General features: G+C 37.3%; 3 protein-coding genes and 1 long non-coding RNA gene across 4 annotated transcripts; 2 read left to right on the forward strand and 2 right to left on the reverse strand.

Annotated features, from left to right (window-relative positions):
* The first annotated feature begins 3649 nt into the window (after positions 1–3649).
* On the forward strand, positions 3650–7103 carry LOC145785591 (ATP synthase peripheral stalk subunit d, mitochondrial-like). The gene is made up of 2 exons (XM_082597259.1): positions 3650–3910; positions 6557–7103. Exons 1-2 carry the CDS (start codon positions 3677–3679, stop codon positions 6824–6826), a joined length of 504 nt encoding a protein of 167 aa, XP_082453385.1. The 5' UTR covers positions 3650–3676; the 3' UTR covers positions 6827–7103.
* Positions 7104–7768: 665 nt separating this feature from the next.
* Positions 7769–9901, forward strand: LOC145785671 (uncharacterized). Its single transcript, XR_014291205.1, has 2 exons — positions 7769–8755; positions 9288–9901. It is a non-coding gene; the product is annotated as an uncharacterized LOC145785671 (long non-coding RNA).
* A 3164-nt stretch (positions 9902–13065) lies between these two features.
* On the reverse strand, positions 13066–17482 carry LOC145785803 (uncharacterized). Its single transcript, XM_082597513.1, has 5 exons — positions 17362–17482; positions 15692–15927; positions 14877–14982; positions 14653–14775; positions 13066–14128 (listed from the first exon to the last, which is right to left on the reverse strand). The coding sequence occupies exons 1-5, from the start codon at positions 17423–17425 to the stop codon at positions 13272–13274; spliced, it is 1386 nt and encodes a 461-aa protein (XP_082453639.1). The 5' UTR covers positions 17426–17482; the 3' UTR covers positions 13066–13271.
* Positions 17483–42561: 25079 nt separating this feature from the next.
* Positions 42562–53950, reverse strand: LOC145785604 (uncharacterized). The gene is made up of 10 exons (XM_082597276.1): positions 53868–53950; positions 53104–53232; positions 49635–49766; positions 49092–49249; positions 48788–48902; positions 48065–48197; positions 46917–47074; positions 46581–46727; positions 45439–45644; positions 42562–44752 (listed from the first exon to the last, which is right to left on the reverse strand). Exons 1-10 carry the CDS (start codon positions 53917–53919, stop codon positions 44669–44671), a joined length of 1314 nt encoding a protein of 437 aa, XP_082453402.1. The 5' UTR covers positions 53920–53950; the 3' UTR covers positions 42562–44668.
* Between the last annotated feature and the right edge of the window lie 937 nt (positions 53951–54887).

The following is a 54887-nucleotide window of genomic DNA, read 5'->3' on the forward strand; positions in this document are numbered from 1 at the left end:
TACAAATTGACAAATCTGCAATAAATCTGCTTCCAGTCAAGCTTTTGAGCTGATTTTGGTGTCAAAAGAAGCAGCAAATTGAGCCTGTTACTTTAAAAGAGCAACAAAATGCCCAGCATGGTTGAATGTTTTCTAAAACTTTGAAACTATTATATTTTGGTCAATATTTTTCATAATTTTTTCACGTTTTTTGGTGCAACTTGAGATTACTGGTTGCATCCAAGAATAATAATGACAATTTCAACACTATATACACATAACTTGTTACCGGTATATGAAATTCACATAAAAATGTCATGAAATACACTAGATATTTGAGAAACATTTATACACTTTAGTAACGACACAATGGTCGTCACACCTTGGAACACCCATTCCGTCTCTACTGTGACAGGGATGATTTGAACAGGATTTACATCCTGAATGTCATCTCTTTTTGGTCTCTTCCACATGGTATTGTTCTTATCATTAACCCGCTGGTAGTGGTCACATTCTACACTCTACAGTGCCATCATCGTTTAAATGACAGACCCTTGCCAAAAACCACTGACGTTGATTGTTTTCTCCGTCCCACATCACAGCCACATTTGTTCCTATAGGGTATTCTTTATGGAGTTCAGGAATTGCTGCTGCAATACACATTTTCACTGGTTGATCTGTGTCACCAGAGGAAGTTGCAGCAGTAGAGGTTAAGATGGCATATACCTCATCTTCTGTTGGGAAGATGGTCCCAACATCCTCATCCTCAGTTCCAAGAATGACAGCTAGGTTCAGCAGCATGGTATCTACATTCAAACTGTTTACTTTGTAGAGGCTGGAATTTGCCTGGCTGTCGCGTGGATGAATCATCCGTTGGTACTGGATCTCCATCCGGAAGATTTTTTTCAGCGTGGATGGTGATACTGTTGGAAGAGCTCGGAGCTCTTCTACTTTTGTAATTGGCCCTCCATGTACCTTTCATTGATCCACCAGGTGGTTAAGGAAATCTCCCTCCCTCCTGCTCTTTTTCATGCGTTCCTTCAGTTTAGTTTTCATCAATTCTTTCTGTGTCTCTGTCCATGCAATCTCCATTTCATCTAACTTTTTCATCACTTTGCAGGATGCAAGCTCACTGTTAATTGGTGCATCTTTAGCAAACATAAGATCATCTCTTATTCGTTTTGCTTTGAAGTATCTATTTGAATGTGCTGCTGACAGTCCTGCAAGGTTTCCGAATCGGGCTAAGTATCTTTCTGCAAGCAAGTTTTCTGTGGGGAGGTTTACCCTCATTTCTTCAGTTAGTGCATGGATCCTTGTACTCCTCTCACTATTCTCTGTCTCGTCTTCCCAATACTCTCTTCCGCATTGCATCTTGAGGCCAAGCGCACTCTGCTTGGCCATAGCAGTAATTAAGTAGTGGTCAAGGTCTGTTGTGGGGCTGTGTGATTCAGCATTCACATGCTTCCAGGGAACGTGGAACTCAGACAGGGTTTCAAGATTAGCCCTCTCATTCTCAAGATCATTATGTAGTTTAGGAAGGATCCTGACGAGGTCGGATTGTTGGCAACGCTCTACCATGTTAAGGTAAAGCATTGTCACCTTGTGGCAGAAGTGAGACAATGCTTTTAGTGATGCCACAATGAACTCATTCTCCAGGTAAAGGGAACAGGCTCTGACAAGGAGGTTATTCTTGCTAGTTCTGGATAGCATCTTCTTGAAATGGAGAACACAATCAACCAACGCACCAGCACTCCAGCAGTGTGACCCAATCTTGTGAATCTGCGGTTTTTATAGAGCGAGAAGGATTTGTGAGTACCACTCTCCTCCAACATTAGGCTAAACTCGTCTGCCATGGAAGTAGTCTTGCCATCACTACCCCTAGCCACAAGCTTCACTAGAGCCGGGACTACAACTGAGGCGACAATTGACTTGCCTACCCGAAGGTATGACTTCAGTCTCGGCTCTCGTTTCTCTAACATCTGGCATCAACCGATCTGGTCTTCTGCTGATTTTAGGACATGCAGGCATGACTCATCCAATTTCTCACACACATGTGACTTGCACAGTATGTGTTTAGGAACATGTGTTGCTTGAAGCCTCTTCGAAACCTCACCTTCTACCATCAAATTCTTTGACGCGGCGTCCGTCATTACAGCATCGATCTTTGCCCAGAGCTCACCTGCGGTAGCCCTTTCACCAGTTGCTACTGCTAGACGCCGAAATGTCTCAACAAACAAGCTGATGATCTGCTGACGATCTTCGTAGGCAAAATGAACGGGTCGAAGAGGAATCATCTTGTTGTGGGAGGTATCATCGGAGAGGAAGTTTAAGATTAGACAGGGCCACTCACCATCGATCCTCGACCTCGTTGTTGAGTCATAGTGGAGAGTCGCCTTTGTTATATCATCTTTAGCCAGAAGACTGGTGGCAGCATCCACTTCTTGTGACATTGCCATGGCATGCTTGTGTGTCGATACTACTTTTGGTGATGGGAGTGCATATTTGTACCGTTCGTAGTCCACCTTAGTTCTAGACTTTTTGCTGACTGGGGATGAGGCTTGCTCTGGAACTGATGGGGGTTCAAGAAGGTACTGATGGTCGTACAGATTGTCACAGACCACCTCCACTGACACACGGGCCTTTTGAACAGAAACGGCTGCCTTTGTGCTCACTGCCGCAATCGCATTCTTCATCGTGACAGCAGTGTTTCTGATCTCTCTTTCAAGTAAAATGTGAAAATTTTTGAAGAATTTGACAGAAAACAAGCTAAAAAAAGCTTCAAAAGGCACTTTTTTCCCCTTGTTTTGTAGTTCCCATACACACTAAGTGTTTATTGTTCTTTTACACTAACAGGCTCAACTTTCTGCTTCTTTTGACACCAAAATCAGCCCAAAAGCTTGACTGGAAGCAGATTTATTGCAGATTCGTCAATTTGTATGGCGGCCATTTTGTATTTTTCACATAAAGTCCGGACTCCATCCGGAATTTGCACGAAATCAAAAAAATTTTTTTTAACATTCCTAGGTATGTCCATAGGCACCTTTTAAACTCTAGTTCTGTTGTTTTTGAAAAATCACCCCAGTATAGCCCACTGCTACTATAAATCTGTAGTAAATACAAATAATTTAGTAGTTGGGAAATGTGTTTAAGTTTAATATGATATTTAATCCATATCTTGCTGAACCACCCTGTAAGAATATCGATACATAGGCTAGCTAATAGCTATTCCAAAGCACACGGCTGTTTCTCAGCACTATAATCAACTCTGTGACAAAATAATGGAAGCAACTGGCTTAATGATTATATCCTTCTCTGCTTCTGGTTGTCTGTTGCGTCGCATCTATAATCGGGTCTGCTACTATTCGGTGAGTCCGATTCGGTGAGTCCGATTCGGTGAGTCTGATTCGGTGAGTTCCTAACCTCTAACCCCTAACCCTAACTCCAAACCCCTAACCCTAAAACGGCAATGATAATTAGGCCACGGTACCCGATAATTTAAAAAAAAAATTGAAAAAATCCCCCGTTAAGGGATCGGACTCACCGAATCAGACTCACCGAATCGGACTCACCGAAACGGGCCATTCCGTCTATAATCACAGTATACTGTGCAAGTCTTCTAACATGATTATTATTACTTAACTTAAATCATCTATTTTATTTGTTTAGGTTTTTGTAAATTAATGCAGAATAATAAATAATGGCTGCTGCAGCTCGTCAAATTAAACCTATTGAATGGAGCAAGTTGCAAGAACGGATAGCTCCTGCTTTAAGGCCAAAATTTAACACATTTAAAAGTAAAAGTGATGCTATCTTGGTGAACTATATGAAAGCACAAGAAAGGAAGCTCAATATTGACTGGAGCTACTATCACCAGGCAATTGCAAATAAAGCTCTCGTGAAAGACTTTGAAACTAAGTTTGATGCTTTAAAGGTAAGTTTATAATGTGATTTTTGTAGCTTCAAATAGGGAAGGTATTATACAGTAGTATTCTACAGATTTAGTATATATATTTAGTAGAACCAGTCTACCAGCTTTTCATCTCACCACATTCTTTTTTGTTTCACTTGAAATTTTGTATTTACATTTCAGTTTATCTTTATCGTATATCATATGTATGAAATTTCATCACATTGGAAAACAAGGACAATACAGGTTGATAAATTTTAAATCCTTGCCCCAAAGGTCAGGGTTGATCTCTAAACTGGTTTTGACCACTAAGCGGTTTAAACCTGGTTTTAATTGATCAAAACTAGGTTTAAACCGGTCAAAACCCAGAAAAATATTTTTATGTGGTGAATGGTCGCCGGTCGGCTACCTGGGCTATGGACTATTTAGGAAATATAAAAGTAGTTGTGAGTTGTGACCATTTTGATATGCAGGCCTCGAAATAGCTGGCGGCCATGGCCGCCTGAACTTTCATTAATGGCCGCCAATACCGACCTGTCAGACAAAATTTGATGGCAAATGTTTTTCATAAAAAAGTTTGTTGGAATAAATTCTTGTACTTCAGTTGGCTGTGCAAATTGTTCATCATTCTACCAAGCATTTTTTGGTTCATCAGAAACTTATTTTTAGTATTTGAATTTTCTCAATAATTAAAATACCCGTATTTTACTGACCATAAGGCGCAATTTAAATCCTTTTTTTCCCTCATAAATTGATCGTGCGCCTTATAAGCCGGTGCGCCTAATGTATGGATCAAGTAGTGCTTTATTGCCTACACTCAAAACCAGTACCGATACTATTATTATATATATAAATAAACCACCGTCTTACACAATAAACTACGGTAAAAGCAACTAGCAACTGTGATATTCACTAGGCCCATTTTTTTTCTTTTGCTCATTGTACTATTGTGACTTGCCTACATTTATTAGGCATTTTTGTTTAATGAGCTTTATACGGTAACCCTTACTCCTTAAAATACTTTGCATTCTATAGCCCGGTGCGCCTTATGTCTGAACAAACAACTAATCAAAGCAATTTATTAACAGTGCGCCTTATAATCGGATGCGCTTTATGGTCCGCAAAATACGGTAACCAACTGATTGAAATATCAAAAATAAATAGAGAAATTGAATATTTTTTGTCCCAAATCCAGCATTTAGGTTATTGTTAATCAAAACAAAATATAGTTGAACATCGTTACTTAACATGGAGGGTAATATTTTTAATTCAATTGAAAAGCAACTTGATTCATACACTAAAGGGGTTTTGACCAGTAATAGGTGGTCAAAACTGCCCGGTTTAAACCAGGTTTTAACTGGTTTTAACCGGACAGTTTAAATCGCCCGGTTTAAACCGATCAACCCTGCCAAAGGTTCGATCATGCACATTAAAGCAAATAATCACTTTTTTATGTCCCAGCATTTTATTCATCAAATTCAAATTTTGCAGATACAATTTATTACATGGTCATCTGGTCGGGCAAAATTTTCAGCTTTTCCAGAAAAATTTCAACTCTTTTGATTAATTAATTTGAAAATCTTTTTCTTGGCATATTTCTTCTTGAACTGAGAAAATCTCTGTGAGAAGTTACTCCCGGCAGTTTTGCATTCTTGTAGAGGTGTTGAATCACTGACTAGGTCCGGTTACGGTGATTAGCAGAGAGAAGGTTTCCGCTTATTGGTGTCCTTGTTTACAAAGTATTCCTTTTACTAGATGTCGCTGAATAGAAAGCGGTCCTTAAAATGTGTTGCTCAAGCACACACCCCAAGAGTCGAACCAGTATCACTTGATCATTGCTATTTCACATCATTGAGAGCTTGACCAACTGAGCTATCAGGGCGATATAGAATTATAGATGTGAGGAAGACAGGCAGTAACATAAGAAATGAACATAAACATTGGATTAATACTCAAACTCCATATTTACCTCATGGGTTTCACCCATGAATTTCACACAACTGTTACACACGTACCATAAAATTGGCGATCAACAAGAGGGTGACTGATGGGATTGTAAAGCATTATTAAACTTGATGGAAACCAAAACAAATTACATTTTGTTAATCCAGCATTATGCTGGCTGTGCTTGCGAGGAAACTAATACAAAAGCACAAACTTCGAAACACTTTTTTTTAGTTTTTGTAGTTTGAATAATATGATTTAAACTGCATTTTATGTGTGCAGTAACTTGTTTAATGACTTTAGTCAATCTAAATTGACATTGCATCTTGATTTGATGTGTTTTTCAGTCCAATATTTATAGTTTAACCCTAAACCATAAGTGTCCAAAAAACTTTTCCTCATTATTGCTCATTAACAATGTTTTGTATTGCTTTGAAAAAAAGTTATGCTTTAATCATGGCTGAACGTTTTTTTAATAATGCCCATTTCGCTCGACTTTTTATAGGCGAAAACGTTTTTTTGACGTAACTGGGTTTTATCGTGTAAAATTAGCCAACAAAAGATTTTCTTGTGTAATTCTATGATCGGTTTTCCAGAGTAAGTTGATTAGTATTCATGTTTTATGTGAAAAATGACTCCCCACACCCAGCCCTCATTTCTATACGTAATAATATTAGCTATTAAATTTTTTGTCATTTTTTACTTGCTATGTTTGCCTCTTAACAGGTTCCTCAACCTATTGACAGCAAAAGCAAGACTTTGGAGGAAAACATTGTCAAGGATAACGAGAGAGTGAAGCAATTCATTCAAGAGAGCGAGGAAAGTGTTGCAGACACCCTTGCCGAGTTGAATCGTCTCAATTCTCTTCCCCCCTTCGAGCAAATGACCCAGGAGGATATTTACTTCCAATTCAAGAGCCTCCGACCAGACTACGAGAAGTATCCCACTTGGCCCCATTTGGAGTCCCCCAGTGATATGGTTTTGCGTCCACGATAGAACTTTACTGCACCTGACCGTCGCGAATATTATATTTGGCTATGCTGTATGGAAAAATCAACTTTGCAACGTTTTGGAGTGCTTGTAAAATTTTGAAATGCATAATACACCATTCAACGTTGAAGAAACATATAATTTGACATTTTGAAAGTATTTTCGACCACAAATATCAGAATATCCATGCGATGATTGAACCTAAAAGCAAGTAACATCACTTTGCTTTGTATTTTAAATACGGGTCATTTAATAAAAGATTTCATTGCAAAAATTGACTTGTGTTCGTTTGCGCGGCAAGTACATGTAGCCTAAAATGTTGAAAGCGAAGTCTGTAAATTACGCGATGTGAGTGCGTCCAGTTTTGATCATGTGTTCTTGTTTTCGATGGTGGCCACATTCATCTCAACATGCCGCAATCGTTTTCACACCTCGTCTTCGGGCTGACCTGTTAGAAGAGTCTTTTTTTGGCTCTACCCTCTTCCTCAACTTGCATTTTTCTTGTTTTCTTATCTGCTTTCTTTGATCGATCTTCCACCCGTCACCCCAGAGCTTTTTCAAGACGTTTTTATCCCTAATGTAGGTCTAAAATTTTTCTAATTCATGCTTAGGTCCATGCTATCTTCCATGTTGAGTAGTAATCAATCAATCAATCGTTTATTTATCAAAACACAAAAGTGACATAAAACAATAATACATACAATGTTGAGGTTTTGTTATTGATAGGGAGACAACGAAACAACCATACGGTCAACTAGTCAGTTGCCACCCTGGAAAGAATAATTTGAGTTATGAAACTAATCAACAATTTAACCAAATTAGTTACAATCAAAAAAGAAAACACAAACAAGACTAATACTTCGACTAGTAGCTTACAATTAATTGTCAGCTTCATAAAATTGTGTGCGAGATTTTCCAACAAATAGTAACCATGAAAATCAGTGGACACTGGACACCATGACAATAGACATTGTTGAATGTAAGAGCTTAGGCCAAATGAAGACCCACTTATCAAGTATCATAACTTTGCAAAGCTGATGCTTTGCTATGTTTTTTGAAATCATAAAAAGATAACTTTTTGAGATTGCTTGGAACCTCTGACCACACCACTGGTCCAAATACTTGTATGGATTTTTTGCCAAATTCTGTATTAGTGCGTTTAACAAAATAATTATTGTTTGCTTGATATCTAGTGTATGGTTGTGGATGAGTGAAGAACTTGTGAACAATGCACAGTAGGCAGAAGGGTACAAGTTCATGCAGACTCTGAACATGTGTTTTTTTACTTCCAGTGTACATATGTCTTCCAGCTTTAAGATATTCATTTTAAAAAATAATGGACTGGTATGGGCTCTATAATCGCTTTTTGTGATTATTCTTATTATTCTTTTTTGCATTTTTCTGAGAGGGTCTAGAACTTTGTTGCAAGCTTTACCCCAGCTAGTAATGCAATATTGAAGGTGGGAGTAAATTAAAGTATAATAAACGGTTGTCAATGTGTCTGAATTCACATAATCTGTCAGTTTTAATAGTGCCCAAGAACCCTTTGCAACTTTCCCACAGACTTGTTCTATGTGGTGTTTCCACGTTAACTTATTATCAATATAGACACCAAGGTACTTGATTTGATCTTTTTGCTGAATTGGTTTACTCCCAATCTTAATGTTAACATTTCTTATTTGTTTTTTGTTTGTAATAAGCATGTATTCTGTTTTTGTAAAATTTATTGATAACCTGTTAAGTTTCATCCAAGTGAGAACCTTTTCGAGTTCTGTGTTTACATTTTGTTGTAAGTCATTCTCACATTTGTCTGCCATCATTAGATTTGTGTCGTCAGCAAATAATTTAACAGTCATTTTTGTTGAGTTTGGCAGATCATTTACATACAACAAAAAGAGGAGAGGTCCTAATGTTGAACCCTGGGGAACTCCACAGGTAACTTTTCTAGAAGTGGACGGAACACCATTAACAACTGTGTATTGTTGACGGTTGCTGATGTAACTTTTTAACAACTGTTGGGAATGGCCTCGAAATCCATATTTTTCTATTTTTTTAATGAGAATAGTATGGTCGACTGTATCAAAAGCCTTAGCAAGATCAAGAAATACCGAACAGGTGGTTTTTTTGTTATCAAGATTTGCTAAAATGTCATCACAAATGTTTGAAACAGCAAGTGAAGTGGAATACTCTGGCCTAAAACCAAATTGGTGAGGTGTAATAAGGTCTTTTTTTGCTAGATATTTGTGCATTTGGTCAAACAGGCATTTTTCAAATACTTTTGTAAAAGGTGACAGGATTGATATTGGTCGGTAGTTGCTGCAGCTTTTTTTAGATCCATTTTTATGTATAGGAGTCACTTGAGCAATTTTTAGGATGTCAGGATATTCACCTTGATTAATACATTCATTGAATAGATTAGTGAGGATGGGTGCTATTACTAATGAGGATAACTTTATAAATTTCATAGGTATTCCATTGAAGCCGGTACTTTTAGAGCACGACAAATTGTTCAGATGTTTAAGCACTTCTTCTTCAGTAATGGGTGACAGAAAAAAGGAATATGGAACACTTCGAAAATTTAGTGGAGACCCAGTGGTTGACAAAGGAATCTTCGATGCCATTGAAGGACCAATTTCAGTGAAATAATCATTGAAACAATTGCTCACTTGTGTTGGTTCAGATAAGATTTCATTATTAAGATTGATTATTTCTTTTGGTATTTTTGCATTTTTCTTTTTGTGTTTAATAATATCATTTATGGTTTCCCATGTCTTTCCAGTGTTGTGTTTGCTCTCTGAAATTAAAAAGTTGTAATGCATCTTTTTTGCTCGTTCCCTAATATGAGTGAGCAAATTTCTATATTTTTTGTAGGCATCATGAGCAGATGTATCAGTTGGTGTTTTTATTTTTAGGGAATATAATTTGTTTTTGGTTTTGATAGAGTTTAAGATTGCTTTTGTTATCCATGGTTTAGCCTTGAGCTTTTTTTCTTTTCTTGTCAAGATTCGAGGTGGTGCATGTTTATTAAGTATGTCGTTATATGTATCTATAAAGTCATTAAATTGATTATGGATTGATTGATCTAATGTACAGTGATTTGTAAGAGAATTCTCAAGATCACATAAGAACGTTTCTGCCGAAAAATTTCTTGTATCTCTAATTGTATGAGTATGTTTCCCCTCTTTGGGTTTCATTGACTGTATTGCAATTGTAATTGGAAAATGATCAGAAATGTCATGTAGCAAAGTATGGCACATAATTTTATTTTTTAAGTCATTTGTGTAAAAATGATCAATTAAAGTTGAGCTTTTAGCGGTTACTCGGGTAGGAGTCTCCACTAGTTGCTGACAGCCGCAACTGAGAAGTGTATCAGAGTAGGCCTTGACAGATGAGTTAACATCTTTTTTTGAAAGATCAATGTTAATGTCACCACATATATAGTAGTTCCTGTTTAGGTTATTTATTGTGTCAATACATTCACAGAGTTTCATTTGAAATTCATCAAGTTTATGTTGAGGATGTCTGTAAAGAACACCAAATAAACAGTGCCTATTATTTGTTGCTGGTATGTTTACCCACAATTCTTCACAACCTTTTATGTTTAAACCAAAATTGTCCAATTGATTATATGTTATTGAATGGTTTATGTACATTCCCACACCACCTGCTACTGATTTAGTGTCTGCATGTGTACTGTGAGAACAAATAAAATTGTATCCCTGCAACTGGACAAACTGAGTACGATTATCATTAAGCCAGGTTTCTGATACGGCAATTATATCTGGTAGCCTTGGCATTTCAGTGAGCAATGATTCTAGTTTTGCAAGATTAGCAACTAAGCTTCTCATATTCACATGGAGTAATAACAGTTGATTCTTTTCATAGACATTTATCTTTGAAGATAGATCCTTGATTTCACAATAACTTTGGCTTTGATCACGCAAAAGCTCATTTACCTTGTAAGGTTTATCATTATTAAGTGTAGTTAGGTCTAGATTTGATATGTTATTAAAAGGAATAATGCATGACATGCATTTGTTACAGTAGTATGGCTCATCAGAGGCTCCAAGTTTTTTAAATTGTGGCAAAGTTAAAGATATGCACTTCAAGTGTGCCCACTGATCACATATGTCACAGCAAATTGAATTCTGGTTTCTTTTACAAGATTTCTGACATACATGGCATAAGTGAGGTGTCATTTAAGTAAAAACCTTGTTTTGTTTTGCGGTATAAAGAATAGTTTAGAAACACTTAACAGTATCAGAGAGTACTAACTGATTTTTCATCAGTAATATGTAAATAATGTATCATGTCTATCATAAAAAGAAATTTAAAGCTCACGATTTTCAATGTTGAAGGGCATAAAAATTTTCTTACTGCTGTCTTTTGCTTTGGTGTAAAATATTTTCCCATCTGTTGTCCAGTACGAATGGATTTCTTTTTCCTGCCTTTTTGTTTCTAATATTCTGATGCATTTCAGTCTTTGAGTTGTGAGCGACTCAGTGATCAGAAGTTTGGTTCCTTTTAATTTTCGTTTCTGAGAATACACCATATATTTTATGTGATAGTTTGTAAATTTGACAATTAAAGGTCTGCAATGGTTTGGCTTTGCTTTTAGCCTATGGCTTCTGTCAATATCTTTTTGTGTGATGGTGATGTCCAATTTTTCTTTTAAAAATTTTTCTACAATTTTGTCAGTATTTTCCTTTGTTTCTTCTGGCATTCCATGTATCAAGATACAATTTCTTCTTGAGTATTGTTCTAATTCTTCTTGTTTTCTTTCAACTTCTTTAAATTTGTTGTCCAGTTGAGCACTTTTTTCTTTGACAGAAGCATTTATTTGATTTTCCATCTGTTGTTGAAATACTTTATTTCCAAGAAGATGTTTTACCAGTTTTTGAGCTATCTCATCCATGAGAGCTTCGTCTTGCTTGATGCATGTTTCAATGGGTAATGTCTTTCTCTCTGATATTACTTCATCTAATATGTTTGTAGTGGCCAGAATCCTTTTGATTTCTTCTTTAACTGTGTTTTGGGCCATTGCCAATTTTAAATTTAGATACAGTTAAGTAATTAAAAAATAAATTAAATCAGCTAGAACTGCAAAAACTCCTAGTGATCCATAAACCTTATTCAAATAGAATCTAGTAAGCTAGTCTAAATTGTTTCATTGTAGACTCTAACGCCGAAACAGAATGAATGATGGTATTGAACTTCAAAGAATATCTTAGTGATCAAAAGAAGGTATTGTTAAACAAGCTGCAGTAACTCAATGAATTCATTTCTTTGGAGCGTTTACAAATTCCGTCTTCCCTAACGCTCTCAAGCGATTCAAAAATCTATTAGTTTTTCCGCATGGTGGAAGGCTTTACACTGTTGTAAGATAACTATCCTGTCTCAGAGAAGATGTATTTGAATGCTGTATGTAGGTCTACCTTTGTTGCGGTTCATATGAAAGAAATGTCAGTTGCCTACATCGGCTAAATAACCTCTTCCACCACCTTGCAGACTGCATCAACGCTGACTTCAACAACCCAGGGATATTAGAACACCGGGATTGCTGACTTTGCAAATTTCGATAAATGCACTGCAACATAGTCTGATGCAGTAACCCTCCTATTGTCCACTTCAAAACAGAGTCAGCAATCCCGTTGTTCTAGATATCCCTGCAACAATTAACCTAAAGCCAAACGGTGACCTCTAGGGCGATTGTTGGACTGCAACTCTCACACTTAGTTGGAAGATATAAGTCTTTACAGCTGATTGCGCTGTGTTGTTTTTTTTGTCACCTATGCCTCATGCAGGGTTGTCCTATTTGTGATCTGCAGATCGCTGCAGGAGCTGAGATTGATTAACCAATCAGAAGGCAAAATTTAAATCAGCTGTTTGCAGTCATGCGACTCATGCACGTTAAAAAGTAATTCTATAAACGTTTCGCCTTGGCCTAGAGGATTAGGGCTGGAGAACAGTCATTTTCATTGCGTGGGTTCGATTCCCTCCTTTGCTATTACTCTGTTTTCTTCTGTAATAGAATTAACTCTCTGACTGAGTGCTAGATGGCTCACAATGCTGTAGCCAGCTGGTTCATAAAAAAACTTGTCCTATGTTAAAGTGTCTACGCAATCTGCTGCAGCAACCTACAGATTAAAAATACGCGCACGGTTGATGCTAATTAGCCAATTAAACACGGAAGCACCCAAAGTTGCGTGTTAACCAATACATGTGGACAACATGCATGAGCCGGCGATTCTGACCAAATAGGCTATCTATAAAACATGCAAAGTATTTAGGTGATTGGGTTACCGGTTGTAGCCTACAATATGTTTAAAATCATATAAAAATCACTAAACTTTAAAAATACAAAATTAAACAGCTTATAGTCCAGGCTACCGTTTGTACATCAGAATAGAAAACGACACAAAGAGCTTTAAGCAATAAAATGTGCTTAAATCTAACAAACATGTTCAATAGGCAAAACAAAAGCGTCTTTAGAACTGTAGCCACTAGTGACGTTTATGTTTGTGGTTGGCAAGTCATTGTAGTTGCAATCTAATTTACAGTGTTTGTTGAATGAATCGCGTGATATGTGAGAGTGCATCGAACTTGCATCTTCATCTATGTGAGATAAGGCTAGGGATGTAGTTAATTCTTTTTGTTGATCGCATGCGTAAGTCATAGACAAATCATTAATTTCTGGTAATTCTTCTGGTAGTAGCTCCACAACTTTTGAACTCTCAGCGAAGTCATGAACCTTAGAATAGACTCCAGTTTCTAAGTTTTTAGAATGAAGTTTAACTGAACTGATGTTATCATTTTGCACAATTGTAAAACTTTCACTTCTCCCATCTTCCAATGGCATATCAGGGATGATTTCTTTGCAATACTCAGGAGCTATTCTTTTAAAATCGTCTGTTTGTTCAACTCTTTCCTTTTCTGGCAAGTCATTGTTTATTGATATGGATTCACTTTCATCAATTTCTGCAGAGTTTTGTAAAGTGTACGATAACACATGGATCGGACTGTCACTTTCAGAATAACTTCCTATGGGCGACGTGGCAAGCCCACTATCACGACATGGACTGGGAGTCTGTTTTTTGTAAACTTCTGCAAAAACTTGATCGCAACTGTCTTTTTCGTTTAGATCAGAATCAGGCTCCGAAAGAGGAGAAAAACCACTGCTAATACCAGAATCTGCAGACAAGTCTCTTTTTGTTTCTATATTATACATTTCGCCAAAATTTTGACTTCTTTTCATGAAGTAGATCTTGGAAGATTGATTTTCCTTGCTCTTATCAAAGTTTTTCTCCACTGCAAAAACATTAATTTAAATATTTACGTCAATCGCCATTTTCTGTTAACATTTAACACATTCATTAAACTTTAATGTGACAACATATAGCTGACTTGGATCTAGCTTAAAAATTCTTTCTGTGTTGGCGTATATAAAAATTTGTAAAAGAAGGTAGGACTAGCCTACATTTCTGTGCGAGAAAACTTAGAGAGCTTCAATGATCAAGGAATAGTAAAACTTGCAAGGGAGCAATTGTCCGGTAGGCCTATTAAATTAAGGCTTTTATTATTTTTTTTTTGATTTACAAAATAATGTACTTTTTATGGGTTATATAAAAGAGTGAAGTTAGCTTTAAACTAAGGCTTTTAGTAGAAAGCAAGGCAGCAGCAAAGCGTTAAAAAATGACAAATAGGCAATTGACCCTTCTAATGTTTCCGGAACAGCGGACTTGCGCGCGTCTCGTGATGTAAGCTACTATCCCTATTTATGGGTCAATGTTTAAATTAAAATTAAAACAACACATCACTAGGGTTGCTCTCACCGTAACCATTGAATGTCCTTTCTCTTTCTTTTCCACAGTCTAGTTTGGTGTTGATTTTTTCCTTCATTTGTAGCATGAAATCATTGCTTGTGATATTTTGTTGTTTGTACAAATCGGATTTTCCTTCAAAATCAATGAAGCAGCGTTGGGTGTTTTGTTTAAATTTACTATATTAATTTGAAATGATTTTTTGGTATTTTTATCCAAATAACAAAACTTCTTACCCCTAATTCTTTGCCTTTCCAATTCATCAAAAGAAGTAAATTTTTCCGTCGGAATTTTTTCATCAAATTGAAAAGTCTTTGTTGGGCTTTCATTCATCACAGTTTTCTGTTAAGAAGAAAAATTTATTACTACTGTTACTTTTGCAACCATCGTAACATGTTTGCTTTTCTAGAAGTAAAAGTGAAGAACAAGTAGGCATATCAGATATATGCATAGCCTGCTACTGAACTGCACCTATGCAGAGAGTTGATCTAGATCAGAGGTGTCCAAAGTCCGGCCTGCGGGCCAAATCCGGCATCCGATATGTTTATAATAAGACCACTCTTGAACAATAACATTTTAGCACTACACAATTACAACAACGATAAAAAAATCAACAATTTTTGAAAGGGAGAGGGGCCATTGTCCAATGCCCCCTTCTGCGTACGCTACTACCCCTGATCTAGATTATTTAAATGTTAATCTTACCCGTTTGTCTTCAGTTTCCAGAGCCTTCAGCAGTGGCCAACTAAAAGTCTGCCGACTGCTTATTAACCATATGATGTCATATTTCTTGTATTAGTATAATAACGTAAATAACGTCAAATGGTTTCTCTTTTGATAGCAAGCCCATGTGGACCTATGCGTTTAGTAGAATTGCCATTCATTCCTGCTTTAGATTTCTTACCAAAATACAATATGCTAAACTGCTTCATTGTCCAAATCACATACTGAATTTACTTTATTACTCTAATAACAATATTGTCTGTAACACAGTAAGCAAACTAGCAAACTACTCAGATTTAAAAGATGTCTTGGACTACGTTTGACTTACCAGAGTTTCTGGGACGTCTTTGGTGGACAAGATTAACTTGTTAATTCGCTTCCTCTTGCAGTAAAGCAATAAAATTATGAAGAAGATGAGCATTCCTCCTGCTACAGAGCAGATGACGATGATGAGAAAAGTATCTACTTTAACAGGCGGAGGTCGCGAATAAGGAGGCCGATATGTAGGTTTAAGAATGGATCCCGTGACTCCGCCAGGAGGGTTTGCAGGTTGTAAGTATGTAGCTGAAAACAAGACGTAATGTTGCAAGAACGATTTTTTGACTTAGTTTGCTTATATATTGTAGATTAAAGCTGATATTGCAGCCGAAGTAGTTGCGTAATTGCGTTGCATATTTCATTCATCATGTAACATCTTAAAAATGCAAACCAATGAAAATTTGATGCTAACAACATTTAGATTTGCGTCAACGTATCAATTCTGCTCAGGGGCGTAGTCAGCATAAAATTCGGGTGGGGGAAAATCAGTATTTTTGCACAAGTCCGTGAGCCCGGCAACAAGTCGGGGAAAGCAAAGCACCCAGGGGAGTCTGAGGGACCTCCAGAAAAGTTTGAGAACCTTAAAATTGCGCTTTTTGAAAGTACTTTTAGCTTAAACTCATAGTAAAACTCTGTCAAATGAGACTGTAATGGAAGGTGAATTGTATATTAAACATCGCTTTTAAAGGGGGGGGGGGGGGGGGGGGGGGGAGGAGGCAATTACTTCATTTTGAAATTGATTGATTGACATTTATTTTTTGTTGCGAGTATAAATACACATCTTCAGCAAAGTCAGATAAAACAAGCGATAACGCAGAATGTATGGATACTGCAACGGGTGGCTGCGAAGTGACCTGGAATGTCTTCTAGTCGAGCAGCCACCAAATGGAAACAAGTTTTCGTTATATTATTGCTAAATGTCACAGTGATTAAAAAAATCTTAAAGCCGTAAACAGCTTAAAATTTAAATTTGTAGGCAATTTCTGGTTTTGAAATTCCTTTGCGTTTTGTTTTCATTCCATGATGAAACGAGATTACAATAACAACAACAATTTTGAGCGGGAATGACATAAATTATATTTATATTTCTCAACAACCTGTGATAATGCATGATGGATAATGACGCAACTGGAGGTTTACGGCAGATGGGGGACTACACTTACTCTGCGGCCTTATCAGACTAGTCTCTTATGGCAAGGTGGACAAGATGATCCAAGTCTTCGTTATCACACTAGCTGACCAGTAGCCTACATGTTGTAGTTCCATCAAGTTCCATATGAACAAACAAAGATCACACAATTTTCTTGCAGTTTACTAAAAGAGAGTTTTGGCGGATAAATTATGTTGTCAAACATATTTAAAGAAAAATCTGTGTTCAAACTACTGTGCCTGAAATCTAAAACTAAGTGCATCATGATAGCATATGTCGGCCGAGTGGCGAGAACGTCTGCGCGACGTTCGGAAGGACGTGAGTTCGATACCGCTCCAGAATACGCGGCTGTGTCTCTACAAAGGCACTTAATGGCATGCCAAAATTGCGCTAGCAGCTAACTGAAAAGTCACATGTCCCTTTGCTGCTTTCTGTTGTTTGTTATGTTGCATCTGCCATCGCAGTGTATGTTGTCGCAATGGGCGCAAAATAAAAAATGTTTTGATTAGATTATCCTATGTCCCCCTTACCATTGTGCGGCATACATTTCACTTCAAGTTCATCGAATCCATTCAAAGTGAACCAAAGGACCATGCAGGTGAATGTGTCGTTGTTTTTGCTACCAGAAGTGAAGTTAAAAATACTTGTCCCTTCAAAATTCATGCTGGCACATTCCACTTCGTTTCCGTTCATAGTGTTTGTGATGATGTCATTCATGTAAGAAAATCCAGGTAGAGAAAACACTCCCCGGTTAAACAAATGGGACTCAAGATTGAACTTTGGAGGAGTCGTTGCGTTGCGTATCACAACATCTGTATAAAAATGAAGCTTTATGACCAAGACAGATTTCTAGCTAAGTGTTACTGACGTCGGCCATGCTATAAGTGTAGCCTACAGGACATGAGCTTTCCCAAGACGTGTTATTCCAGTTCTTAAAATTCTTGCACATCATCATGAAGTAACGTGCAACACGCAGGCATCACAACTATAAGAAAATTTTTACATTACAACTTCAAAGTTTGTGTAAGTGGAAGGAATATGTTTAGAATAGCTGTGAAGATGAAATGAATATTACATTTATTTATTATGCTCTGGTCTAGTTTAGATGTCATGCGCCTCCTTGCAATATAGCCTAGTTGCAATTTATGAAACAAGTAACATTATCCTATAGTATTCTAGTGTGATTAGTTTATTGCTTTTGCATTTTAATTAAAAATTTAATTCCTGTTGTCCACTTTTACTTGCTCAGAAGTTCCCATCGTTTTATTCTAAACCGTTGAAGTAAAAGCAACTGCTTTGATTTCAATCTGTTCTTCTGCTTCTGCTTATGCAAATTATCTTATGGAGGCTACATGATGATGATGATGAGGCTACATTGCAGGCCTACTATTTCGTATTATGGTGACCAAGATTATGAAAAAGATCTTACCTTTGTCTAAGGTAAATAAACAAACGTCTGAGAACGTCTCAGCCACCATGTATCGAGTGTAGTTCAGCCAAGTAGCTGGAGGCGCAGGTCGTGTAAAAGAGATGGATAACCGAGGTTTCGTTCCATTAGGAATTACACTAGAATATGCTACTAGGTCTTTTTCGGGTTTTGTGGTTGCGTTGTTTCTACCAAGAAGATCAGCTGAATAAAATAAGGATGAAACATGAATAGGAGGTTTGCGATACAAAGTCAGGTCCACTGTACAACCTTTTAGGCTACGCATGGCCACCTAAAGATACGGCCTGATTTGTCACATTTTGCAGAAATTTCCAGGTTTTTCTAACTTTTGGCGAACGTTTAAATAAATTTTTCTAAAAATTAGATTTTTACGCTTTCTTTATTCTTTTCCCCAGATGACACAATAGGTTTTGACATCCTCGCATGTTGAAAAACAAAGAAAATTTGATTTCGAAGATTTTAGTCAGACTGTTAATTTTCAATAACAGTCTGATTTTGCGTTTTTCAACTTACTTTTTCTCATTTGCTATTGCTTCCCCAAGGCAACAAAAAAGTTTTATGTCATTAGGAAACCGCAAAAAGTAAAAACATCTCAAAAAATGTCAGTCAAGCACTAGAAGTAGCTGGAATCAAAATCTGCAAAATGTGACAAATCAGGCCGCATCTCCAGGTGGCCATGGGCTACGATACTAAGTTAGTTCTACCAGTGTAGGCTACATTATATAACCTCCAAGAATACTTGGCATCAAATTGAATATGAACAATCAACATGTTTTTTTTTTATAGTCATTGCTTTGTAACGCAGCAGAACGACCTAGCGTTTGTGTATTGTATTGTATTGTAGGCTACTTACTATTTATTACCATAATCAAAATTTTCTTTCCTCAGCATTAAACAACCTGTTTGTCAGTGCCAACACAAATATAAAAAACACCAAGTTATAAATTACCCGTAAACCTTTAAAAAAAAGCAGTGATAGAGACACAACCCAGACAACCACTTTATCTGGTCTAGATCTTTACCAGATCAGGTACGGATCTTACCAGATCGGGTACGGATCTTACCAAATCGGGTACGGATCTTACCAAATCGGATACGGATCTGACCAGACCTTTACCAGATAAAGTGGTTGTCTGGGAAGCTTTTTTAGTAAAAACTTGTATTCAAAAAAAGTGCAGAAGTTTTATGATTTTTTTGCACCACTGTGTGATTGTGAACCGGAAAGATATGTTTACAGCATGTTTATAAAGCAGTCTATGTGTTTCGACCCATAAAGGCATCTTTTAGGTTCATCAATTTACGGATAAAACGTTTTCATCAAGCAGCCAACAAATGTACAAAAATAATTTTAGAATGTAAACTACGTAGCCTCACACCATCAACGCGTCCAAAGTTAATGCAATTTGTGTTGACTGCAAAATTTGATCAAAATTACTTTTCAACTAGCAATTTGTTGTTCTTACTCCTTCGATGTGGTTTGTCCGTTCCGAGAAAAGTCGATGGAGGACTTTGCAATGGAGGTAGAGGAGAAGAAAGAGAAGGTGGTAATACACCATCAGAAGATTGGGTGGAAGTAATGGAAGATGGGGTGGAAGTAATGGAAGATGGGGTGGAGCTAATGGAAGATGGGGTAGAAATAATGGAATATGGGGTGGAAATGATAAAAGGTGGGGTTAAAATAATGGAATTTGTAGGTAATGATAATGGTTTAGATTTTTTTTTATATTTATAATGTCTTGTCACGGTTGATCGAAACAGAGTCAAACTGTAGTAAATATTCCCGGATATTGGCTGTGTCAAACTGCAGTTAGATTCAACGAGAGGTAAGCGGCAGCAACCAGGGATTGAGATGCCGAACCTGAAATATATATCATCAAGAACGTTTTAAAACGACAATATTTCAGTAGAGATTAACCTATGGTTTATCTTATGCATTGAATGCTTTTCTATTACCAAAGACCACCTCTAGTCTACTCGCAGACATAAACAAAAATTGTGTTTAGCCTACGTCATTTTTTCACCTTTTAATGTGCACATGATCGATCCTTTCCATTAAGTTCGCAGCTGATTTCAAACACCAGTAAGGCGTGCCCTAAGCCGCCCGTAAGGTTCATGCAATATGATTGAGCGAGCAAACAAAAATAAATGTTTGCAAAAGCACACAAAATTTACATGTTTTTTTGGTTGATAGCACGTGCCCACGCACCACCTCTGAATGCGCCAATGGCTACCTCTGATAAAACTCAGGGGATAAAACTTGTTATGAATTAAGTTGAGGGTTGGTACAAAATGCTATCTAAAAGTATAAAATATGATTTAAACATTGTTTTTAACTTAGTCAGCTGTTTCCAAAAAAAGAACAAAAAGATAAAGATTTTTGGTCTGCTTAAAGGCGTACTAAATGAAATTTTCAAACGGGAATTAAGCATTAAAATGCAAAAACTGAACATTCAAGAATACATTTCAAAAAAAATTACCGAAAAAAAAATGCTTGCAATGGCGCTGGCAAGGCCCAAAGTCCAATGTTTCATTTATTTCATTTTTTTTCAAAATGACCAAAAAGTGCAAACACAGCTCGAGAATACGTCACAAAAGACAGCAATAACAAAAGCCACGTTACAACATCTGATGTTTTAACATCAGATCTGAGGTTTTGAGCAAACTGTCTGATGTTTTGACGTTGAAATCTGATGTTTTGATGTACATACATATATAGCCTACAGTTAAATCGCCGGCAGTAACAACTGTTGCGTGATCAGCTGATTGCTCGTCTTTTGTTACGTAGACTGTACAGTCGCACGCTTCGCTACTCAGGGCCCATTCTGGGTTTGAAAGCTCTGACAAAAGTACGCGCGCAATGATGGTCAGACCGCAATGGGGCAAAATTTTATTGAAAATCGTTTTATGGTAGCAAGTTAAACACAAAGAACGTGGAAAATCGCCAAGTCAGGTTTTTCCTTTAGTAGCCTATCCCTTTAATGGTCTGCCAGAAAAAAAGGATGAAACAATTTGCATTGTTCAAATTGTTCAAGATACTTTAGTTCAATTAAGTTTAAACGCATCATCACATCGAGGCTACATCAACCATCGGCCCTTACCTTGCATTGTCATTCCAAACATAAAAAGTAATGGTAATGTGTCGGCTTTCTAGCATTGTATTGTTGTTGAAATACCACACAAATTCATTCCTACTTTCGTACACTTGAATCTGCTGATAGTTCATATAGCTGTCCAAAAGCTTGCTGGCTTCCGTAGCTGAAAAATGTATGAAACATTTCATATCAAAATACTATGCATGTGTAGATTATCCGTTTGTCCCACCGGGAAGTTTGGGAACTTTCCAGGTGGGCCCATCTACCTTTTGATTGTGGGCTGGTCAGACAACTATTGTCCTGTATCATGGGAGGGGTAGATATTTCTATAAAGATGTGAGCACTTTCAATCGAAAAATGCAAAATTTTATAGTCTAAAAGTGAAAGAAGTGAAAACCTTTGTATTCTTCAAAAACAAATCTGATTGGTAATAGTAATAACGTTATTGATTTATTTATTATTGCTCTACAACAGCAAAGGTTTTTTTTAGCGGCAGGGCTCATTTTTTAATTTTATGTCAGGTTTACGATGACATCAGATTATTACCCGACCTATTCTTACTGCGTTATGCAAGAAAGAACACAATGACACAGTTTGACCCGACCTGGAATTAATCCAAGATCTACCAGCTCGAGAGCAGAGAACAAAACCACTCTGTCACTGAGCTGGTAAATCTGTTTGGTAAAAATGGTGCTGTTTTTCTTTCTAAGTTCCTAGGCCAAAGTACGTTGCTAATTCGCTCTTGGCGCTGTGTATTGTGCCAATGAAACAACAAACCTTAATTAGCATTTGCGTGGGCTTGTGATTATTTTCTTTCATGAAAAACACTTATTTAGCACCAAGTAAGCGTAAAGTTATTAGCAAGTCACGGTAAGAAATCAATCAAACGAAACAAGTAGGCTACTTGTAAGCGGATAATGTATTATAGCCTACAATGAAACGTTAATTACTGCTTTCAAAACAAAAAATAAGTAACAAGATTGAGCTTTTGATTTGAACTTCAATATTTTCAGATGAGTATACGTAGCCAAGTCGGCTGCTTAACCAAGTGGTTGACAGTCCTGGTACGCATTCGAAAGAGCACAAGTTCGACAACGCTCAAGAGCAGGCGGCCGTGTCATTGGCAGGACACTTAGAAGCATGCCTGAAAGTAAATACGAAGATTGGCTTCCTTGCCTTCGCATCCACAAAATCTAAATCTTCAGCCACCGTGCATAAGCCTGAATACGACAAAAAAACGCCAACAAGACTATTCATTCTACAGAACTTTCATAAAATAGCCAGGAGCACTGTCACTACAAAAGAAAACTGAACGACACTGCAGATCGTGACCCATGTCACGTCTGCCCACGTCACACATTTACACGTTTCTACTACTGCAGCTAGCAAAATTGGTTATTTTATATTTGACTCAATCTATATGCAGACGTTCATTAATGTAAAAGTAATAAATAATTTTTCAGCCAGAACGATAAACAAACACCAATTAAAAGTTTTAAAAACATCATTTTGAGCGTTGCAAAGTATCAGCTCGTTTGCTTGGCCAAGATATTACAGCGTTTAAACGTCGGATCGATACCACCAAAGAGAACGAGTTTGGGTGCATTAACGAGACATTTACGACATTTTTGAAGGTGAACAAGAAAGGGTTGTACGCTTAATTCAAATCTTTAACTAGTTGAATAGACCTGAAAAGGAAACAAGTTACTGATACCGTATCACAATTCTTACCATCCGAGGTAGATGCGTTCCGTGCAGTGATGCACAAACTGCATTGCTCGTCTTTCGGGCGCAGAGGGCAGGTCACTGACGTCACATTACTTTCGCAGGCAACCGCACTCAACTCGTGAAGGAAATAAATATAAAACGCTAACAAGAAACACTGGCGTTGCATTTCCCAAATTAATACACATTTAAAAAAGCTGTAAAGAAAAACATTTGTGAGTGTAAAACGTTGTTGGTGCAACCTCACACTTATGTCAATGTTCTGGGCAGAACGGTAAAAAAAAATCTTATCTGATCAGAAATTAGTATCGTAGACTAAATAGTATCTCAGCTTTCAATTAGTATCTTAACTGAAAAATATGAAAAACTCCAACTCCTATTCTAAAAAACCTCATGCTAAACAACATTGACCATTGACCAAGGCTATCTCTCTGAAAGCCAGTGTGGATTTCGAAGGAGTTAAGGAACTGTAGACTAATCTTTCCGGCCAGACAGCTTCAAGAGAAATGCATGGAGTAAGGCCGTGGCTTCTACACTGTCTTTGTATATGTGACAAAAAACTTCTGATACAGTAAACAGGAAAAGACTGTGGAAGATCATGCATGAGTTATGATAAAACGTTGGCTTACGTTGTTGATGACAAATTTTCTGAATCGTTTCCAGTTACAAAATGGCGTGGAACAAGGTTGTGTTTTGGCACATACTCTGCTTAGTATAGTGCAGTTAGCTCAATGCTGTGCTAACAGATGCTTTCAGAAGTAAAGACTGCAATGGTATTTCAATTCAATATCGTTGTGACAGAAAACTATTTAACTTGAGACGTTTCAAAGCAAATTCCCAACCAAGATAGCAAATCATTTTTTTTTACATTGATTCAACGTCTGCAGAAGTTCCATGATGTAACATCTGAAGACGTTGAATTAACGTAAAAATCGTTGATTTGCTGTCAGGGAAATGATCGAAACCGTCGTTCAAGAGTTTATGTGTGTCGATGACTATGATCTGAATGTCTGTTTCGAAACTTTTTTTTGTTTCTGTTTACGTTTTTGTTCATGATCTGAATGTATGTTTCGAAAGTGAAATTCAAAAACAAAAGATAAGTTTTTCAGTGCTTGTGATCATTTTGGACTTACAATCACCATTCAACAAACGAGGAAATGTAGGCTATCAACCATCCTCAGACAATTTTTATGGCGAACCATTCATCACTGTAAAGAACTAATCAGAACCTGCATGCCTGTCAAAGCTTCAAGTATCTCGAAAGTATTCTTTAAAACGCAATCACCATCGACAACGGAATCGCCAAAGCACCCATTGTATTTATGCAACACTTTTGCATTACACACGCTTCTCCTATAACCAAGATGAGGTAAGGTGGGCATCCTTGTATAACGTAAAACAACGTAAATTTACAGTGGTTTCTTAAAAACACATTTTTCCATCTGGATTCAAAATTTAAATTTTTAAAAACATCAACTGAAAGGTACTACAAGAATCAAGCCAACAATTCATTTAATCGGTTTCAATTACTAGACTATACCGTACTTTGAGAATACCCAGACAACTCTAAACCTTTTTCGTAAAAGGCCGTTTACTTGGGAATTTTTAAAGCTACGGTAACCTTTTCAACTACTCACAAAAAACGTTAGTTGAGATAAACAAGCATTAATCTTAATCGACTTGTAATTACATGTTTTGTGTTACATTAATATAACGTGTTTTCGTTATTCATATTTTAATCAACGTTATATAAACAACACGACTTTCTGCAATCCTTACCAAATGATATTTCAACAAATGACAAATGGAAGCGAAGACCATTATAAACACATTCTTCAAACAAACTCCAAATAAAACTTGTTTTTTACCTGTACTTATAACTATCAGTAGAACTCGGTTAATCCGGATTCGGTTAATCCGGATCTTCGCCTAATCCGGATGAAACTGGAAGTACAAATAAGTCAGGTTTGATAGAACCGTCATCGGTTAATCCGGATCTTCGCCTAATCCGGATGGAATCGCCGGTCAAATCGAATCCGGATTAACCGAGTTCTACTTAGTTATTTAAGTCTTAAGCTGTGGTTATTGACTTTTGAAAGCTAGGCTATATTTTGCTATGTAGCTTATCGGTAGCCTGCTAAAATGTTTGAACACTTTCACTACACATCGAAATATAAAATTTAACAGACGTTTGCAGGTTTGCAAGGATTGGTGTGGGGAAGCAGCAACATCGTTATTGGTGATAATGCTCGTTTCAGTTATTAGTTTTAGTACAAGTTTCAGTTTTAGCTGACAGTTTTAAATTATCAAAACCAAAATTTCTATCGTGGACTTTGATTGGGAGCAGCTGATGTAGCGTGTTCTTTGTTTTTTTAATCAGCGAGTTGGTCACAGCGGTAAACCATAATTTCTTCGTGGGAAAATTGTAACTTAAAGTTCCCGGATCCTTTCGTCTGCATATAATGACCGAAGAAACACACACTTGAACTTCTTTTCAAACAGTGTATTTCTGTAAAAATTAGCCCACGGCTACCAAAAACGAGGGGGTGCAACGCGTACACCACTGAAAACTGTCACTACAGAACAGATTACTTGGATAAAAGACGGAACCTTTGTCCAGCTAGCAAGCACTAAGCCAACAGTTAAATGTGCGGCCAACTTTCAAACAATCATTTTACGAATGACCAGAATAGATATCAATATCTCAAATTCACGTAGAAAGTAACTGTGACGCAATAAATGAAAGACAATTATGAAGTCATTCCAACAGGTGTTTAAAGCTGATGTAATATTTCCTGTTTAAACAGGCCCAAACAAGTCCAAACAAGTTTGACACAAGTCTATGAACGATGGTGCAATTTTGGCACATTTTCTAGCAAGTTCCATGACGTAATATTCAGTAGACTTGAACGGTTTTATATGACGTTTGATTTGTACAGAGATTGGCCGTAACATAGCGGCCCCTAGTTATGACAGTCTAACATGGCATAACTAAAAAAGAATTGAAGGACAATCGTGAGCCAATGAATAAAAACACATGATACACAAATTGTTTGAATCACTCACGTTTAAGTTAATACGTAAATACAAAGGGCATGCAAAGAATGAACAGCAATAAGAATAAACACGACGATACATGAAATTGGTACCATAGGTACATGCTAAAATGACGCTATATACAATGGTTGCGATAATAACCGACTGTTCCGGGCTCAGACAAGTGTCGGCCACCGCAGACAAAACCAGGCTCAAACCCTAACACTTAGGTGTTCTTTACGGGGGCGAGGCACGAAATATCCCTCAACACGTAGTCTACTTTCACTTTCCCCGTACTCTCATCATAGTTGCAGACGGCAACTTTGGCTCTACGAACCACAGGCTTCCCTTTCCTAATTTGTGGAACTACCTCATGCACCCTCCCAAGTTGATACTTCCCACGTTTACCAATGTCTTGGAGAGAACCTACCACTACAAGTTGACCAGGCTCCAAATTCTCGGCCATTTTTAGCCATTTTTTCCGGCCCTGAAGACCTGGCAAGTAAAAATCGATCCATTTACTCCAAAACTGCTGAGAAAGTGACAAATTGAACCGATAATCCCTTCTTAATTGGTCACGATCATGTGGTTGCCCAACAGCACAGTATGGGTCTAAGTATGGGGTCAAAAGTGAGGCAGGGGTGATGACAGTAAAATCCCTAGGGTCGTCACTCAAAGGTACCAAAGGGCGTTCGTTCACGATCCGAACGGCACTGCCTGTGTACGTAAGCAGTTCAATAAAATTGGGCTTACGAATTGAAGAGTCCAAAATGTGAAAAAAGTATTTGGTCACATCAGCCATGAAACCAAATCTTTCAAGCCGAAATCTAGCCAAGACATCTGCCAGAGGGTTTAACAAGTCAGACAAGTCAGGACAAGAAGACATTACATCATTTACACAAGTTCCTCGGAATTCAGATTGTTTTAAAGCCTTCTTCTTTAAAGCAGCAGCTCTATCTGACGCCAACACAAAATTGTTAGGTAAATCAATATCTTCCTTCAACGGTACAGGTATCTCAAATCGACCATCTTTCAACTCAATATTCGGTGCGACAAGTTCTCTAGCCAAAATATCATTGCGAGACAATTCACAGGTTTCATTTTGCAAAGTCAAATCCTGAATGACTTTATTCAGGTCTGCTATTTCCATATCGCGAGACTCAATTTTACGCTGAAAGCCAGAGATGACATCCGACTCTGAAGACGTCTGCACTCTGCACACTTTAGCAACGCTTTCAACTAAGGGTGACTTACCACCACAAGCCAACCAACCGAGAGGAGTGAGTAAAGCATGCGGTTCACTGCGATTTTCACCAACACGTTCTTCTTTTGCCCACATCAAATAAGCGTTGTCATTGCCAATCAGTACATCTACAGTACTACAATCATTCAAATGAAACATATTCACGTCATGAAAATGACGGAAACTACTTAAATCCTGCTTATGTGGTAAAGTCTTAACATCGTCAGCCCAAGCTGGGTTAACCACCGAGGTTATATCACAAAACAGTTCATCAGTCTCTAACGACTGGATGTTGAGTTTAACAAGGTCAGCACAAGTAGCTTTCTGACCAGCCAGAGTATCCATTTTAAACGACGCTTTATCATACGGTTTAAGACCAAGTTCGCACACCAAGTCACTCGAAACAAAGGTCAACTGCGAACCAGGATCATGCTGACAATACACCAACTTCGATTTGCCAGTCATTGGATTCAAAACACGAGCAGCAGTAACGCGGTTAAAGGCTGCTTTAACATTTCCAATCTTAACATTACGCACAGGAACTCTGGCACCAGCATCATCTTTACCGACCAAATCCAGAGAATCACGTGACGTCACATAAAAATCATGCAGAAGAAAATAGTGTTTCCTATCGTTGGTAGGTCCACACTTACGACAGTTGTTTGCATGATTACAGTCTCTAACCATATGCTGGCGCAAACAGTTCAAGCATTTGCCAGCTTTCACAATGACATCTCTCCGACGTTTAGGTGTCAAGCGCAAAAATTCTTTACAATTAGACAAAAAATGATATTCAACTTGACCACGTGACGAACAACAAAAACACGCCGGTATGTCACTATGTCTGGCCACACCGCCGCGCGGTGCGCCAACAGCAGTCGAGTACTGCGAACTCCCTGAAATCACATTATCATGGGGTTTTACCGACGTCTGCCTAACCGGACATGAAGGCAATTTTCCTTTGCCAAACTTTTTAAAATGCTGCGACTCACCAGAATCGCCCATTAGCATGATGCTAAAATCAGTCGACTTGCGCGTTTCCTCCCGTACTACAAAATCAAACAAACTCTGAAAAGTAGGTTCCTCAGTGCTACCATACTGATCACCTAAAAAGTCAAGATAACGCTGCTTAGCGTCAAACGGGAGTCGTTTAGCCAAATCCAAAACAAAACGTCCTTCTAATTTATCACGCTGACCATAAGCTTTCGCGTAAAGCAAACACTGCGACAATTCATCTTTAAACTCTTTCAAATCACTGGAAGAGATAGAAGTCAATTTGCTACCATAGCGATACTTTCTAATTTCTGGTTCTGCGAAAAGACCTCCACGAACTCCAAAACGTTGGGACAAGCGAGCTAACGACATTTCTATCCTGTCTTCCTCTGACAAGCCAGGAGTGTCAGAAACCAAATTAGCAATCGTTTGTGCAGCTGTTCTAACACAAGCTGCTTGCAACAAAGTCAAACGAGTTCCCTTAAAGGGCGAAGCTGCCATCAAGGCCATAACACGATTTTTAAAGAAGACAAATGGCATATTATTACCATCGTAACCAATCAAGGCCGCCTTATCGAAGAACGTCCTACTATTTTGGTATTCAAAAAAGCAATCCTGCTGTTGAGAACTCGATTTAGCGGGAGAAGACAAGCTATATCCCTTAAGGGGCTGAGTGGGCTCAGTCACATGCACAGCCCGATCACGATCCTCACACACGTTAAAATCAGGAGACGCGATACGCCTCTCACAACCACCCAAATTACGTGTAGCTGGGCGATCAAAAACTAGCGGAGCTGAAAACTGTGAAGGGGGCAAAGCATTACTGCTAATGGCGGCCCCGTGACCTGTACGCTCTGGGGGAGGAGTTCGGTTGTAATTTGCAGACCTTGGCTCTACAGCCTTCGGAAGACCCTTAGCCGCGGCCCCGAGACCTCCTGAAACAGCTGGAAAACATGTGGATTGTACAGGTCCACTTACGGATTGAACAGGCGTCTGGAAAAGGTTAGGTAAATTAAACTGTGATTGATGTTCACTTCTGGAATGCCTAGAAGAGCCCTTCCTAGAGCTACGCCGGGAGCCCAACTCAGAACGATATTCAGCTAAAACTACCTCTTTACGTTGTTCGGCCCTCAACTGAGCGTCTTTGAGTGCGAACTCAGCAGCTCTAGCTTCGGCTCTCGCGGCGGCCTCAGCAGCTCTCGCTTCGGCCTCAGCTCTCGCGGCAGCCTCTGCTCGTGCGGCCTCAGCAGCTCTCGCTTCGGCCTCAGCTCTCGCGGCAGCCTCTGCTCGTGCGGCCTCAGCAGCTCTCGCGTCGGCCTCAGCTCTCGCGGCAGCCTCAGCTCGTATGGCTTCAGCTCTTGCGATGGCCTCAGCAGCTCTTGCTTCGGCCTCAGCTTGGATCTGGAGCTCCTCTCGTCTTAACTGTAGGTTAATTTGTGTAACTATCCGTGACGAGCTCTCAGACATCCTAGTGCTTACATTTGAGGCGCTATCCTCAGGATGTATGTCAGCATCCAACCTATCTGAGAACTCACTTTCTTTTTGTTCGAAGTTATTTTTTAACGAGTTAAATTCGGGATCTACCCTATCACGAAGTTCTGCCAAGATTGCAGAGTTAACAATTTTACTCAAAAGAGCATGGAAATGCCGTAATTCCTCTTCTAAAGTAGATAACTTAGATCTAAAAATTAACAGTTCCTGCTTATCACTCAAAGAACCTAGGGCTACAGAAAGTTTCCCAATTTGAGTCAAAATATCCCGTCTAAGATGCCGGGCCTCTCGAACTGACTTAGCCTCATCGTTAATGGGTCCCTCCCCAGAATGGCCTGCCCGACCGCAAAGAACATCATCAGGCTTAAACTCAGTCGAGTCGACGGCGGTCGAGTCCCTGTCACCACCGAGTGTAGACATATTAAATGTTAGGGCTAAATTTAACAATTAAAAAATTAAGTTACACAAACACACAAAATTACAGTAGTTATAAAAAACTTAACTGCAAAGACCGTAAAAATACAAAAAAGAATTTAAATGCACGATACCGTAGCTGTACGAGTATGTGAAGTCCAAACGTCCACAAAACTTGCTTGGATTCTTCCACTTGAATCTTCAAGCACAGATGGATTGCCTTTAATCTTCTTTCTTGCCAATGAATGTCAAAGTTATTTTTTTTCTGTACCAAACTGAGAAGAAATGTCTTTAATTTTCTTTGCTTCTTTAGACTACCAACCAACAAGATCTTCTTTTATTATTTCTTTGCTTCTAAGTGCTTCTTGGCCTACCAACTAACTAACTTCGTCTTTTATTTTTTATGCTTCTAAGTGCTTCTGTGCCAAACACTAGACAGAGAATCGTCTTTTATTTTTTATGGTCACAGCGGTAAACCATAATTTCTTCGTGGGAAAATTGTAACTTAAAGTTCCCGGATCCTTTCGTCTGCATATAATGACCGAAGAAACACACACTTGAACTTCTTTTCAAACAGTGTATTTCTGTAAAAATTAGCCCACGGCTACCAAAAACGAGGGGGTGCAACGCGTACACCACTTAAAACTGTCACTACAGAACAGATTACTTGGATAAAAGACGGAACCTTTGTCCAGCTAGCAAGCACTAAGCCAACAGTTAAATGTGCGGCCAACTTTCAAACAATCATTTTACGAATGACCAGAATAGATATCAATATCTCAAATTCACGTAGAAAGTAACTGTGACGCAATAAATGAAAGACAATTATGAAGTCATTCCAACAGGTGTTTAAAGCTGATGTAATATTTCCTGTTTAAACAGGCCCAAACAAGTCCAAACAAGTTTGACACAAGTCTATGAACGATGGTGCAATTTTGGCACATTTTCTAGCAAGTTCCATGACGTAATATTCAGTAGACTTGAACGGTTTTATATGACGTTTGATTTGTACAGAGATTGGCCGTAACACGAGTGTAGACTATAATTACAACTTATGTTGTCAGACATAATAGATATTACACTATCACTAAATGTACCCTCCCCCAAAAGAAAATTATTGACGATTTTATTATGCGTCTCTGTAACCAAACAAATAAAATCATAGGCTATAGGCTACAGGTAAAATAGTTTGACTGTCTTATCAACCAAATCAAAAAACAAGAACCCAAAATGAAGATATTTTTATTTCGAAATGTTTGCTTAACATGAGGAGTTATTGTGTATCTTTCTTCAGGGTCTACATTTTTCTGACAAAGTAAAATCACTGTTGTAGGAATTTCCACTCTTGGAGTTGCTTGAAATCCACGAAAATTCAAGTGGAAAAATCCATAAAACTTGAAATAAATCAAATATAGTTATTACTATCTGAAGCCTTTACAAATTGTTTCACCTAACGGATCATCAGAAGGTCTTATTCAAATAGAATAAGACCTTCTGATGGTCCGTTAGGTGAAACAATTTGTAAAGGCTTCAGATAGAAATAACTATATTTGATTTAATTTGCTCTGCTTTGCCTTTTTGCTTAGCATTGAGCACTTTTTGTAGTATTAATAGTTTTCATTGTTTTAAAACTTGAAAGTATGAAAGTCCATTGAAATTGGATGAAAGTGTAATTGAAAAAAATTACCTTCTTATTCTATGAGGCTAAATGTATTTTTTTAGTCCTTGAGTACCTACTTCAAAAATAATTCCAATCCCATACATGACTACAAAATAACGTTTTAGCCAAAATGGGATTTTGAAAGGGTTCTGCAAATTATGTAATCAATGTATCTATGATGAGGCTGCAACATAATTCATACGGAGAAGGAGGAAACTGTGTGTTCATTGCCCTGTAGAGTTAGAATTTCAGTTTTAATGACCAGAACGAACACTTGTTCTACTCCGTTTATGAAATTGTCCCAAGTCATGGCTGAGGTGACCAAGAACAGCATAGCTTACAGTCACGTCCAAGTCTATATCCTCACATGCAGATAATACCAAGCGACTGCTATAGTAGCCATCCAAGAAGACAATTTCTACGAATAAACTGAGGCCTATCCATTGACCAAGTCATTGCTGTCAGCACAGTTTGCTGACTAACTCGCTACATTAGTCAGCTACTAAACTGCGCGAAGGCTTCGTGCAGTGAATCAAAGCAACATTACCCATGACAGGCTACCACAAAACGATATGGCAAAAAGTCTTTCTGTTTTTCACACTGAGGTAAATTTATGGCTGCTTGAATATAACCAATTTCATACAACAAAATAAAGGGGTGTACCAGCAAACATCCATAAGTTTAGCCAATGATACAAGAGAAGGATCCACAGAGGATACAAAAAGTTTGGATTTTTATCACGCTTTTGCGCATGCGCATAGTCATGCGCACATGCGCTTAGTTTAATATAAAGAAACACTTAACAAGATAAATTTTAACTTTAATAAAAAATATTTAGCACAAAACGAACGTCAGACCAATAGTAGGTAGGCCATAGGGTATATGTACAAACCCAAGTCCATTCAAATTTAAACTGCTGACTGTGAACTAATATCAAACATTAAAATGAAATTTAGTTATTTGAAATTTCTAGTACATGAGTTTTAGAAAACACAAATCGCTGCAACAACTGTAGTCCGCTAAAAGTTCTATCTTTCTACGCGTAAGCGAAGAGACAAATTTCCACACATCAAGCCCTTGAATTGAGTATTTGCATAGCTTACTGCAGCCAAGCAGAGTAAGGCATCTAAAAAAGTAGCGTGTTACTGCCCACCTGTGCAGCCAAATGTTGCTCAAGATCTAGCCTGTAGCATTTTTACATTTGGCTACTGTAGATTTAATTGTTCATAAAACTGTTTTGTCGCGACCTGAGTGCTTTACACAATCATCTAAAATATTGAACAATCAGACTTTCCCAAACAATATTAATTACTGGATGGAAATTCCTAAACGAATAGAACCTGAAGAATAATACTTAGCCCAGGGAGAGAACATTGAGCAATCCTTGGCAAGCATATCTAACACTGTGGTATCTCAATACAAGCTTCATTAAATACATTTAAAACCAAAAACTAACATCAGATTTTCTGTACAAATATTGTTAGTAAGCTAGACTTGGATTAATCTGTAAAACAGGTATCGCACACTAATGAGAAAAATGCTCAAAGGACACATTAGCAAATGGGTCAAGCAATTGCATAAAGTGTTTTATAATTTTAGGAATAAAAACTTTACAATGATATACTGTAGATAACAGGATGATCGACTACAAAGTAGTTTGAATGAATAACATAATTCAAATTACGGTATGTAGAAACGAAACCGAAACAGAACAAATATATATGTTTACCGGAGTGCTATGCCAAGTGACATTTTCAAAAAAAAATCCACTTATACATTCGAAAAAATTGAAAACATACACAAATTTAAACAAACAAAATATGTGTTTTTTATGATTATGGACTGGAAGACGTTTTCTTTAAAATTTAACAGAAGGAAAACCGACATGCGATCATTACTGTGATGATTTTTAAAAAATTTTCTCCAAACTACTGAATACTGTTATCTTTTGTTTTGTTTTACCTATATAAAAATAGGAAATGCGATATTTTTTTTGTGACTTTTGATGGCATACCAAATCTCTTAGCACACAAAGTTTGACTCGGGATCCGAATTTGGATCACGTTCATAGAACTGGTAACGTCACCACGCTTCCTTGAATTAAAAAAAAACTAAAAATGGTTATTTCAATCTAAAAGAAATCCGTAAGTAATGAAAATAAATGTACAATGTACAATAATTGTACATGGAATGAAGATACACTATAAGTCGGGCTTTTCTGTACCTAAGACATACCATAAATTGAATATTACTCTTTTTCGTTTAGTGAAATTGAAAATTGCTTTGGCATTGCATTTCATCGCCATTGAATGTATTCGATTGCAATCCATTGTGTTTTTGCGCATGAAATCGATAAGAATTTCATGAAAAGTGCGGTTCCTGGTAATATATTTTCTAATAAAAATTACACAATGTCTAATTGAAATCCTCTACAAATGTACGAAACTGGTGCTCGCCACAGGATTGTACTTCAAAAATACATTGCTTAGTCCGAACGTAGATTCCCACAACCATCATGACATAAAACAATAGACAAGCTTTATCCACCGTGAAGCTGAACTTATAACCGAAAATTTAATAGCTTGTCTTTATCTTTGCATCAACAATGATATGAAGCAAACATTTCATTGAAACATCAGTCAAAGAACAACCAAAATAAAGTGTTTTTGAAGACATATTAAGTTAATACCAAATACAAGAACTTAAGCGTAAGTATAGTTCTGCCTTTCCTAAAAGGTTAATTTAGCTGGTTAACGTTCTGTCACGTTTTGCTTAACTTTGGTTTAAAGTATTTACATGGCCTGTCATAACTACTCGACATAAAGATGACTGCCAAATAAATTCATTATAAATCACGGCTGTGCGATCAGGAAATGGCGCTATCAACTTGCATTAATGCTTTTCCAGGGGCGCCGGAACGATTTTTGACTGGGGGGGGGGGCAGGATTATGAAAAAAGAGCACTTTTGTTGCTGAATGGCCAATTTTTTTTAAAGTTTTAAGATAAGATATATCGATAATGCTCATCTATCAGCTCATCATCGAGTAATGATACAAGTGTCCGGTATAGAACGAACAATGGCACGGAAGGGCATCATGCTATATTATAATGATGTAACGTACTGTGCTACAAAATTTTGTGTCGTGAATACTATTTTGAGGCCAAAATGAAAAATTACTGTATAATTAGGCTAAAAGCGAATAGCAAAAAATGTTACATCGCAAAATGTGCAGTAGCTTGCATGACCTTAAAAGGACACCATTGACCCCTCCGGCCCCCATCTAAAGAAAAATTGAGGGCAGGGAAACATCCGCCCCCTGCCCCCTCTCTTCTGGCGCCCCTGTGCTTTTCCATACTTCTACGCCGGTAAGGGTTTGTTAAGGCACGACTATTATTCATAGCATTGGAAATCACTTTGAAATGTAAAGGAGCTTTATGTAAAATTTTGTGTTCTTCTGGGGATTACAATCATTAACAATAACCAAACAAAGGGCCTAAGTTACATTGACGGGGATTATTACAGTTTTTCGTCAATCGCATCTTGTTAACTGCTTCAAAAAAGCAAAGTAAGAAAATAGCCAACTCAACAAGCAAGCGTATTTCAGTTTGCATTGCTTCAAACTGTGCAATGCTTCAACATCGCTTCAAATGCTTCAACACAGGACATCTTCATACATTGCTTCATGTACCACTTCAACAAGATTTAACTATCGACTAGATTTCTTGTAGGCATAATGTAAAAGGAGTTTTGTTGTACAAAACAATGTTCTAAAAATAATTGTTTCAAAATAATTTCAATTTCAAAAGTAACGTGACGTAACCCAGACAAACGAGAAGATTCACGCTCTATGAAAAGGCAATGTTGGAAAAACACCCTGAACCAGCCCAATAAGTAAGTCGCTTCAAGGTCAACGAGGTAGCTAGAAAACAATATTTAGGGCTGCAAAGCAACTCTTTTTCGGGGAGGGGAGGAGCAAGCAGTTTAATATTAAAATAAGAATTTGTTTAAAAATATATAGCTACTGAATACTGCCAAACGTCTGACACACATTATACAACATGTAATACAACATTCAATGTCTTTAAAACGTTGTACAGTAGAATTTGCCTATAGTGACTTTGGCTATAGTGACACTTCGCCTATAGTAACACCTGTTGCAAAGTCCCGTTTGCATACGCAACGGTTGATTAGAATTCGGCTATAGTGACACTTCGGTTATGGTGATACTTTTTCCGCGGTCCCTTCAGGTGTCACTATAGGCGAATTCTACTGTAATAGCATTAAAAGCCCATTTTTAAAATGGAGATAACATTTTGGAGCTATTGCTCCCAGCCCCCCTCTCCGTGGTACATCCCTGTCTAAAACAATGAATCGTAGAAAGCAGATTATAGGTAGGCCAAAGTTTATGTCTTGAACACTTCTAACTGAGTAGCCTAGAGATCTATTGTTTGCATCGAGCAATAATGTACCTATCAGTCATTATTGAGAGTTAAATGTACCTAGAGAGAGTTAGAGGACGATCATGGCGTGGTGCTTATGAAAAACATCTCAATGGAAGTAAGAAGTGGTGGAGACAGAAAAGGTAAAAGGAACGGCCCATCAAGCCAATCAGAGTCGTCCAGTAGGCTACTCTGCCACCAAATTCGTCTTTTTTACATTGACTCATAGACGTTGAAACAATGTAAAACGAGTGATTTGCTGACTGGTTACTAAACGAGATTTGATTACAATAATCGCTTGGTTGTTTATTTGGTGCTGTATCTTAGGCCACTGCCTGTCACATTTTGAAAGTTTATACAGCAAAAACCGTGACATGATTAACTTTTTACTGAATGTTGAACTGGTGATGTGGCAAATGACAGTCTCAGAGGAAATCGGAGTATCCAAAGAAATCATCTCAAGCACCGTCCATCTCTCCCTCTTTCTATGACTAACAAGAAACAAAAACATGGTTTTCATACCGACTTACAGATCAATTTAAGTGGCCTCTCCAAACCCTAAATACAACAAAAGAAGAAAGGCTGTCGGGTTATGCAGGGCAATTGTGGGAGTGGGTTCTTGGTATTTGGCAGCTGTGACATTTTCAGTTTTTTTACTGTGAAAGATAATAATTAGCAGCTTGTATGCTACCAATTAATGTTGTTAATCATGTTTCAATGGGGCCTCGCCGACTCACTATCAGGTACATGTGCCTCAGATTTTCAAACTGCATACCACATTATCTATCAATGTCCTGTAGGCTATAGCCTACAGACCGCAAGATAGATATGTAGACCTAACAACGCTCGATGAACACACAATCCATTAGCTGCTGTACCTGCATACAACAAAGTGACCTGCAGCTGCCTCATACGCAAGAAGATGATGTTGAAAACGAAGTTTACAGTAGTACGAGTAAAAAAAAACTTTTCACAAAGAGATTTAACTCGAAACAAAACCAACAGTCAAAATAATTTCATCAGGACGAAAATTTTCTAAACACTCCAAAGCCTACTGCGTTCGTTTTGGGTTCGAAACAAAATTAGATTAATTTCTCTTCCAAAGCAAAGAACAAAATCAAGACACAAATTTGCTTCGACGCAGAACGAAACGTTTTCGGATCAGTTTATTTTAAATAGGTCTTAGGAATTACGCTTGTTGTCTTATAGTATTACGCTGAGAAAGAGCCTAACCCATAAGTCTTTCTTCCATTCCATTACTTGTCTACAGATGAGCAAAGCTTTAAAGCTTTTGCTTTATTCTGGGCATAAGCTAGTAGGCTATTCTGTCATTACAAATCAACCTCTGGAAGACCATGTAAAAGACTAATGTGTTTGATTTTACAATTGAGAATTATTTTTGCTCCTAAATCAGCTCTATCAACTAAGTAGACATCATTATCCCTTTGACGATGTTTTTCCTTCTCAAATAAACAAACAATGTCTTTGATCAAAACTATATTGTACAAGGCAACCTTTAATTGCAATTTATTTGTTGATAAAGTTTGATTTTAAAGCTATAAGCCTAAACTTGTTTTGTCGAGAAATACAACTGCTATTTACATCTCAGTCATAAAACTCAGCCTACATTTTTTGACTGATAAAAGCTCCAAGCTTACATTCAGACATACTTTTTCATATTTTAACCTGTACTTGACCATCACTATCTACAGTACCGGTACGGTAGTTTACACTGTGCGCATTCAGTAGCAGATAATTGTTAGTAAAGAAAGCCATCTTCTTGGCACCAACCAAATTAGTCGTGTCAGAACAACTGATGCGCCATTTTCATGTTTTATTGTCACGATCTGCTGTATGTCTAAGCCTGCACGTTACAGTAATTACTCAAGCTAAGCATGCTTCTCAACAGGCTTGTGACAATTTATAAACTTTCAATGGTAAAAAAATATTTCTTCCAAAAAATGGTATTCTAGGACCTAGGTGATGTAGGCTAGGCTACAAAGTGAAAGATAGGTTTATATTCTACTCTTACTGCGTTTTGGCCGACGAACCAGCCAATAAACGATAGATTTTGAAAACATTTAAGTGGCAAGATCAAGAGAAGATGTCTTGGTTTCAACTTGTTCGTTTGAGCAACAATTTGATACCGATACACTGCACAAACAGCTCTCCAACGTCCGCCACGATAGCTCACTTGGTTAGCGTGTGACTTCGTGAACGAAGAAGCTTCAAGATTAAGCGGCACCGGTTCGATTTTCGTGGTGTGCGCTTGAGCCAACAATAATTCTCCCCCAACAACACTTCAACAATCGGAAACTTCACTCTGTCAATCGCGGTAACCGCAGGTCTGTGTCAGTAGTTCAAAGCGTCTACCAGGATGCGAAACTGCCAGGATTTACATCTCCAAGAGGCTTTTCCAGTCCGAGGATAAAGATTCAATCAATCATCTAATTCTAGAAGGACTTATCTATAACATCAACTGGTCATACCACTGCTGGCAGGTGGTTTCGACAGCAGCTTATATCGTTCCATATTTTGCTGTTTTCATCCAGATGATACCAATATTTCCATCAACATCACCCCGCCATCTTCTCCCCGGTATTCATCCAGTTCTCTTCAAAGCTCTTAGATTTTTCTTCCTGGTTATGCTGCCCTTCCCTTTACCTCCACAGCCGGTACGCTACATTACCACTTCAAATATTCCAGCTTCAATATCGACTTAGCGTTGCTGCTTTCTTTTTCAGATAATTTCATTCCTGGCCTTGTCTTTCTGTTAACATTCAATATGTTAGTGAAATTAGAAATGAGGCTTTCTCAGACCTGTAGTTACGCTATTACAACGACTAGGCTATTTGCTGTATAGGCCTACGGCAGTGTTTATTATCATAATTACGATTTTTCTGGATTGAACTAAATAAATGTTTAATTTAAACTATTTTTCACAACCTACTGTACCACTAAAAAGTGAACTTTTAGATAAAAGTATTGTATAGCTTTGATGCGCTTGTCCTCCGTTTAGCCTAGTATAGGCTAACTAACCGATAGCATCCAGTTCAACCTTTTTGAATTTTAAGTAACTCAAGGTGCTTCTGGAATTGTCAAGTCGCTATATGAGATCAAACTTCTAACAAAGCTAAACAAAACTGAACCCATGACTTGAATTTGATACGTCATCATAGAGCTCGGCTTTCGCCCCAGGCGTCTTCGTCCTTGTTTGTTTGCTGGTTGAAATGTTACTGTAAAAGGTCAGCGATAAACGTATACTTTTTCTCCCAAATGAACTTAATAGCCAGGCCCGTAGCCAGCCGGAGGCCAGGGGGGCCTCGCCCCCCTGAAAAAATTTTGCCTCCCCCCTGGAAAAATTTCGCCCCCCCTGGAAAAATCCCAACATTCTCGAGCAATAGCTACAATTATAATGATTTTGCCCATTTTTCCCGTTGCAGAGCTCCAACCTAGGCCCAATTAACTACAATTGTTTTGTTTAGTTAACAGCTAAGATGATTAAACAATTTCGCTCCCCCTCCCTTACCCCCTCCTTTGGCAACCTCAACATGTTCAATTCAACCAAGGCCAACACGTGTTAGGTTGGTAGAAAAATTGTCAGAAACCGTGCAAAATGAAAATGTTTTGGGAAAGAATGATTACCTAACAAAGAGGAAATGGTTTTCCAGCAGGCTTACAAACCGGTACAAATTAGGCTATTTGATATCAGCTGTCGCTATTCTCGGTACCATACCTAATTCTAAGGGTCAGTGATAACCAATTTGTGCACTGATAAACCAAATTTGTGCAGTGATAAATCGAAAAAGGTGCAGTGGTAAAGCAAGTGGTTTTTGAAGACAACGCATACAAAATATAAACCCGTAATCTTTTAAGCAGTGTTTATTTTTTCTCTTCAATCCAATCAGTGTAAATAATTTTGTTTCTAGTTTTCTGATCTGTGAAGTGTTCACTGTTCAACCTTGCAGCAGATATTGCTACATTTGGATCTAGCACTGCCGTTTGTGACTTGTGAGTGTGGATTCTCAGTGTTAACAAGGGTTGACGCTCCCACTAGACGGAGCATGTTACAACCAAGACAGGCAACTTGGTGCTTATGGCCTTTGAACATTCTGTATCGAAATCTATCGATTTAGACTTGTTCGTGAGACGGTTTGCATCCAAACATCCGCGACTGCAATAGACTAGCTCACTGGTGTATAGGCGGAATGTAATCATATATATCAAAATCCTCGGCACTAGCTTCTTCGAGCCAGTTAAATTTTTTGCTCATAACAAGTCCCGCTATTTATACAACAAATCAACAATTGCTGTGTTATGTTGGTTATTGTAATATGGTTGCCGTGATTTAACTAGCGGATAAAATAAAAGACCAGTGCTGGTCTTAACACTAATCTGATAGCCTACATTGCAATTTTTGTGGATACCGGCATTTAAGAGGTTAAAATACTAAAATCATTTAAATTTTTTCGGCCTCCCCTAACAAAAATTTGGCCCCCCCCCTTGCTCTGTGGTCTGGCTACGGCCCTGTTAATAGCCTACAAGAACTGACAATGCAAAGTTGATTAACCAAGAAAATCGGAAGAAAAACGTTCAAAACCGGTATTGAATGAAACTTATGGCTAAGTTGACCAAATTGCTTGTGTAAGTCAGATTCTGCTCCAAAAAAACAACAGATTTTTCAAGTAAAATCTCTGTGTTTCATAGTTTGACTTCGTTACAGACTATATGTTATATTTTGTCGGTGAAACATCCGAAACCTTAAAATATTTTCGTGCCAAACCAGTGAAACCACAACCAACAAATGTGCACATAACCTTCCACGCAGTAGCCAACTACCATAAATCCTCCACTGTGCCGTGTCAAAAGTACAATTCAAAGTAATATTGTTAATAATTTAATTCAAACCGGAGGTGTGTACTGTAGACTACTGTGCAGTGTGCACCCTGCGACCAATAGGTCGTACAAGAAACTGGAATAAAACTTATGCTACCCGTAAAACAGTGTCGATTTTAAATGCTGTCCGCCCAACAATTCCAGTGTTTAGGCGGCTATAGCAAATGTTTTATTTATTGACAGTTTCCTACGCAGGCTAGCTCATTGTGTAAATGCAGAAGGAGATTTTTTGAGGTTGCGCAACTCTGATGAAAACAGTTAGGCTTGATATTAATTATACTAATCGAGTGAATGTTTTCTGATTCACAATTCAAACGACCGAGCTGTGAAAAGTTGATATACTGTAGAAACTCGTTTGCCTGGTTGGCTCAGTTGGTTAGCATGTGACTTCGTGAACGAACAATTAGCTTTAAAATCAAGCGGCGCCGGTTCAATTCTCAGGGTATGCGATTGAGCAACGCATTCTAAGGACTGTTCTTAGGACTAAGGACTCTCCATTCAGCGGCACCTAATGGATGGAATAATTCTCTGGCAACAAGACTTCAACAGTAAGAAACTTCACTCTGTCAATTTCGGTAACCCGCCTTGAATCAAAAGCCTATACAAATATGCGAAACTATCGAAACCAAAGCTTTGTCAGTCCTAGGATAAAGATTCCAAATCCAAAGCCAAACTCGCTTGTAAAACAGAACTGGCAAGAAAGTTATCCTGTACGATTACAAATCCGAACCTAAAAGCGCAATTAATTGACTTCACTCCAAAATCTTCTTTTACTTTTTTTGTTTTAGATTGGGTTCTTCTCTATCAACTGTTCGAACGGTTGCTATAGGGATTGAGAAGCAATGCAATAATCCAACGACGACAGAACGAATATCTTGTGAACAAAGTTATGCAATTTCTGCAAAGGTAGCCTACGTAGTCTACAGCCAGGGCCGTTGAGAAGCTTTTTGGGCTCTGTACCAATGGGACTCTCGGGCCTTAAATTTAGACACTTCTAAAAAACGCACTACACCCAACGAATACGAGGTGGTTTCTTCAAGCTCCCGGGCCCCTAAAATCATCCAGGGCCCGAGTCTAAAAGTACCCCTTAGGATAGACCCTGTCAACGCTACCGTCTACACTACAGCAGGTTACGCTATATGAAACTACACAGCCTTGCATTTCATGCAATGAAAGTTGCATTCCTGCGTAGAAGAGTTCACACTACAGAACAGCTTTCTTAAGCCACTATAGCTTGTGTAAGCTACTCTGCAACACAAATCTACTTTTTTCAACGACTCAATTGGTGTAGGTAGATAATGTTGACGCCGATATTGACACAAAATACAATTTAAAATAAATTACAGTTCTAAAGTGATTGAAAACAAGGTTTTACAAATAGGTTTAGATATCATGCGTATACAACAACACAATAAAGCCAGTCTATTAAATTCGATTTAAATATGCCTTCTTTATGCACAAAAAGTAAGCCTAAATAGTCCGATAAAACCATTGCAAAATTATTTATCACTGTCACGGTTCTTTCTATCTCTTACCAGGAAAGAGACTTGGGAAAGAGTGATGACGTAGTTTATTGGAATATCAAACGTAAAACAGTCAAATAAATGGTCGAATGGTTTTACTTGTGAGAGGATAAATGAAAATTTTGAAAGGTCTTTAACGAATGGCTCGCATTTCCAACAAATAATCAAATTAACTGTGAGTAGCACTAGATTCCAACACCTGTAACTCTGATAGGTTTGGTGGCTGTGCAATTTTAAGATAGTGGTAACACTGTTTTATCGATGTATATTTTAAACTTTTGGGTTTTGCCATCTTTCCCTTTTGTTGGTGTCAAATTCGTATGTTTACTTTGTCGTTTTGTACATGTTTGCGCCAACAGCAAAAAATAAATTGATTTGAATTGAATTGATAATTGACTTCAATGTACTTTTTCTCACTTCTCATACAACTCTAATCTCGATCACAATTTATAAATAGCACCAACTCTCACCTACTCGTATTCAATAATTTTAACGTCAATTTCTATTAATTTCAATAGCCTAATAGACTCAATAATCAATTACGCAAATTACGCCACTATTTATAGCCGATTTGTTTTAACCAATGAGTTCGAGAAGGTACGACAATGTACGTCATAAGCACTCATTGTTCTGGTCAAGTTGTACTACTGTACCCGTAAATACATTTTTGTGACGTCATAACAACCTACTACCTGACAAATTACTCGATTTAGTCAAAGAGCCTTCTCGTCTGGGGCACGCATACAAATTCTTCTAGAAGTACATTACATAATAAAGATTTTGTAATCAAAAGTCACTATGGAACAGTAACCGATAACAACATTTTGCAGGAATTATACAATTAAAACAGTACGCTTGGTTAACTCAAGACCCATAATGTAGCCTATCGTGTGGGCTTCGCGTGTTGATTGTGACAATCACATTATTCTCTGATTTCGTCTATCCCAATATGGAAGCAGTAGCCTACCACGAGAGACACCGCAATTATTTCAAATGTGTGGTTATTGTGGTTGATGGAACCAGGACTGCAAACTTGGGCAAGATCCATTTAAGTTCAACTTCAAGCATTAGCAACTTTGGGTTTATGTTTTTATTTTTTAAAAGTTTTTGTCTAATAACTTTCTATTGGTTTCAATTGTATGTTCAGAAACATATTAAGTTTGGAAAATGACAAAAAAGACGTCTCTAAGAATTCTTTTGGTAATTTTAAATTTCGTCACTGCGGAAGGTAGTATTTTTATTGCAATAAATGTGAATTAATCATACTCTCTTCTTGGGTTAGTGAAATCACATTCGAACTTGATCTTTCTTTGAGATTAGGCAAAAAGATAAGATTCTTCGAGTACAATTGAATTTGCAGACCTTATTGATGAAACAAACCATACAGTATACCGTGGAACATGAGCGTTGTTTAAATGTACCTTAGCATAACTTAGCTGCAACAACCAGAATTGGCCTGCATTTCACATAGCAAACTATAAACCTGCTGACAATCACATAGCGGAAAATTTAAAATGGAATCAAATAACCAATCTACTACAATATGGTAAGGCAACACGCCACAAAATGCAGCGCGTATAATAGGCTTAAAGCTAAAACAGAACAATAATAAAAAAAAAAAAAAAAAAACGAACTAACTGGCTTGCAAGATAAAACAATCAAACCCAAGAGAATGCAAGTTATTTTCATAAAACTCAAAAATTAAATTTCGCAAGCTAGGCTACAGAAAGTTTGACGTGTTCAAAACCTACTGCATAAAACCTCGACAATATTGTTTTTAACTTTCTACAGCATATGCACTCGAGCAAAACTTTTGACCAATTCCATAAACGATGGTGGTCAACTGTTAGGAAGAAAGTTCAAACACTCAAGACTTTTCAAGCAGCCTCTTCAACTGAAACTAAAGGATTTCCAGTCGATATGCTGCTTAGGGTGCTGCGATGACGATCACGATTTGGAATCTGAAAAACAAATGTGGAAATGTAAACACTTCAATCGGTAACACTTTGCCCTGACAACATAACGACCAAACGGGACACATGTGGTCCGCAAAATCTCTATGCAACTACTACACTCGACTTCAGCGATATTTTTTGAAGCCAAATAAAATTTGATTCGAACAAGACTATGTTCTTTTGTTTTGGATTTGCAGTTCTACAGAGTAAGTGAAAAAATATTAAAGCTTTATCACATCTGAAAATTGAATGAGGCTGTTCACTAGGCATTTAATTAACATGATGTAGATTTGCACCAATAGAACGCATCATGTTATTTAGCTTTATCACATTAGTTTTAAATTGAAACACCTACACAGTCCCACTCTGCAAGTTCATACAAACAAGAAAAAAACATTTACGCTACCAATATCTCTTACCAATAAAAATCGTAGCAAAAAATGGCTCCATGAAAATTAATTCTCCTTTGTTTACAATGTCAAGAAAACTAGATTGTTGCTCATAAAGAAAATGCCAATTGTTTCCTCATTTTTAAAAGTTTTTTTTTTTTTTTTTAAATTTAAAGTAGGCTACTGTAGCTTACATGAAATCTCATCAACTTAATAATATTTTCAAAAAAAAACATTTTTTTCCATTGTGAGTGTGTACTTTATCTATGTTGTTAAACCAGTTTTTAATGTTTTTCAGTTTACCGCATAAACAGCATCCACATCGTAAAATCCTCGTTGCTTTCTTCTCTTTTTGGCCACAATACAATAAACAATGAGTGCAATTATGACTATAAGGATGAAAATGGCAAGGACAATCACGATCACAACCCAGTAGACGACTCCTCCAATGTAAAGTTCTGGAGAGCTTGTTGTTGTTGGTGGTGTTGGTGTGATGGTACTTGAATAATCTATGAAACATAAACTTTTGAGATGCTACAGCCAAATTTAGTCGGATTACAAAGTCCTAATGACACTTGAAACTGGAGATAGGCCAATAATTCTCAATACTTTTGTCGTCATCAGGCCCTTTCAAAGATAGGCTGTAGACACCTATAAATTTGTCGAACCTGCGGACCTCTGCTGACTCTTAATTTCTAGGATGGAATCTGAATAAAACTTTGAAAATTTATTCTTAAATATATTAACTTTAGTGCCTTTTCCTAATGCATGCATAGACCCCCTTAAAGCTTTCCACATACTCGTTTGGGGTCCATAAAATTAAGGTTGAAAAGAACCGATGGAGACGCTATAAATAATGTTATAATAATAAATAATGTGAAATGGATCTCGTCAATTCTGCGCTTTCTCCTTCTACACCAAAGAGTTAGAGTATTATCCCTCTTTGAGGCCGTCGGACCACACGACATGCAACAACTCAGCAAATGCTTCATCTCTGCAAGTTCATTTTAGCTATACTGCCAAGTCAAAGTCAGCAAATGAGATTTAGGTGCTCACGTCGGACTTGCTTGGTCATCGCTTGTCAAACTCATTTTGCCGACTTGTGACATTCCAAGTTTCGGCTTGCTCAGTTGTTACTTGCTTAGTGTCATCATTAACCAACTTCAGCCACTTGCTCAAATGTTGCTAGCTCAGTTGTCACTTGCTCAGTTCACAACTGCTGACTTGTAGGAGACTCCTCTTTAATCGCGCAGCACTGAACTCCTATAAACTTAATAAGTCAAGGAAAACTCAAGAACTGATGCTTATGGATTCTATAAAACAAACATAGCTCAACCTACCAATCAACAGAAATTATAGTTTTCAAGTGATTTTTCACACAATGCGGCAATTTATTTAGTTTTGGTAATATATTACTACAAAACCGGCAAAGGAACAATTCTTACCATATCGCTTGTGGTGGCACCATTTGTCGTATCTAGGAGAGCCGGTTGCGTTGTAGCAACAACCTCTTGCTAAGCAAGTCTCCTGGTCAATGCCTTCCCAACCGCAGTTGATACGATCAGCATAGTCGATTCCCGAGCAAACCAAATCTAAAGGTAAAAGTTGCAAGAGTTGTTAAGGGAATAAAACTTTTATCAAAATTTGAAGATTGATTTGTTTCAGAAAATTTGTTGCCTATTTGTTGTCTAAAACTTGCAAGTTTGCTTTCATTTAGCATATGATAGTTGACTTACAATCACAGTTTAAAGTCCCTAAAAGATGCGAAACTGTATACTTACTGGCTGAAATTAAAGCGTTGTTGCTGTTGCAAAAGTTTCCTTCACAACAAAAGTTGCAAAAAGCATTGGCAACACCGGGCCTACATCGTTGACCAAATTCATCCACATTCTTTATCAACATGCATGCTTCAGCCACCACACAGCCGCCCGACACATAGCTATAAAAGCAATCAAAATTTTAAGAAGTGAGGTTGCAAAATGCGATAGTTTCAGTTGAAGAATGAACGTTTTAATGACAAGTTATAAGTGTGTCTTGATATTGTCATGCTTCTTTTCTTGTCCGCCCAGTTAGCTCAGTTGCGCCCGATTCAACATCAAGTGGCTGGTTCGACTCTCGGGGTGTGCGCTTGGGTAACACGTTTCAGAACTGCTCTCTGTTCAGCGGCACCTAGTGGATGGAATAATTCGCTGGCATCAATACTTCAGCAATCGGAAAACTTCACTCTGTCAGTCTTGGTGACCGGCCCTACGCTAAAAGCTTCTACAAGTATGCGAAACTGGCAAGAATAACCTATTAAAGGCTTTGTCAGACCGAGAATAAAGATTCAAAATCAACTACTTCAAAATGCAATTTTCAGTGAAGAGATTGTCATGTTGCGATGAGTTAAAAGATTGGATCAAAACTTATTTTTAACAGGACAAATCGACATTTCTTTGGTTGCGTAAACATTGTATGTTCTGAAGTAAATGAACCTGTGTACTTTGTCTATTGACAACTTTATGTGATAAAATAATTTATTCTTTAGATTTAGTATAAATAATTTGAGAGCCTTGTGAAAAAAGATGATTATCATAGGAGAAAACTACGATAGACTATAGTGGTGCCTGTATTTTTAAAACATCTGCCTCAAATGATTTTGGACTAGCTAATGTTGTCACTGCTAATGTGACCAGTAGTAGCCTACAGTCAATTTACAGTAAATATGGCTTAGAAGTTAAGCAAGCTTGTAAGAAGACGTTTTTAAGTGCATTGGTTTGTGGCAATGCTTAGATTTCGATAGAGCAACTTCCAAAGCGCTCATCAGCCATCAATCTGACTCTTTGTGCTACGGAATTCAGCTGTTTTTCATTAGTAAGCAAACTCAAAAGTGTCTCATCATGATTACCTTTAAATCACCACTAACTTTTAGCAAAGCAAATAAACTTACGGTTGACCGCCGTTGGTGTAGTAGTTGACAACAGTGAAGCATCTTTGCTGATCCACCAAGCAAGCTTGCATGGAGGATGAATTGACTTCATTCATTGTGACATTCCGAATTTCCGCACAAAGGACATGACCACCTGGGGAGAAAAAACAATTTTTTAGGTTTCAAGAAATGAATTCAACTGCAAATACTAGAAAAAGAAGTTGCTTTGGCAATTAAATCCTCTTTAGAATCGGAGCTGAGATGATGATGGTGGGCTGAGGGAAAATGGGTCTCAGAAAGCTTATAAATCATTTTGAGGATGCAGAATTTGCATTGCAACTAAGAACTAACTCGAATTTGACAGAGTGACATTTGCGTTTTGATGAAGATTCAATTCAATTTAATTTATTTTTCTCTGTTGAAAAACAACAGCAATGATAAAGTTACTAATAGTGTACGGGAACAAAACCAACAAAAAGAGAAGGTGACAAAACTACAGAAGTTGTTGTTTGTGAATTATTCCATCTACTAGGTGTAGCTGAATGGAGAGCTTTCCTTAAATAAGTTGCTCAAGTGCACACCACCAGAGCCAGACCAACTCTACTTTACCTTGTCATTTTTTGTGCACGAAGATTGTCGTCAAACCGAGCTGTCGGACAAACATTACAAAACATCCGATCAGAAAAATTTAGAATGTCACCTCTTCCACATTAATGTAATGATTGCTACTTGTAACTTATCTACTTTCGTTGGCAAATGGAAGTCGTCTGTGGATTGTGGTGACGTCACTAAATCTTCCACTATAATATGATCGAACGGAGAACTGATACTGTCCCGGATTCAAACCTGTTATGTGAATCTGAAAATAAAGATTTGGTTGACAGCTTGCTTGTTGTAGGCTACTACAAAAGCTGAGTAGTACCACAAGGTACATGTTACAAGCCTATAACTAAATCTAAAAAAGTCATTTAGATTCAATAGAATTTTTTAAGTTGTTGTCTGTATACCAATAAGCTGATGCTGTTTCAGAAAAGGAAGACAGACCTACCATGCTTCCATCTATGTTAGAAAGGGTTTGCAACTGTTCTCCTGGACTGCTGTAGTCCACCTGGTACTTATAATTCTCATTGCACTGAGTCGTCCAATCTAGAGTGGCAGAGGAACTACTGAGCCTTGTAAGTCGAACATTCTCAGGTCTCTGTGGTCCTGTGTGGGATAATAAGTTTAGGAAATATTTTTATACAATTTTGGTAAAGAGGTGATTTTCTTGAACCAAAGACAAATAGAATAGACAACCACAAACGAACACATACAGTGGACTAACACAGCCATAGATAAATACGCCTAAATAAAAATGCCGTGTGGTTGCTAGGTTGTATTTGTTTATTTTTGATGAAAAGACGGTTCGTAATCAATTATGGTATGTTCGACAACCTAAAAGAACTTACTGTGCTGAGTACCTTACTTGGGTCAAGACACAAGTTCATTTGTCTTGTAACCTAGAGGTATTTTTAAAATCCAGCTTCCTCAAACCAGCATGTGCTGGTCATTCACAAAACTAATTGAATCACAAATGTTCTATTTTACTTACGCCACGCTGCGACAGGGTCTACGTGATTGCACTCGTCACCAGAGCAACATATTGTGGCAAATTCTAACGTGCAGAAAATTAAGCTGTGAACTGAGCATGGTGTCGGCGATAAATTCGAGCATCCTTTTCGATCTGCAAAGCATAAAAATGGTGATAACTTTATGAAAAGTCAATCATACAGGCAATGTTTGTTGCGACTTGTGTCCGAAGAGAGTTGTTTGACCTCAAGATTAAAGGAAGTTAATGGTGAACCCAAAGCGCCCATAACACCACTGACTGTGGTGCTTTCCATAAAAAAAAAACGTTAAAAATTATTTTGAAGAAGTAACACTAATGCAAATACTACAGGTGATTTACAAAAATTGGCCGTGATGTTTATCATAACGTTTATCAAAGTTAGCTACATAGAATGAAACAGACTAAAAAGGAGTGATGATATTTTCAATTTCTGTTTTCTTTTCTGATCAAGTATTATTGGTACAAAAGCTTAGCCCAAAAATCTGAAATACTTTCTCAGCAGGTGAGAGACACTGCAAAAGTCATGGCCGTTTATAATTTCTTCGTTAGTAATGTTATCAAGACCTGATGCAAAATTCCCTCTATTTCAATTTAGCTTAATAGCAAAATAGTTGTGGGTAGATATTGATATGTGATAGATAGGCTATTTCCATTCAAGTTGAAAATAACTTCAATTTTATGTTGACCAGTGGGCGGCTAACAAGCGTAATTACTAACCATTCAAGCGTGTAGACGCCAAATAAGTTTTATGATAATTCAACAGTTTCGCCACATGACGACGCACGATCCCCTTGAAGTAAATTTAAGCATTGAATGTTTCGCTTAAAACCTGATGATGATAATTTGGCATTACGTCATTCATGTCAGTTTGCTTTTTTGCTTGACAATATTAATTTAAACTGAATTTTCTTGTTCACTGAGCCGCACTAATAATGATGATCGGAATCATTCCATCTATTAATTATTGTTGAAAAAAATGAATCATTGCATTTTTATTTAAATTTGAGGATTGTTCAACTTTCATAAATTGAAGTAACCAAGCCGTAAACTTGGGGTCATCAAATTTCAGTCGCGAAGAGCTGATTGACTGGACAAATGCAAGCCAGATTTTCGCCAAGCCAAATAGCCTACAACTACAACACAAAGTAAGTGTAGGCCTAACTGATTGCAAGCTTTAGTGATTAACTTGACTGCACTAAGCTAATCGTAAATTTTCTTTTTGTTTGCAAAGTTTAAAAGCCACAAATACACACTTAGGCTAAATTTGCCAATTAATAATAACTAACAAAACGTCTTCGTTGGCCATTGCACGCTGCTAGGCCAGCAGGATCAATTCAACAGCTTGGCAAACGTTGATATATCTAAACAGGTTAAACTTGCAACTTCCAATTGATGTTATCATATTACACTGAAATCAAAAGCGAGTTTTCAAACTTTAATTTATTATCAGTTAAAGTAAAAGTTATAAAATTTGAACTGAACCGACAATAAAAGTTTATTGGCTATTCAGGTCAAACGGCTGACATATCGTAAAATAAAAATCTCTACAATATGTCTCCAAAACAAATTGCTTCATTGCTTCAAATTATTCTGACCGAAGTCTTTTAGTAAAATTGACTGTTACTGTAATTACTTTTGAAAAAGTTTTTATAGCTTCGTCCTCCTATTAAACTACAATAAACTTAAAATTTTATTTCGAAATAGTGCAATTTCAGAATCGCAGAAAAGTTGCACTAAAATATTTCAATTTTTGAATTTGTATTTTAACAGCATGAACCTAGCCGTTGTTTTGGATGTTCATTTTGTTAAACTTTTTATGTTTTTCATTACACTTTTTGGCGAAAAAAAGCAATAATAGTCCATTTTTATCAAAATCAACAATTGAGAAACAGGAGGGGGGAAGTCGGGCAACTTTCCCCCCTAGCATAACATTGTAAAGAAAAAACCAGTAGTTTTTTGCATTTTCACTTTTGAAGGAGGGCCATTTTACTAAAATAAAACTGTACCAACTTAAAAATAAACAAAATTTTGAATGAAATGCCTAGCTCCACGTATTTTTCGATCATGGTAGAGGCTACCTCAAATGTTTCTCACCAAGAACAAATCGTTCTCGTATTAAGATAGGCAATGTTAAATTGCTTCGAGACGTAAAATCTGATGCTGTTAAGCCTACTGATTTCTATACCACTGAAAGATTCGGATGAGTTGTAACTTTTGAAACAAAGCTACACAACAAAGTTGAGCAGCAAACCGGAACGGCACCACTCAATGCTCTCTACTCAAGGAAATCATTGATTGCAACTTTCGAAACACTTTTTTTGATGCTGTGATCAGTAACTTTGCATTGCAAAAGGTTCGGAATGGTTTGAACGCTTTGTTGAGATATTTTCCTTGCCTGTATTGTGTGTTTACAATGTTTTTTCCATCTGCATTAAAATTACTAGCTACAACAATTTCAATTGACATCATGAACAGAACCAATATTTACACGCAGACTTGTCAAGGGGAAGAGACGTCATCATATAGACCAAGCAAAGCCACTTTCAAGATTCCACTCAACAAACAGACAAGAATAGATATCACCCAACAGAATCATAAGCAAACATGCCCGCAACGCCTAAACACTACATCGGTGGGATACTCTCAGGCTCAGCAGCTGTGGATGCTAACACTGCAAATCCAGCATTCACGATGTAGATTACCTGGTCAAGGATTGCCCAGTCATCAAATTCAGTACCGGATATGAAGCAGTATACACATGTGACCCGCGCATGAAATGTGCATACCATGCGACATACCCATGTGGTGACATTTTTAGACAATGGTTGAAGTGCTATCGCGTATAAGATGTGTGCACCATACGACTCTACAACAAATGTTTCGAGACAAAATATCAAGCAACAATGCCAATTTGCTGCAAGTGTAGTCGAATGATTTTTGTTGATTTTCATGTTAAAAGAAGTTTTTTCATATCGATACGTTGTTAATATCAAAACTTTAAAGGAATTCAATTTCACGCTGAAAAAAGTTGGCCAAGTTCAGCTTAAGACACATGATGCAAAGCTTGATACAAATTCATTGCTTTTATTTTTGTTGAAATTTGTTTTTTTGGAGGGGTCCATTTTTCGTATTGTTTCCCGACCAGTTTTGATTTCTCTCGGAGGAGTGTAGTTTCAAAAGTCACGTCAAAAGATCTAAGTCACGTTTAAAACGATATCCTCCAAGATGGCTCAATTCTCAAAGAGTTTGGATCAATATAATAAAAACAAACATTTTTAAAATAATTGAAATTATGTCGAAAGCAGATATTGAAAAATATATTCTATTTTGCACTAATAAATAACAAAAATAACTTATTCTAACGCTACAACTGGTAGTATGCTTTAGTATGATTTAATATTAGTAACGTAGGTACTAGTTAGTTTGATAATAATGTTAGTAGGCTACTTACAATATCTTTGGGTATCAAGTACCCAAGTATGGGAGAAACATCCGAAGTTGTTTTCACAATCTTCCGTCTGTGAACAGTCCCTTAGATCTTGTGTAGCGTTACAGATATGGCAACGCTCACTTTGAACCACTAGAATATAAAAACATGTTTCAAACGAACAAAATAGCATTATGTTTAGTGTGTATTTATAGCTCTAAATATTTTATAGCTATTTTTTTCTCTATTATATTATTATTATAATCTGTATTTATATCAATAATGATCTTTCTTTTAAACAAACCAGCAAAAAATATGTAAAGTGATTGACTTGTTTTTAATATATTAGTAAAATAAAAATCTCAGTACGCTGCCATCAACAGCCTGACTGTAAGTTAGTCATTTTTTTACGTTTTACAAAAAAAAAAGTATGAAAAGTGACTGGGTTTGCCCTCTGGCAGTTTCAAATATAATTATTCGTATTTTTAAAGTAAAATGTAGCCTCGGCTATAAATTAAGATCTGCATTTAAATTTTAAGCATTTATTAGCAATATTGTTGTTCTTATGTATCATAATTTCTGGTGCAATGAAACACATAAGCTTCCCCCATAAAGCAATTTTAAGTTAACTAAAATCATTCACTGCATTCATTTGAATGGTTTTCAAGCGGGATAAAAACCTTTGAATTTTATGATATAACTTGTTTAATTCTGAAAACACGTAGGCTACGACTGCAAACATCAATACTATTTTTACAACTTTTTCAAATTTCAAACTATGTATTTACCATGTACGAGAGCCGGCAGTAACAAAACTGAAGTGAAATATTTAAAAACCATTTTTGCAACAGCGCATCACATTCAAACCATCAACCTTTGCAAATACCAAGTTAAAATAATTTGTCCGTTGTTTTATATGAACTCATCTATTTAACGGAAGTCATTTTGATAAAGGTTCTGGTTGAATGAACACCACTACGTCATAATGTAGCTTCAAAATCCAAATAAGAGCACGCGTTTACCAATTTCGTTTTTTCAAAGCAGTTAATTGAGCTTTTCTCAACTCATATATATCCCTATAATGGAACCACATTGGACAACGAAAGTTATTTGAAGTTGTCATCCAACCCACATCGCTTTATTACGATAATCTGCGAGAAATGTTGCAAGATTAATGCTCCATGGAATTTAGGTTTACGATTTAACTTCAAAAAATTTTTAAGAGAAATGTCTTTGAGTGCATTGGCGTATGCAGGGAGAGCATTGGACCACAAGCGCTCTATTTAATTTTTGTCTTAGATGGCTAAATTTTAAACAAATGATTTTGCTGTTTTTTGGTGGCAGTAAATGAAAAAGCTCTAAAATCTTACCAAAAACACTTTAAAGTAAAAAAACTTTACCCAATACCTCCAACTTATCCATACAGAGCTTGCAGCACTTCATTAGTTAGTGCCGAGGCTGCCAGATTTGCTACGATATTGAATCGTTTTTCAATGATGTAGCCATAAAAATAGATTTTTTTTAAAATATGATAAAGTCAAATTTTAAGTTGGACCTAAAGTGGCTATTTTTGAAACCGGGATATCGACATAAATCTCTTTTCAATTCTAACTTTGGCTACACTATCAATCTCACAGGTAGAAAGTAGCTTAAACATCGATTTTCGATAAGAAAAGAATAAAATAAACCATGACCTACTAGAACACGGCCAAATATGTTGCTATTTGAAGAAATTTCTAAGATTCTGAATTGTTACAATCATAGCTATGACAAACCTGTCATCTTTCCATTTCCAGAAGTAGCCTAAG

Source organism: Aplidium turbinatum, chromosome 16 (assembly GCF_918807975.1).
Source record: "Aplidium turbinatum chromosome 16, kaAplTurb1.1, whole genome shotgun sequence".
In the NCBI taxonomy this organism is placed as follows: Eukaryota; Metazoa; Chordata; class Ascidiacea; order Aplousobranchia; family Polyclinidae; genus Aplidium; species Aplidium turbinatum.

What these genes read in the sequence shown, in the direction of transcription:
- LOC145785591 (XM_082597259.1), top strand. Translation starts at nt 3,677, where the DNA reads ATGGCTGCTGCAGCTCGTCAAATTAAACCTATTGAATGGAGCAAGTTG. An exon ending in CTAAGTTTGATGCTTTAAAG is followed by an intron (nt 3,911 to 6,556) that starts GTAAGTTTATAA and finishes GCCTCTTAACAG; the next exon opens with GTTCCTCAACCTATTGACAG.
- LOC145785803 (XM_082597513.1), bottom strand. Translation starts at nt 17,425, where the DNA reads ATGGTCCTTTGGTTCACTTTGAATGGATTCGATGAACTTGAAGTGAAA. An exon ending in GAAATGTATGCCGCACAATG is followed by an intron (nt 15,928 to 17,361) that starts GTAAGGGGGACA and finishes TCTTGTTTTCAG; the next exon opens with CTACATACTTACAACCTGCA. An exon ending in GGAAAGGCAAAGAATTAGGG is followed by an intron (nt 14,776 to 14,876) that starts GTAAGAAGTTTT and finishes TTGATTTTGAAG; the next exon opens with GAAAATCCGATTTGTACAAA.
- LOC145785604 (XM_082597276.1), bottom strand. Translation starts at nt 53,919, where the DNA reads ATGGTTTTTAAATATTTCACTTCAGTTTTGTTACTGCCGGCTCTCGTA. An exon ending in AGACCCTGTCGCAGCGTGGC is followed by an intron (nt 49,250 to 49,634) that starts GTAAGTAAAATA and finishes TATCCCACACAG; the next exon opens with GACCACAGAGACCTGAGAAT. An exon ending in CTAACATAGATGGAAGCATG is followed by an intron (nt 48,903 to 49,091) that starts GTAGGTCTGTCT and finishes CTTTATTTTCAG; the next exon opens with ATTCACATAACAGGTTTGAA.